Source organism: Rhodamnia argentea, chromosome 3 (genome assembly GCF_020921035.1).
Source record: "Rhodamnia argentea isolate NSW1041297 chromosome 3, ASM2092103v1, whole genome shotgun sequence".
In the NCBI taxonomy this organism is placed as follows: Eukaryota; Viridiplantae; Streptophyta; class Magnoliopsida; order Myrtales; family Myrtaceae; genus Rhodamnia; species Rhodamnia argentea.
Genome location: NC_063152.1, coordinates 6607371 through 6677928, shown reverse-complemented (window position 1 = coordinate 6677928; position 70558 = coordinate 6607371). Strand labels below are relative to the sequence as shown.

General features: G+C 40.0%; 7 protein-coding genes across 10 annotated transcripts; 3 read left to right on the top strand and 4 right to left on the bottom strand.

The window, feature by feature from the left end:
• Positions 1-3280: 3280 nt before the first annotated feature.
• Positions 3281-5156, top strand: LOC115727309 (transcription factor MYB102-like). Its single transcript, XM_030657498.2, has 3 exons — positions 3281-3539; positions 3722-3851; positions 3932-5156. The coding sequence occupies exons 1-3, from the start codon at positions 3407-3409 to the stop codon at positions 4689-4691; spliced, it is 1023 nt and encodes a 340-aa protein (XP_030513358.2). The 5' UTR covers positions 3281-3406; the 3' UTR covers positions 4692-5156.
• Positions 5157-17919: 12763 nt separating this feature from the next.
• LOC115727307 (putative disease resistance protein At4g19050) lies at positions 17920-23524 on the bottom strand. The gene is given in 8 exon segments (XM_030657491.2): positions 17920-18581; positions 18751-19660; positions 19662-21271; positions 21274-21834; positions 21837-22008; positions 22010-22473; positions 22476-22560; positions 22563-23524. Coding segments are annotated over 7 exon segments (4467 nt in total). The 5' UTR covers positions 23235-23524; the 3' UTR covers positions 17920-18581; positions 18751-18757.
• A 2954-nt stretch (positions 23525-26478) lies between these two features.
• On the bottom strand, positions 26479-30903 carry LOC115727313. The gene is made up of 5 exons (XM_030657501.2): positions 30380-30903; positions 29828-29891; positions 28906-29070; positions 27178-27243; positions 26479-27020 (listed from the first exon to the last, which is right to left on the bottom strand). Exons 1-5 carry the CDS (start codon positions 30658-30660, stop codon positions 26838-26840), a joined length of 759 nt encoding a protein of 252 aa, XP_030513361.2. The 5' UTR covers positions 30661-30903; the 3' UTR covers positions 26479-26837.
• Positions 30904-32099: 1196 nt separating this feature from the next.
• Positions 32100-33348, top strand: LOC115727314 (40S ribosomal protein S27-2). 2 transcript variants are annotated; one of them, XM_030657502.2, is made up of 4 exons: positions 32100-32206; positions 32525-32626; positions 32915-32943; positions 33033-33348. In XM_030657502.2, the coding sequence occupies exons 1-4, from the start codon at positions 32204-32206 to the stop codon at positions 33157-33159; spliced, it is 261 nt and encodes an 86-aa protein (XP_030513362.1). In that variant the 5' UTR covers positions 32100-32203; the 3' UTR covers positions 33160-33348. The 2 variants fall into 2 exon arrangements, with proteins under 2 accessions (XP_030513362.1, XP_048131805.1); XM_048275848.1 differs by lacking the exon at positions 32100-32206 and adding an exon at positions 32290-32308.
• Positions 33349-34918: 1570 nt separating this feature from the next.
• Positions 34919-39723, top strand: LOC115726417 (universal stress protein PHOS34). 3 transcript variants are annotated; one of them, XR_007197778.1, is made up of 3 exons: positions 34920-35805; positions 36443-36522; positions 39450-39723. XR_007197778.1 is itself a non-coding variant. In XM_048275847.1 (2 exons), the coding sequence occupies exons 1-2, from the start codon at positions 35082-35084 to the stop codon at positions 36094-36096; spliced, it is 744 nt and encodes a 247-aa protein (XP_048131804.1). In that variant the 5' UTR covers positions 34919-35081; the 3' UTR covers positions 36097-36377. The 3 variants fall into 3 exon arrangements, 2 of the variants coding, with proteins under 2 accessions (XP_048131804.1, XP_048131803.1); XM_048275847.1 differs by lacking the exons at positions 36443-36522; positions 39450-39723 and adding an exon at positions 36077-36377 and having other exon boundaries at positions 34919-35805; XM_048275846.1 differs by lacking the exon at positions 36443-36522 and having other exon boundaries at positions 34926-35805.
• Positions 39724-40967: 1244 nt separating this feature from the next.
• Positions 40968-41400, bottom strand: LOC115726404 (B-box domain protein 31-like). The gene has a single exon (XM_030656259.2). The coding sequence runs from the start codon at positions 41324-41326 to the stop codon at positions 41036-41038; it is 291 nt and encodes a 96-aa protein (XP_030512119.2). The 5' UTR covers positions 41327-41400; the 3' UTR covers positions 40968-41035.
• A 12366-nt stretch (positions 41401-53766) lies between these two features.
• LOC115727316 (calcium-binding protein PBP1-like) lies at positions 53767-54438 on the bottom strand. Its single transcript, XM_030657505.2, has one exon. It carries the CDS (start codon positions 54213-54215, stop codon positions 53871-53873), a length of 345 nt encoding a protein of 114 aa, XP_030513365.1. The 5' UTR covers positions 54216-54438; the 3' UTR covers positions 53767-53870.
• Between the last annotated feature and the right edge of the window lie 16120 nt (positions 54439-70558).

Below are 70558 nucleotides of genomic sequence, written 5' to 3'. Positions count from 1 at the left end.
TATGAGTGGAAACCAGATAAGAGGGATCTGTCCGTACATGTTTAGTAATCACGCATGCAAGTTTTTTTTTACAGGGTCGTGTCATAATCCCGTTCCCCAAGCTCATTTGATAAATTTCTGTTGACGGTACTCTCGAAATAATTGTTAAAATATTTAAATAAAGATATTTTTCATTCAAAAAATATCATCTAACTTTGAAAAAACTACCAAAAAAATCATAAACATATTATAATTATGTTAATTCAATCATTAACTTGTTTTTTTACTGATTCAGTTCAAAATATTTTATTTTATGCCAATTCGGTCCATCCGATCGGTGCTAGGCGATCGGCCAAAAGAAAAAGAATGGAAAAAAAAAAAATAATTAAAAAAATAAAAAGAAACTATTGAAATGTTATGTCTCATGACGACCAGCGATGACCGATTAAAATTAGTCGGATGGACTTGATTAGAATAATTACAAAAATTTTAAGACTGAATCGATAAAAAAAAATTAAAATTGAATTGGCATAATTGTAATAGGTTTATGATTTTTTTTTTTTTACAATTTTTCCTCTATTTTTTGTGTTTTATTAAGTATAGTTAACAGAGCACTCGTCAAGAAGACCTAAAAGTAAATTTAAAATTTTCAGACCACCAATCACTTAGAAAACAAAAGCCGGAATCCAAAAGATTGGATTGGATAAATAGATTATGATGCACTCTTCTTTTATAAAAGGGTGCTGAGACAGCCATGATTCGGATTGGATAAATAGATTATTAGGTACAATTATTTCCCTTATGATGCGTGGAATTTGATAATGTTTTTTTCTTCCTTTTTAGTACTATGAAAAGTAGAATATGTTATCTGTAAAATTTGTTAGTGTTTATCTTCAAGTGAATTTGTGACGAGACCGTCACATAGTGTGAGATAAGATACCCTTATTTCTTTTATTGGTGAGCAATAATATTTTTAAGAAATCGTAATATAAAGAGCTAATAAAGAAATGAAAATTGATTATGTAACGGTCTTTAGATGACTGTTATGCTAACATTCTTTTTTTCACACAAAAAATAACAAATAAGTAATTAAAAATTATTGTGAGTCCACCATTTTTTAAAAATATATGGCTCACAACATACTCTTATTCTCACAATAACCAAAAAATTATTTTGCTAACAAAATCCTAAAGAAAATGGAGAGGTCATTCTAATTTTTTCTTTCGCCATAATTTCAACGTTTTCTACTGAAAAATTATTCAAAAAAAAAAAATCCTAAACATATTGTAATTGTGCTAATTCAATCCTTTTTTTTTTTGCTCATTCAGTCCTAAATACTTTTTAATTGTGTTAATTCATTCCATTTAGCTAATTTTGACCGGCCAGCGATATAATATTTTAATATTTTTTTGAAATTTTTTGATTTTTTATGTTCATTTTCCATTTTTTTTTATTTTTTCTCTTCTTCTTCTTTATTCCTCCGGCCGGCAACCGGTGAGGTCGAGCCTCTCTAAATATGGGCTGGTGACATCAACCTCACAAGCCGTCGCCTCTAGCCGGATTGGCTAGAGGAAAAAGAAGAAGAGGGAAGAAAAAAAACGAGAAAAAAAAGAAAAATAAGAAAATTCATATAAATTTATAAAAAAACCCAAACTTATTTTCCTCAAAATATTTTTTGTGAATATCGACTGCGACAATTTACTTCAAAATTTAGTTAAAATCGATCGGATGAACTGAATTAGCATAATCAAAGAAGGTTTTTTTGTGTCACAAATAAAAGTTTAGGTAAATTTTCGTGTTTTTTTTTTTTTTTTGTTGTTTTTTCCCAAACAAGAAAAACAAAATAAAAAATAAGAAAACATAAAATTTATAAAAAATTAAACTATTATATGTTCCAACAAAATTGATCGTATTGAATTAGCACAATTAAAACAATTAGGTTTAAGAATTATTTTTTTTTTTTATAATTTTTTCCATTTTCCACAAACATCAGGAGCGCTAGGTTCTTCCACTGCAAAGTCGTATGATTCGGACTTTTTTGTCAAATGCGCCATTTTCAAAAAGCAATTTTTATTCAAAAAGCAGAGGAAACCACCAATGATTCCTTTGAAAAAAAAATCGCCCACAAAGCAAAATAGTTTTATTTTTAAGTTTTTGACCAGAGCATATCCAAACAAAAAAGCCAAATTTAAAAAAAATCAACGTGGAATCAAATTAAAAAAATCTACGCTTTTCCACAAATAGAAAAAAAAAAATTCACAATCATAATAAATGTTCCCATACTTTAGCAAACACAACCATGTCAATTATTGCCACCATCTATTAAATGCCCATCTATATGCCCACATGGCTATGCTTTCCCTCCCAAGTTAATTTTGACCAACTTTTCTAGGGGCAAATCAACAAGAACATTTGACCAAACAATTAGGGCATCCGTGCAAATGACGTGAATTGCCGATCTTGCCCTCGTGGAATCATAATAGTCACTCGAATTTCCACCTCTAATTCGCGGATAATAATTGTCGGAACGAGGGGCGATATAGTCTTTGCGCCGGGAGCACGGGATGACATGACTCTCTAGCTCAAGCTGTCAAAGCTATATTGGAAAAGACATGGAGCCTTTTTTTTTTTTTTGGAAAGTCTCGTGAACAAATGACACGTGGCGTCTTGGCGTTGGGGACAGCTAATTACAATGTGAATCACAGAAAAGCGAAGGAGAACGTGACACGACCTCCCGCTGGAAAATGATGGATTTATGTCACAGAGGAGAGGGGAGGGAGGAGAAGGAAGATATGAATTGTCCTTGTCAACCATACACGAACATTAAAAATTTGTCCTTTCTCTTCACATTTTTTAGTTTTAGTTAATATTTGTCCGTCCAACGACGAATTGATTTCTCGAAAAAGATCATTACCCTACGTAGTATTGTCGATAAATTTCGAAATTGGCCCATCCTTAGACGAGCAAAACCCGGTTGCCCGACAGACGAGTTGCTCTGGGACTTTTTGACAATCTTAAAGATTACAATTCCCAAATTTGTTTTTTGTCTCTAAAGTGGAGAAAAATGACTAGGGAAACATCATATGGTAAATTATCTTTAACATTTTTTTGGGTTTGGTTGGGGGTGGGGAGTGCTCGTGTGTGGAAGGGGGCCTTCACAGTTTGGCCCTAAGGAAAGGTTACACGTCGCCTCTATGATCAACACCGGACGGCACCAAATCCTTTTGACTCTCTCTCTCTCTCTCTCTCTCTCTAAACCTCCTATTTATATCTTGACTTTCCCCTTAGGACCCTCCAAAAACCACACACACCCATCTTCAAATCTCTCTCCCTCTCTCAAAGGGATTCTTTCGTACGTGCACGGTTCTGCTGAGTTAGATTAAAGCGGAGCTAGTAGTAAGCAAAGTAGGGACGAAGCAAGAGAAGGATGGGGAGAGCACCTTGCTGCGACCGGAGCGGGCTGAAGAGAGGGCCATGGACGCCGGAGGAGGATCAGAAGCTCGTCGACTACATCCACAAGCATGGCTCCGGAAACTGGAGGACTATCCCCAAGAATGCAGGTACTTTCATCTCTGGCCGAGTGGTTCGAGGCGTAGCGTTGGAGCTGCTACGTAGCTCGCGTATCTCTTTCTTTCTCGTTTTCCTCTCGTTCTTTTTGGCTTCTTGGTATGTTTGAAGTGAATTACAAGGAGTTGGTGCTGATGGGGTTTCTTGAATTATTTTTTTTCCCCCCTTGTTCTAGGGCTGCAGAGGTGTGGAAAGAGCTGCCGCCTGCGGTGGACGAACTATCTCCGACCGGACATCAAGAGAGGGAGATTCTCTTTTGAAGAGGAGGAGACCATCATTCAACTCCATAGCATTTTGGGGAATAAGTACGTCCTCCTCCTAACTCAGGACATGAACACTTGACTGATTTGGTGGGATGAGAACTTATATAAATTATCCATTGCAGGTGGTCTGCAATAGCCGCTCGTTTGCCTGGCAGAACAGATAACGAGATCAAGAACTATTGGAACACCCACATCAGGAAGAGGCTCCTCCGGATGGGGATCGATCCGGTGACGCACGCCCCCCGCCTCGATCTCCTCGACTTCTCTTCTCTCATGAGCCCTGGCCTCTTCCATCACGGTTCGTCGGCTCGAGCGGACTTCTCCAGGCTGCTCGGCATCGACCCTCCGATCAATCCCGAACTGTTGAGGCTCGCGAGTTCCCTCCTATCGTCCCAGCGTCATAACCTGAACCCGGCTCCTCAAAGTTTCCAAGAGAGCCAGCTAATAAACCAAGAAATTCAAGAAATCCCTGGTTTTACTACAATGGCCTCCCCATTTGTTCCATTCCCTAATGAAGCACAAGTGCCTCAACCCAAATTAGAGGATGAATTTCCTTCGAATCTTGCCGACTTCAGCTCTTCGAGTAATTCTCAGATGAGTGACTTGGCTTCAAACCTTACACAAGATTATGCTCCATTCCCAAGTTACGAGTACGACTACCACGGTTCAGACCAATCTCTAATCGATCATGCATCAACCAACTCGGCCTTCAATTCTCTCGACGGCCACCAAAGTCTTGGTTCCTCCAGCCCGACCCCGATAAACTCGAACTCGACGTACATCGCCGGCAGCAGCACGGAGGACGAGCGGGAAATCAGCTACTGCAGCAACGTGTTGACGTTCGAGCTGCCGGATCTTTTGGATGTGAATGATTTCATGTAATGTCAAGAACACCCAGATGGTGAAAAAAAGAGTTTCGCCACAAGGGTCTTGGATTTGCATGCTGTTGATGGGTTTCAGAAGCTAGAAAGGCTTCTTCTTCACCATTGATGTGCTTGACTTTTCCCTTCAAGATTAAATAATTAAGCTTAGTGTACGAGGAAGGCAAGATCGTCCAGACGTCCTCTTCTTCCTTTCTTTTTTCCTGATTTTTTAGTGTGGTACGTTTTCATTATTGCTGTCCAACCTTGTGTTATCTTCTCCTTTTAGACTGTCGTACCATGTTTGACAATTGAAAGCACTACTCCCATTGTGCAATTTAATAGAAAAACTCTCTCGCCAAACATCAGTAAAATCTCCCCAACTGTGATGTTGCTTCCGAAAGATAACAAAAGATTGGCCAAGTTATCCATCAATCATCAGTCACCCTCATGGATTAAAAAACCGAGCGTTTCTATTAACAGATAGCACACGTGAAAATGGCGTTATCACAGAGATATACGTCATCAACCCTTGATTTTTTCTTAACAGATGAATCAATTATCAGAGATTTCTAAACTTTTCCGCGAAGTATCGAAATCAACATCAACATCAGCGGGTGGACCTATTTGGTTTATCTAATGTGACGGGAAATTATACTTATCGAGTTTCCTGTTCTAAGGATTCGACATAATCGGTATCTAAAAAAAAGTTGAATCTACAAGGCTGAAAAGGAAAAAAAAATTAAACTTAAGTTCATTTTAATTAGCATCAAAATGAATTTAGTATCTCGGCCAATTAACATAACGGTAGTTATTTACTGTCTAGAAAGTGGGTTCTTCTGCCTGGAACATCGCATCTTACATTTTGCACGTATAGCTTGAAAATAAAATTAGGCAACATTAAATAAGATCAAAGGCTTAATACCCTAAAAAAATACTCAACTTTAGCTCCAGTCTCGACTCTATCATAAACTTCTTTTTGTCTAATAAAAAACTTCCAACTTTAGAGTCGGTCCCAATTATGCCATAAATTACTTTTGTCTCGTAAAAGACCCTTAACTTTAGGTTTAGTCTTTACCGTAAATATTTTTTTTTGTCTCATAAAAAATACAGCTTTAGATCCCGTTTCATTTTTACCCTTTTTTTGTCTCATAGAAATCAGCAACTTTTACTTGTGCGCCCATTAATCTTTCACCTAAAATCGCCATTAGTGATCTTATGGCATGTCCATGTCATTGCCATAATTTTTTTTTTTACCAAAATTTAGCTCCAAGGAGACGTCTTTTGGAGATGAATTTTTATATTAGCCTAAACAACGTCATCTTAGGTCTGAAATTAAAGTAAAAACTAGCGCAATTATGGTTGGCTTTCTACAATTGTTCTTACTCTTACGAGAGTCCCCCATCCATCTCATTTAGGATTTTCGGCTTTGCGCTTGGTCTTCAATCTCTTATGCTCGAGAGTGTTCCATATCTCGCAATTAGAGAGCTTTCCTTTGAGACACTCTTCTTGGGACCCTCAAACAACTAGTGCTTGAAAGTTTTTCATATCTCGATTGGAAAGTTAATGGGAACAGATTTGTAATTTAAGAAAAAGTTTGTGATTTTTTACGAGACTAAAAGAATTTTAGAGTAAAATTGGGATTGCACGATTAAATTTGGGACATGACTTTAAAGTTAACGGTTTTTCATATGGTAAAAAAGATTTTAGGGTAGAGTTAATAGTGGATTTAAAAATGAAGCTTTTTATTGGACAAAAAAAAGTTTACAATAAAATTGAAATTAAATCTACATTAATGAGTTTTTTAGGGTATTAGAACTAACATCGAAAGCTAAGTAGAGAAAATTCATCCTTTGTACTAAAGCGTAAAGCCGATGTCTACGGATCTCGGCAGCGACCTCGAGCCGCTCCGGCGAGGGTGGCCGGAGCTGGCTAGGAGCGGCGCGGACACCTGTCCCCGCCACCTGTATAGGGAAACTGTCAATTTCACGTAGAAAGACAGCCAAAAGCAAATTATTTCTGCATGGGATTTGTATTAATGGAGCGATGACGGAAGCACAGACGTACGTGTCGACGCACCACCGGCCGTCGCGAAAAGCGGGCGGCCCCACCCGCGGAAAGTTCTCGAGCTTTATATTGAAATCCATGGCATGGCTCTTGCGGAAGCTCCTGTCTTCTTCATCAACCCACCATTAATGGCTCCCATAGTCAAACCCGAGAGAGGGAGAGAGAGAGAGAGATGTGCAGGGGTGACGTCACCCTTTTGCAGTACACGCGTACTCCATTCAGCTCAAGAGTGGGGCCCGGTATCGAGGAGCGGGGCGACCTCTTGACCCGGTAACGTGCGGGCTCTTCCCGTTGTCTTTTTCGCGAACGCTGCTGCGAGAAGAAAGCGACGATCGGCTGTGATTAGTTCATGATTAAACCGGCAATCATTGCAGATATCCAGAAGTGTTGATTCGACAGTGCCGCGAAGTGATGGGGCCCACGAGCAACCCTCGTGGGTCCCATCGTCCTTTTGATGACTACGATGATGTTACCGGAGATTTTTTTCGACATCCGGCCAGCGAAGCCGATGCATAAGGATGCTATACGAGGCATCGAACAGTCGCTCTTATATGTATGAGGATTGATCCATCTCTGAATGTTAAAAAAAAAAAAAATGGCCCGAAATAATTAAAAAGATGCCAAACTCTCTTCGAGGGACGCAAGTAATCCATGTTACCCATTATTTCACCAGAATTAGATTTCGCGATAAAATATCTTTTACCAAAAATTACTATTAGGTTTTTGTTAGAAGAGACGACTTTTGTGGTGATTTTGGATAGGAAATATCATAAACAAATAAGATAATCGATAACTTCAATTCAAACGAAATTAGACATACACAAATTGTGTTGGAATTTAACCGGCGATAAAGACCAAGAACGTAAAGATTCAATGACGGAATTCAATCGAAGATGAGGAATCGAGGATATACAACAAAGATACATGATGGAATTTAATCGGTGGCGCCGATCTAGAAATTGCAGCTAAGAAATAAGTCGGATTTTAATCGAGGTCACGGGTCTAGGAACTATAAATACAATGTAGAAATTTGAAGATAATTAAAAGACAACATGTTTGTTTGTCCGTTTGTTCGTTCGTTCGTTCGTGGAGGGCCTCCAAAGGGCATGCTATTTAAAGTCTTACGATCGACAGTTATCAACCGGAGTTATAAATGGAGGTTGCAAACAAAGGTTACAAACGGTCTCCGTTACATCAACGATTATATTGACTCCACTACTTTGAAATTTTTTTCGACTCTACTATCTTAACGGTTGTTTTATACCACTACGTTCATGGTTATTTTTCCGACGGTTGCATCCGAGATTGTCGGGTCCATTTTTTTTGTCAATTCCTTCAGGCTGTCAATTCATCAAGTTGTATCGACCATTGTGTTTTTTTTTTTTATCAATGACTTCTGCCTTTCATCAAGCTCCGCTCTCGTCAGCTAAGTATGTTACCTATTTCCATAATAACCGAAACCGATCATTTTTCTAGGCAGGAGACCCCGTTCCAACATGCCGATCCCTCCATGCACGTAATCCATACATCATCTATGCGTCAAACCAATCCATCTACATCTCTTTGGATGGATTACGGCGTGTTAGAAAGATGAAGACTTTTTACGGTCTCGAAGTGTCGAACGTCGAAGATGAGCTTTGAGGTGTAGGGACGGTACGGGCCACGAGCCGACCACGGCTGAAAAATCGAAAGCCTCTCGCTTTCTGCCTCGACCGCCCAAAGAAAAAGCACTTGGAAATACCTTCCACTTTCGCCATTCTCTCAGCTTCGAAACTCCCAAGTGGATTTCAACTCCCCACAAAGCCCAAAAAGTGGGTTCATGTCTTCGTTTGAAGACTTCTTCGTGATTGAGCTCCCTAGTTGACATTTTTTACACATTGTTTGCTCCGAAATAAAATAATGAATTTAAGGGTCGTTGTGATAATGTTGATTTATGAGAAATGCTTCTCTGACGGTACCATCACGGACGGCACAATCTAAACCTTGGATTTACACATCATCATCATCACGTGTTTTGTACAAAGCACTCATTAATTGGGAGATCGTGTGGTAAAAAATAACGGACAGTTCTAGCGGCTTTATTTATTTATTCATTGCTAGGAGCTTTCTTTGTTTATTTATTGATTTGTGGAGTGTGTGACTCTTGAGTTGTGATCCAATTGACTTTAAAGTGGTAGCTTTCTCAAATTGGGACAATTTTGATTTCCTTTTCCTATGAATAAGAAATAGGACCCTTTTGTCTCTTTTTGTTGCACTCCAAGGGACAACATTTGTTTATTTGTTGGGCAGATGTGTGGGGGCAAGAGTCCAATAGCCACAAAGTTTAGTCAGTCCCACTTAGGACTTTTTGGTTATAGGTGAAATAAAATAGATACGAGCACACTAGAAGCTCTAATATTTATATACGAATGGTCATCAAGTTTTGAAATTTAAAATCGTGCATGAAAATATTAAAACTTGTCAAAATAGTATAATAAAGAATTTTCATTAGCTCGTCTGGTTTAGGAAAAATTGTCCAAAAGATCTTTAACCTATTGTAGGACGGCCAATTCAGTCATAAATATTTTAGTTGTGGCAATTTAATCCTAGTTTTATTTACAATTTAATAATTTAGTCCTTTCAGCTGATTTTAAGAGAAGATCATTGACAACAAAGTCGGCGATGACTTGGATAATTTTTTAATTTTTTTTAGTTTTTTGAATTTTTCTTTTTTTTCTTTTTTTTTACCTATTACTAGCCAAAGCCCAACAAACGTCGTTAGTCACTAGGCAAGGGTCTGCAAGCCAACTAGGACGGTTGATATCCAAGTCAATAATTCAAAAAATGTCCATTTTAACAACGGCCATGTCAACTGGAACGGTCGATGTCCAAGGCAATTATTTCTGGCCAAAGATTGACTAGAAAGACTATATAGACAAATCGTCAAAAGGTTTAGGACTAAATTGACAAAATTGAAAGGTTTACAACAAATTAAAATATTAGAATTTTTGAATAATTATCACTTATTTCTAAGTGTGAAAAATCAAATGTGGACCAAATCAAGAAACTATTCGTGTTCAAAACCTCATTTCAATCTCCTTTGAGCCGCCACCATCATGCTTTCCCGGCTAATCCTCCCATGAATCACAACCTGCCTTTCATCGTCACACCGTCCTCACCACAAACAATCGATATATCACACCACATTCTGCATTGTCGTGCCAATCAAATTACGGCCCAAATCTTTTTGAGAGGCGCAACCGGAACACCGTTGGGATAGGAGTTTAGACTGATGTCGGACCGCATTCAGGGTTTCAAAGCAATCGAAAGGAGTGTGCAAAGTGGCTGGCTTAGCCCTTTGGGTCAGGAGGCGGCGGCAGTGGCGGTGGAGGAGGAAGAAGGTCTCTTGGAGGTTGGTCTGTGACCGGTCCCCCAATTTTAGGTCTATTTTGCTGGGTGTTCGAGCCTACCTGATGCTACATATACGAAGTATTCGCAAAACTAATATTGCAGAAGAGATAAAATATTAGAGCACAAATCCATACCGTAGGTACCGTTAATCAAGACAGACCGAGTCTCCAAAAACTTTACTTGGTTGTAGTACATGAAATTTCCACCAATTTTACACTTTAGATATAAGTTTTTGGACCTATGGTGATCCTATTGCAACAAAAAGTTCTAAACCTATTTGCAATTGTGTTAAATCGGTCCTAAAGATTTTTTTTTTATCAATTTAGTTCAAAACTTTTTGCATGTGTGCCAATTTTAACTGAAAATCTCTAATGTGGACGTCGTCCATCATACGCAACACCACTAGCACTAATGTGGACAATTATTATAGGTTTTTGAACTTTTAAGGGTTTTTATATTTTATGTTTCACTTTTTTATCCTTCTTTTACGTATTTTCATTGTGGGTGGCGGAGCGACGCTTGAGCTTGCTAGTGGCTGGGTTAGCCAGGGTCATGCCTCACCCAACCCTTAGCAAGGGTCAAGCCCTCACCAGTAGCCGTGAGGGACTAGGTGAGGCATGCTCGACTTTGACAATGAGAAGAAGGGTACCCGATGACAAGTGATGTTTATTTGTCCTCACATCGTGCCTCCTCCTCTTCGCCCAGCCACGGCAAGGGACGCCTAGAGTTAGTGAGGCCTTTGGCGAGGGTTAGACCCCTGCAGCCTAAGCGAGGCCACCCTTGCAGCCTTTGGCAAGGGCTCGAGCCTCGTCGGGGGCTGGGCAAGGCACAACCTCACCAAATCTGGCCTTAGTTGGGCGAGGTCAAGCCTCTCTTAATTGGCGAGGGTCATTGGTGACCTTGCCGTCCACAATGAAATAACATTAAAAAAAAGAGAAAAAAATAACTAAAAATTCATAAATATTTATAAATATATATATATAAATAGTCCATGTCATCCCTAGTGGAGTCATGTAGGATAGCCCGTCCTAATCAACGATTTCTTGTCAAATTTGGCCGGATGGATTAAATTGGCCCAAATACAAAAAGTTTATATTGAAAGAAAAAAAAAAACTTTAGGATTGAATTGACACAATTGCAATAAGTTTATGACTTTTTTGGATAATTTCCCTAGAACATCGGGGTTACACACAATTCCACATGGATTATATACCATACCAAATTTCAATTGAGTTATCCATTACAAATCACCAATTTATACTAAATATATGATGAAATAAATTAGCAATTTGTGCATGAGAGTTAGGGTTGACATTTTTGAGATAAGAGTCAATCTACCTAAAAGCTTACAAATTTGAAGAAAGCACAAGTTAATACTTAAGGATATAATCCGGAGATATTAGGCATAAAGATAAAAAAAAACATATATAAATTCAATTTGTAAGATTACATGATAGACTATTATTGGATACGTGAATACGACCTACTCATTTGAATATTTTCTCTCAGAGTCCGATATGGATAGATGGCCTATTGGAAAAATTACCAAAAAATCCTAAATCTATTACAATTGTGCAAATTCGGTTTTAAAACTTTTTTTTTCTTGACAATTCACTCTTATAACTTTTGTATTTGTGCTAATTTATATATTTGCTAACATGGTGTGGCCAGACTAACATGGCCAATTTTTCGAATATTTTATATTTTATTTTTTCCCTATGATGGCGGGAGGAAGAAGAAGAAGGGAAAAAAAAAAAAGAAAGAGAAAGAAAAGATGCAAAAAGATAAAGAAGATAAAAATAAGAAAAGTAAAAAATACTAAAAAATTACTAAAATTGGTCACATCGGGCCTAACCAAGCATGCATACAAGCTCGTAATGAGGGACGTGATCTTGTTCGTGAAGGTAATGAAATTATCCGTGAGGCTAGCAAATGTTAGTGATTTTCTATCATTGGCCGGAAGGATTGAATTGTCATGAATACAAAAAGTTTAGCACGGAATTGACAAAAAAAAAAAAAAAGATTTAGGAATGAATTGGTATGTTAAATTTGAGTTAAGCGGGTTTGAATGCAAAGGAATAGTCATAATCCGTCGTCATCTCAACTTTGCGCATGTAAATGTCCCTAGGATGTTCTAGTAATGTGCACTTTCATCAATTTGAGTTAAGCACCTTATTGCTTTAATAAAGATATTTTCTGCTTTTAATTGCATGTGAGCCCTTCTTACTTGATCTCCACTATTATCTGGTGGATCCCTCTCATTAGGAACGTTCCACTTCCAGGATCAAACAAGATCACGAAAAATCTGGCTTTGGGAAGACCCCATGCACTGTCGTGATCGAAATGCCCCATTTGATATGACCGTCGAAGTCGAATTGAACGATTCATGATTAGAATTGGTTGAGTAATCAATTGGAAGACGCGGAAGAAGTCGATGCGACCCATGTGAGGCTATTATAGATTCCCAAATTTATAATTCGCTTCACTTGAAATGACCTGGCCCCGATAGGAAAAACCTAATCTATCGCGTCTTTCGACGCAGCCAAATCGAAAACTCCGAAATTAAGTCCATTTCTATCTATTACGGGCCGAAGGATCCTTCCCCTATATCATCACGATCAATTATATCGAATAGCTTATATCATTAACCTACATTACTTTAATTGGGTAGATCCGCTCTTAGGTATGAACCACTATTTAACGGACCGGATGCACCCGATGTCATCATCGGACGACTATCGAGCGCGTCGGGTGTGCACGCACCAAATGCATTTTGGAAATTTTTTAATTTCGAGTGTTTCAGGGAATGCGAATATGAAAATAATGTGTGCCACAAGCCTCGAGTTGTTTTGTGAATATTGACCTTGATCAACAACAACTATCTTGCACAAAATATTCTGGAATAAAAGTTTATAAATCCACTCGATAATATTATTTTGCCATGTACAAAACTATATATTTAATTTTTCGACGAGCCGAAATATCCTATTAACAAACTCAAGCTCATTATTTATAGCATGCAACTTTTTCCGAATTATCTAACAAGAAAACATGGACGAATTCATGGTGATAATCGCCATAGACAGAATATATACTGCGACTTTAGTGACAAATCATAAATGAACTTTGCATCAAAAATCAATATACCGTAAGCCTAACGTGGAGACTCTAAATCCGTTGCTACCTAGAAATCCAAACGACAAGATTACCAACCTAAACCCGAAAAATGCCCCCTGGAAACCTCGAAATCTCCGGCGCTGCCACCGACCCAAACATAGAAACATAATTGAGCGCAGCGCTGGCGAAACCGATCCGGATACCTTTCCGTCCGAGCGAGAACCAACCCCGGAAAACGGGAACCGATTTCATCAACGCTGCACTCAATGATGTTTCCGCGTCGTGGGAGTCTCCGATCTTCTCGAGCAGCATCAAGATCCGTAGCTTTCGGAAATCCACAGTCGGTCTTTTATACTGTAGTAGCCATGAAAGTGCAGTACACGGCGACTTTGGATTCCTTCTTTGTACTGCCTCTCGATCTGCCAAACGAGGAAGGGGGCTTTCAGGTCTTGTCCCGGAATTTTAATGCCTGGGGAAGAGAAGGGTGAAGTACTGTACTTAACCCTTGTACTGAAACTCTTGTACTACAATCTCATCTCCTATTTGCCCATCCGGCAGCGGATCTTAAAGCCCCCGTCCGTTGACAAACATGACGATGCCCTGCATCACACTGACGAGCGACCAATCCGCAGCGGGATATCGTTAAGAATTCTGAACTTGTTTACGATACATTTACTACGGAGTACATTTCAGTCGTCGATTTCGATTTTTCTAGGACGAATGGGTGCCAGATTTGGGATTTTTCTTACGAGAATGCGTAGCAGCATAACCATTTTCCTTCACGAGATCACGAGGTTGCTAAAACTCTCGAGGGAAAGTACGAGCTCAACTTCGGTCCCCGACAGATCCAGCAGCTCAAGCTCCTTTAGGGCATAAAGCTTCGACGCTTTACAGAGATGGCACTTGTTCAAATTTTATTTCAGAGAAGTTAAGAATCCTTCGTTTGCTCATACGGTGAAGAAATTCAAGTTCAGGATTTCTCAAAGATTTTGCACCATCGAGGTCGAGTACCTCTAGGTTCAACAGAGTTTCCCAGGAAGGAAGGACTTTCAAGTCAGGGCTTTTAACAAAACCTAACGGAGATATAAAAATGAGCAATGACTTCACGGTTTGTTTCGGTTTTCCAAAAGTTGAACCGAATCGAACCTTGAGGTATAATGTTTAGTTCCCATTGCAAACTACTTTACCAATAAAAAATCAACTTGAACCAAATCATATCACGAGAAAAGGTCATGTTGAAATTAGAGTTCATCTTCTTCTGGGCAGCGAAGAAGTACTCCAAGTTTGTGTCTTTGAAATCGAAAGCACTTGAAAAAGTTAATTCGCTTATTCATAAAATTTCGGATAGAGAGAAAGCTGAGCAATGTCGCAACCCAAACGCCCCTTTCATATGTCGATAATCCAAAGCACTACTATTAACCTCTTTCCTTAAGAGGTTCATATTTACAGATGAACTAAACTCGAAAGAAGTTTCAATTAGGTTACATGTTAAGAAACCTAAAAACTGTCATAGTTCATGCAACTTTACTCACAAAAAAAGTGAATAAGAATGAGCACTGTAGTGTACAGGGCAACCATACCTTGCCATGAGATCAACTCGATACTCAGATTTTCATAAACTTTTTTAGGACACCTATTCAAAATAATAATCCAAAGATAATTTCAGCATTTTTGGAAGCTCTTTGATAGCTGAGCACATTTTGGATCACGCCAAGTAGTTCCGGTGGAACAGCGGCTTGAAGGTGTTTTTGCCCATCTTGTGTGGGCGGCAATTTAGCCTTGATAATCAACTTCTCCAGCACAAGTGCATCCCCAAGAAGAAACTTAATTCAGGTGAGCAGATGTTTCGACTCACAAAAATAAGCTGCAAAGCTGACGATCTCAACTGTTTTGAGATGTTTCACCAAACATTCAAAGTTCCCCTTCTGTGAGCACAAAAAATCTTCTTTGTCAAAGTTAAAACGTTCTTTAGATTCTTGATCAAGCTCAAACTGCACAAAGATACCCAGTTCAAGAAACAAACTTCACATTAGATGCTGAACCACGGGAGAAAAAAAAAAAAAAAAAACCTTCATTGGCTCACTAAAATTTCAAACAAACAACTTCCATTAGTTCACTGCAGATGCTAGTTAGTTTTACTTTAATTTAAGTTCTCAAACTCGTCTACACATATAAACATGTTCTCTTTCTAGGTGCTCATTGCTAAACTCTTAGTTCAAGATTCAAATGCTACGTGGCAACAAAAGAACCTCCAGTCCAACACTGCAGTTAATTTAAGACATGAACTCAAACAGCTTAATGTTGCCCTGCACAAATGCTGGTAGACTCACAGGGTTGGGCAATTTTCAACTGCTGGAACAAATAAGAGTTAGAGATTGATCTTCTTTATGTGCTTCCAACGTTTTAACTCATTGTTTAAACACCAATGCGAAAGAGAAGTCAGCACAAGAAGCAAATTGAAAAGACCATAGCAAAGGAACATACCATGGGGAAGCAAGTCAGGTATATGACTAATTTTTCCAGGCACTGTGAACTTCGTAGCATGTAAGCTATCCTGGGAAGGTCCCATTGACTAACTGGTGCATGTAGTATCAGATTCTGACATTTTGACAATGGAGACGGCACTCCATCCATCTCCAAGAGGGACAGAACCTAAGGACATTAAGCAAGCAAAATAGAAAATATTAATTGGCATTTCCTTTTTCCCCTTCAACATGAATAAAGAATAACAAAAATTTACAGTCCATCCAGATTTGATATCCTCTGACCCCGTCTTGCAGCCAGGAAAAGACCAATGAGGACACCACAAGTAAAAGTGAACAAGGGAATGTCTTTAGAATCGAGACTATTTACAATGCTTCACAGGTAAAACTTGTGATCTTTGAAAGATCTGAAAATTCAAGTAGTTGGTCACATGAGACAGCGAACCTATTTATCGACTGAAGTTTCCAAGTGAATCATTCTATTGCCATTGTAAAATATTCAGGGGATACCCAAGTAGCATTTATTTATGAATAGCGGCCCAAGGTGACTAGAGAGCAGGACCCAGTCCTGTCAACCTAAGATGACTAGGTCCATGACTGTTTGTCGTATATCCAAATAATTGTATTTCTGTCTATAAACTGGAGGAATGAATTGAAAAAAAGTAACTCTTTCAGATAACCTCTTTGCGCATTTTTATTGTGAAAATAAAGCATTTGACAATGTGGCATTGAGCAGCATCCAAAATAGTTAGCAAAACCTAGTGGCTTTAATTGTCCCTAATTGAGTGAGATCCCAGATCCATTTACTTGAAATGTAAACAGAGGGAAAAAAGGTCCAAGGTTCACCAGTTCGTAACAACAAACTTATGAATCATGCTATCAGCCAATGATTAATTACACATGAGATTACAACGAATCCCCTTGATGAAATCTAGAATGCCACCAATCACAGACCCCATTCAACACGAGTTCGTCTTATAAATAGTAAGAAAAATTGAGGTTTTACCTGCAAACACCAACCGCCGATGGTAACTCCGCGCAGCTTCTCTAGAAGATGCCTCAACAAGTCGTAGCCCTTGGAGTTAGAACCCCAACTTGCAATGGAAAAATATAACTCGGCTTCCACCAAAGAAGACATGCCGGAAAGCAAATACGGGATGCAAAGTTTCTCCACGTAAGAGGAATCAAAGCCAAGGCTAATGATGAATCAATTATAATGTCGTTCACGCCCCAGCGTCTGGACAACTGAAGGACTCTAAAACAGGGCATCCCCTGAAGACTCGCCCGGGCAAATCGTCACTCAACTTGGCATCTCCGATCGACAAGACCTTAAGACAAGGCCACCTAATAGTCACACCCAACGAGAAATAGCACATACCGACCTCCAGGCGCACCAACCGGCTCAAGCAAAACAAGAACTCCGGCAGCATATAAAAAAACCGCGACCGATTAGACAGCCACAAGCGGAGATCCTCCACGCAGCGCCGCCCAGCGAACCGGAGCCATAGGCCGATCTTGGGGCGGTCGGCCTCGTCGTACTTGAGGCCGGTGAGGTGGAATTTCTTCACCGTGGGGTAGGTGAACTGACTCAGGACTCTGTCGACCATGGACGGGAAGCCCAACGGACTGCGCTGATGAGATCCCTACGGCTCAAAGTAGGAGCAGATCGGTTTCGTTTGGCGCGATTGGGCCGGTAGCCGGAGGAGCATTTGCGGTGGATGGCGCCGTGCACGGAGGTCTCCGCCATGGAATTGAAATTCTAGGGTTTCTGCGGACGTTCTCCCCCGAGCTTCCTCATCCTTTTTTCTGCATGCGCTCCTTCAATTTTCTTTTTATCCTTTTTTTTTTGGCTTTTTTTTTTTTTTTTTTGGGTGGGGGAACGAATCCTTTTTATCTACTTGAGCTGGAGGACCAAAGAAAAATTACCCAATTGATCCTAAAAATGCCAATTTAATTTTATACTTTTCAATTTTATTAATTTAATCTTAAGCTTTTATTTAACATTTCAATCTAATCCTTTCGATCAACTTTTCGTCGAAAAATCAACGATGCGACGGTTTAGTCATCGCCGACCGTCCTACGTGGCATATCGCCATGTCGGCGATTTGCAGCGAAAATTACCCGACCGCAATTTCAAGAAAGGATTTTGGACTAAAATTGATAAATTCAAAAGTTTAGAACTGAATCGAATGTACCAACATTTTATTTGCGGTGTACTAAAGTGATACTTCAATGATCATGAAATTCTCTCTTGAAGTCTAATGTATCCATTTCCCAGTTCTCCGGGCGCCCAGATGGTAGTCTTTTTGTCCAGCCAGTGTGGTAACAAAGTTTTGTTCCGCCCCACTCACCTGCAAATTCGAAACAACTTCAGTTTTTAACAGACCCAGCTACGACCTAATGCTTGCAAACCTGTAATACAGCTCTGAAACGTAAGATAAGAGCATCAACATTCAACAAACCGACAATGGTGAGTGCCGGTCGGAAGCACGACACAAAAGCCATCACACAAGTATCAAATGACGCTGAGTTCGAATTACAGGAAATATGGATCACAGAACAAGTCCATATAAAACGCAACACAAGATCACACATGAAAATACAGACTTAAATTGACAGACACCGTTCCATAACAGATTCTAGTGGTACTGGGCATCCAGCTAGCATGCTGCACCACAGCCCTCAAACTAAGATGAAAAAGGGCGAGCACAATTAGTCGTTGCAGCCAGAAAGCCCAAGTGCTTTTCTTTAGGTTCATATGCACAATGAATAGTACACAAGAAAAAAGCCACCGGGCATTTCTCATGGGGTCTTCATGCATTTAACGGATCATCCCCAGTGGATGACAGAATTGTCTGCAAACAAATGGATGAGTACCAGCGTTAGAAAGAGACAAACCAGGGATGCACCAACTTGGTCCAGGGAGAGAGACTGAGCAAGAGGGAGAAATTGCAAAGAGAACAACATTTTGGATGTGTTAATGCAGTCATCTTTGTATCAACTTTTATGTATATATAAACGTACTTTTCACTCAACTGGACCACTCTATACGCAGCTTCCGGCAGTTAACGTTAACGACATGAGATTGCCGTGGCACTTTGAACCCAGTGCATTTTAGCTCAGGTACGTTGCACAGTTGTAGACTTGACAATGAAGAACCTGCTGCAGAGCTGCCTCCAAATATAGTTTTCAAGCTATCACATGATTTTACCTCAAGAATCTCCAGGTTTGGCGGTAAATTAGATGAGGAAGAAACTTCTTTGAGCTTGGGACAAGATTTGATTTTAACCTGTTTCAAATTCTTGAAGCTCTCAGGCTTCATTTTCTGACTGCATATAGTCTCCAGCTTAGCAGCACCGGAAATAACGAGAACCTCTATATTTTCGGCTTCTCCGAGAGTTTCTTCTAAACTCTTGAGATTGGGACACTGTCTCACTTTCAGAACTCGCAAGGAGGCCATTGTAACGCCAATTCCCTCCAGCTTTGGTAATTCCACAAGATCCAAGGTCTGCAATGTACGCTCTGCAGGCGCATGAGGTTTAAATAGCTCTTTGAGATTGGGACAGGATTCGACTTTAAGCTGCTTCAGATTCTTGAAGCTCTCAGGCTTCATTATCTGGCTGCAAGTAGTCTCCAGCTTAGTCGCACCAGAAATATAGAGAACCTCTAGATTTTTGGCTTCTCCAAGAGTTTCTTCTAAACTCATAAGATTTGGACACCATCTCACTTTCAATACTAGCAATGAGGCCATATTAACACCAATTCTCTCCAGCTTTGGTAATTCCATAAGATCCAAGGTCTGCAATTTACACTCTGCAGGCGCATGAGTAAATAGCTCTTTCATTTCATCACAAAATTTGATCTGGAGGGTCTCCAGCTCTGGCAGCTTCAACAGTTGGAAAATGTTGGCAAGCATTGGGCAGTACTCTATGTACTAGCTTGTTAAGATCTGAGAAGACCTCTGTTTCAGACTGAAAGTTATCACCACATACGGAATGTAAGGAAAAGAGATTACACAGATAAAGAGAGGTAAGATTTCCCAAAACTCTGACCTCTTCTTCTACATCTACTATACTATGGATCTCCGTGCACCTCTCAAGCCAAAAGCTCTTTATTGATTCGAAAAACTCTTCACCAAGCCCAGATAAGTGGCTAATAGAGCTATTGTCAATCAGCGATATGTGATCAGCATGCTTGAGAACACCTTTAGGCAGATTTGAATTGACATAGGATCCATGAATCTCTAGAAACCCCGATAGCTCTTTATGACGAGGTATTCTTCCTTGGGAGTCGATATCCCTCAATAAGCCATTGTCACCAAGGCCATAGAACGTCCTTGTGTCTTTCTCCTGTGGAAGCTCTTTTGGAAGCCAAATAGAGCAATGGAACTTTTGGAAGCATGTCCCCCACAGTTTTGAGTTTTCCTCCAAGAACTGGAGAAATTGGGTACTGCAGATTGATATGGAAGGCCAGACCACACTATTAGAATTAGATTTTTCAGGACTCATGGATCCGTCACATTTCAAGTTGAAGTGGTCGGGTATATACTTTATCTTCTCCCAATCAATCTCTTCAGCATGCTTCCTAACCTTCAGATCAAGCTTCCTAAGACTTCTCAGGTCCGAGATCTCATATGGATAGTCTTTTATATTTGTTCCAGAAAGATCTAGGACCTCCAATTTGCTAAGTGACACCAAAAATTTCAAGTCGTCTAAATCAGCACAGTTCTTTAGCAACAACTGTCGGAGGTTGCAAAAAGTCTGAAGGGATTGTAAAGACTCAACTTCTGTCTCTGATAGATCCAGCACCTCGAGTTCTTTAAGTGCCTCCAGATCTGACACTTTACAAGAACCACCACCTCTCAGTGAGAGTTCCCTCAGATTCGTGAGGTGTGACACAGACGGAAATTCTTCAAATTTTATTTCGGAGAGGTTGAGAACCCTGAGTTTACTCGTATGTTGAAGAAATTCAACACCTATATTGCTAAAAAATTTTGTACCACAAAGGTCAAGTTCCTCTAGGTTTGACAGAGCTTCCAGGGAAGGAAGGTCTTTCAAGTTGGTGCAATTTCTCATAATTAGGCGGCGAAGGCTGCTAGGAAAGCAATCTGAGGGAAGGCTTTCAACTTTAGTGTCTGAGAGATTCAGCGTTGTGAGGTGAGACATGTGCTTAAAGGATACATCCCATCCTAGCACCAACTCACTACATCCTGAAAGATCAAGAGCTTCCAGCTTCTTAAGTTCACTTAAGTTCGGCACTTTAGTAAGGAATTTACAATTCCGTAGCAATAGCAAACGAAGTTCAGAATGGTCGGGAAATGATGGGAGAGATTTTATTTTAGAATTTGATAGGTCAAGTTGCTCAAGGCGATTGAGGTCCTGTGTGGGTGGCAAACTTTTGAGATCAACACAACTGCTTAATAAAAGATGTGATGGGTTGCTGATGTTGGCAGGTAGCTTATTTATAGCACTACCAGAGAGATCGAGAATTCTGAGGTTACGTTTAGTTTCCAAAGAATCATCTTGTGTTTCTTCAAGGATGTTGCCCTTGAAAGATCAAGAATCTCAAGATGACTCACAGGTTTGAGGGATGGCAGCCTTGAGAGTAAAGGACAGTCACTTAATAGGAGTCGGGTTAGATCTCCTAAATTTAGAAGAAAGGGCAAGTGGTCATTCTTTGTTTGAGAAAGGTCAAGAGTTTGTATCTTTTTAAGAGCAGAAAGGTTCTTGTCCACGATTCTCTTAAAAGAGACTGAACCAGAGACATCAAGCACTTCCAGATTTTTCAAAGATCTCAGACCAGACAATTGGTCCAAATTTGGGCACTTTCTAAGGATGAGCCAACGGAGCGTAGTCCGATTAAGGACAGAAGAAGGAATTGGCTCGATGCCAACTTCAGATAGGTTAAGAGACGTAAGTTCTTCCATCCGCTTGAAAAGATCGTCTTGGATCTCCTTTGTCAAACCCGCCCCAGATATCTCAAGAACTAGTAACTTTGTAAGTTCATGGATATCACCTACTTTCTCCAACAGAGTACATCCCCGCAGAACAAGCACTTGAAGCTCCTTCGACTCAGACAGTGGTGAGGGAATTTGTTTGAACTTTTGGGTTTGAAGAATGTTTCAGGGACTTCCCTGCAAAGATGAGCACCATCAACAAGGAGCATGGACATCATCCCTTCTCCATGATTAGTCTTGATCATCCCATCTGTCAGTACACCCCTTCCAAGACCAGCCCACTTTTTGTCCTTCAGCACAGTAGCCAAGCCAAGGCCCAAAGAATGCGCTAAGTCCATAGCGCTGGTGATCAGGGAAATCCAAAGCATCACTTTCCATATGAACATAACTATTCTCCTTTTCTATTAGAAAACCACGATCTCTGAGCTCCATCAGAGTACAATGTGCTTCCTCATAAGCCTTCTCAATATGATCATGGTTGTCAAAGTATCCTTCCACTAACCAGTGAGTTATCAGCCCATTGTAGTGGATACCACTACGTTCAGGAAACAAGTATCTAAACAAGTACCTGCAATGCCTGCAACACTTGCTGAGGGTGCTTGGCAACATATCATCCAAGTACTGCAATAACCTTGCGATATCAGTAGATTCGACAACAGAGGCAGCTTCTTCAATTGCATTGTCCAGTTTCAAGTCCTCAACATGATTCAAGGCTTCTGCAATCATGATAATCACCCCAGGACGACCTGAGCTACTACTACCAATAGCATCAGACAGTCTTCTGAACCCTTTGCCCTAGAAAGTTCTACCTTGACCCTGCTCTTCAATAAGTTCAATGAGTCAGCATTACAGAGGGGTTTGATTTTATATATGGTATAATTTTCCCACCTTCTGTCTCAATTGTATCACTGATTCCTTCGGAGCCAGCACCTATGTCACTGCCCCTTCTCGTGATCAAAACCTTAAGAAGGTGCTCATGAAGCAGGCCATTTAAAGCAGTGACAACTTTCTCTTGGTCCTCATCAGCAATATCATCCAGAACAATAAGAAGATAAGGCCCTTTTCTGGAATCCTTCTGATCAACCTTCGCCATTGCTTTCTGTTCAGGCTTTCCAGATTTCTTCCCTTCTGATTTCGCTGCTTCTGCTTCTTCAAGTTTTGCAGGTTTCATCAATTTAAGCTTATTAAGGATCCTCTGTTTCAGACTTTTCATGTCCACTTTTCCCTCCTGCTGCTCCATGTCAGCATTTTTATCATCTTCCTCCCATTCCTCATTAGAAGGAAAAACAGACAGCTGAAAGGCACTATTCTCAAGAAAAGTTCTTTCCTCATACTTTTTTCCCAGAACCATCCAAAGAGTTCCATAGGATGAACCCTTGAGTATGGCTGTTACCTCTCTTGCCATCCATGTTTTCCCTACTCCCATTTCTCCGAAAAGGACAACTGTTTTGACGTTATCATCCCTTAGAAGAGCTAAAATATCTTTCTTTCGAGCTTCCAAAGAATCTACTGGGTTGGCCATCATTGGCAAAGGTGACTGCATAAAAGACATCAATTTAGAGTGGTTGAAGCATTATGTCCTTCCAAAGAAGATCTTCAAAATATGTTGAGTTCAACTGTTCCATATACAATAGAAGTGCGCATTATCAACTCTCAATTACATCGGAAGAAAATAAAAACCTAAGCTACCAATTTCATTACTCCAACCTGGTAGAGAGCAGACAGAAAAGTGTTATATAGTCTTGTGAAGGAAGGTTTAGCATATTTTCTAATTCTGTGAACACACTTTACAAGAAGAATAATTTTGTTAATCCATTTTACGAACAGTATGTCTGATATGTCCAGGCGCATGAGAAAAATTAATATAGCCTATCTAAGTGGTTCTCTGACCAATGTGCCATAATAAGAGAATAGCACTTGACTGAGGTCTTATAGAGGATCTGATAGTCTTCATCGAAGACATTGTTGGAATTAGGTGAAGTTTCCCAGCTTTAAGAATAAGTTAGTACATAAAATTAAGAGCTCAGAGAAGGAAAAATAGGCTTTGCTCCGTAAAGATTCCCTTCATGTCACTTTGCCGCTAAAGTTACGCTAATTCATCTAATATGCAGCATATGTACTATCCCAAAAGGACATTTTATATGGGCAAAAACCACTGCAGTTAAACAATTACGCTTAGCAAGTGACGAAACACTTCAAAAATTTAATGTAAATTTTCTCAACCTTTCGACATGACAAGTCATGAGCTAGAGGGTTGGCTCAATTCCGGCATTTAATTTGTTGGCACAAGAACGTTGGATGAACTTACCCAGGTTATGAAAGCTCGGGATAAAGCGAGGCTATGCAAGTTTCACAAGGTAAAGCAGACAAATGTACTATGAAGGAAAGGCATTACCTGCTTAGGTCCACACATACACGAATGTTCAACATTGGTGTGATGATATGTGTTGGGTTCGGATTTTGTATTCACTAAACTAAGCCATCGATCTTTCGAAAGTAGCCGGCCGCTGCATTAACCGAGTAGAGCGCAGTTTGATGAGTAACTAGGAAACAGTAGTTCAGTCGGAGGCGTTATCCGAACACCCCTTTCTTGTATGGCTAGGTTCAAGAGCAGTCGCACCGAGTTAAGAGTTTTGATAAGCATAAAGTCCTAATCGAACTCTGGTCTTATCTCCGAGGCACAAATTCACGTGCCCATGCATGTTGGGCATGCTCTAAAAAGTCCTTGAATTAGATCAGACGTACCTAATGTCAATTTGGCATTGTGATCATCTGCTGCTTATTAATTCCAAAATAATTGATTCAGTAATTTTGAAATTCAGGTGGAAAAGCTTTTCTATTAAGGGTTTAATACCATGAAAAACTCTAAATTGCTATACCTATAATAAATTTATCCAAAGCTATTTTTTTTGCCCTAAAAAATCCCAAATTGATGTACCCGTGACAAATTTACCCCAAACTATTTTTTTGACCACCAAAAATCCCAAACCGGTACATTTGTAACAAATTTAACCTAAACGAATTATTTTGACCATAAAAAATCCAAACCGGTATACCCGTGATAAATTTACCCTTCATTAATTTTCATTGAATTGGATTAATACGACAAAAAACCCTAAATCGATAAACCCGTGACAAATAGAGGATAAAAATGCCAAACGTGTATATCTAGCAATTGCCATGTGCATTTGACGATAAAATTTAACGGAAACTAATAAATGATAAATTTATCACATGTGTACCAATTTGGGGTAAATTTGTTAAAAATGTATCGGTTTAGGTTTTTAGTGGTCAAAAAATAATTTGAAATAAATTTATTGTAAGTGTACTAATTTGAGGTTTTTCGTGATATTAACCTCTTTATTTAAGTATGTTAGGGTTTGTGAGAGCAAATTTTGGACAGCTTGCAAGTCCAATGCAAGCCAATCTGGAACTACACAACTAAAAGGCAAACCATGGTAGTTATGGAGAATAATATATTTCATACAGATCATTGATTATTGATTTTTGCTCATATCCAATCAAAAAAATTATTAAGCATCATTTAGCGACAACCTTTAGCTATATAATAGTTATAATGATATAAAAGATATAACAAAAAAGGGGGGATAGTAGGATTTCTCTTATCCGTCATATAAAAGCTAACTTTTTGTCTCATTTGTTTCTATTTTCATTTTATTTATTTTTTTTTGAAAAGTTTGAAAATCTAATAAAATGTGTATATTTTCAAGTTTTTTTTTTTGTGTATGAGAACATTATTTTTATAGTAATAAGACGAGAATATTCATAAGCATCATATAGGGCATATACGTCCCCTTTATATTGATAAATTTACAGATCATTGATTATTGCTCATATCCAATCAAAAATATTATTAAGCATTGTTTAGCGGATGACAGCTTAACCTTTAGTGATTAAATTAAGAGTTAAAAACCCATGCAAGGTTAGCCTCAAATTAGACCGAGAAGATCTCGGAAGCACCGATCGTCCACTTCTCTCGCGAGGCGAGAACAACGAGCCTGTAGGTTAGCAAAGACGGATCGACATTTTCCTCTGTTTTTTCTGTTATTCCGTCGTGCACGTTGAATATATTTACGTGGGAATTAGGCGAACTAATATTCTCTTTTTTTTTATCATTATCAAATAAGAAAACCGCTCATTGGATAACTATAAAGCTTCTAATTGGCGTGATCTCTACTTAGCAGCTGAGGAGGTTCATGAAGTGAAAAGCAATCATTGAAGCTTATGCTTGTGAATCAAGTAATTCTCTTGACAAATGTGTGCTATAAATGTTAAAACAAGATTTAAGTTAATGTAAGTAGGATTATATATGACAAAATAAAATCGTCACTAAGTATACTTCTTAAAACACTTGGACTTTAAAATAGCATCAACTTGATACAATTTTAAATGAGATTCCATTTTTACTATTACAGTGATCATAAGCTAAGATATATTTAAATAAAATTAAAAAAAGTAATCAAAATATGCCATATATGTTCATGATCTAGGCAAGGAATTGAAACGAAAACGTAATTATAAAGTCTGGACAATAATGTAATTATGAAAACTTGTGAATAGTGTCAAAAGAATGATTTGAGTTTGTTATGGAAAATAGGGACTAAATTGATCAAACTGAGAGATTAAGGACTAGATTGCACATTTGGCAACAGTTTAGGAAGTTAAGGACTAGATTGCACATTTGCTGACTTTTCCTTTTATTTGATCAAATAAAAGGCTGCATTGAACACTTAGAGATGAGTTCAAATGCTATATTGAAAGAATTAAAATTCTGCATGTCAATGACTTTGATATACACCATGAACTTGTTCCCCATACAGCAATCTGATGCAACCCAAGTAACAAGGGTTGAACTTCTTCAATCTACAGAACTAATGCATTCCTAAGAAATCAATTTCCACACCTACACTGGGAGAAATTTTGAGTATAATGAGGAAAAGACATTTTCAAATCGCTTTCCCTGAATCAATGGCGGTCGTACTGCCTGGCCAACATCTGCCACCTCCTAGTGACTACAACCAGAAACTAGCGCAACTTGGGCTTCACACTGACAGAGCATGCTTGACAATCCTTTGACTGCTAACCCGACTGATGCTTCAGAAGATTACAGCTTCTCACAAGCTTTGAGAAATTCTCAGCCTGTTGTAGTGTCTTTTTGCATTGTGCAAGGTTCGGGGCACTCGGTCGCGGAGACAGGGCTTGAATTCAGCTCGAGTATTGCTTTGCTTTCTTCACTGTAAGTACCCACACATATTGTGTCGCCACGACCATGCCAAATTCCGTCCTGGACATTGTTCATCTCCAAAGTTCGGGATTCCTGCTCAATGTTGAAGTAACATGAGAACCAGGGCCCAGAACAGGAAAAAGAAAATCGTAGACTTTCCGTTAGCGATGCACAATAAACGACCATTTGTGTGGATCTTCGACTTAACCAATCTCATGGAGTTTGAACATGATTCCAGGAGAAACTTTACCTGACATAAGGCACAGCATGGACATATAAAATGGTAGACACAATCATCCAAAAAGCTATCGGTACCCTGTAATAAGAGATCAGCGAAGAAGTTGAATGTCAAGATCCACTGATATTGATAAATAAAAATAGACCAAATGACATTAATCAGCCCAAAAAGGAAGTTGAGAGAAATTATGACAACATGGGGAAAAAGGAAGTGAAAGCAATAGAAAAGAGAGGAGACACTAATATGCGTATTAACTGAGTGAATTATACCATTCCTGACTTCACCAAAACAATTCCGAACTCTACGGGTGTTTTCTTTTATTCTTTTATTTAGTGGGTATGATCGGAAGCAGGAAATAAGAACTCGAATCATAAACTTTTTGGATCTTGGACCACCATTAGTGCCACACCATTCTTCCTACTCTAAGGGATTTTTCAATTTCATCCCCAATTTCTCAAATTACATGGAGATCAATTGAGTGGATCTTTATCTTGGCTCTTAGTTTGTCTCTTAAAACTTCCTGGATCTTGGACCACAACTAAGCCTAGCCGTCTACTGGATCTTGTCATTGTCATGGCTCTTGGTAAAGCAGCAGACCTAACATGTGACCAGGGTCCACCATCTATGGAGTATAGTCATCCTCAATGACTATCATGCTACCCGGAACAACCACTGTAGATGCAAGTTACGAAAGATCACACAATCTCAGCTATACAACATCAATGCTACATTAATGGTCATTGATCACATCATGTCACTCTGCAATGAATATGTCTCAGCAACTAGAATCCATGTCTTTTGACTTCCTACGTGTGCTTATTTGAAGTAAAAACTAAGTCAATCAATGCTTATCATGGATTCAGAAATCAAGACAATTGGGCTGGCCCATCCCTGTCTGCAGGCAAATTGACATTTGACAATTACACTTGACAAAAGGGTAACAAAAGCAATGAATATGATTATTGTGAGGTCAATTGGATTTGAAGTTAAGGGTAAACTTGAGAGGGCCCTCAATGTCTAGGGATCTTTGCATAACAAGCCTCAATCGAAATCAAATGTGTGAACACAGTGGGTGAGATCAGACAAACAACTAGACAAAAAAGCCAGAAATGCATCAGCAGGAAAAGCAAAATATGAGAGACAACAGTCATCATTTCAGCAGAAAAACAAATTAAGGGGAAAGCAGGAAAAAATGTCATATTTTTGTATACAAGTTCGAATAAGCCAAGTTACCGAGACCCTGCTTTTATTAACCTACAGTGTGCTTCCACTGTAATGATGGACTCTCAAATGTCATGAGGATGGAGATCCAACAAAAGTAGATGAGAGTGAACAAGCATTGGTATGGAAGATTTCAGATGGCGGCTGCTTTGGTTCAACTTTGGTCGCTACCAACTTTGTAGATGATACCTTCGTCAAGATAGCAGATATACAGGTCTTTAACAAATTGGAGAACTTCAAGCAAGAAGACAGAGAAACAACAAACTTTTTTCCCAGACAAGTAAAAAGCAAGCCTGAAGTGTCATAAGATTAGAAACGCTAAGAGGAGATCTCAGAAGTATAAAATCGAAGAAGAACCAATTGCTTTTAAATGGTATAGAGATAAGATCCACAGAAACCATTGAAACAGAAGCTATTTCCAGCAGAGAAACCATATATAACTTGGAAAAGCTTTGTGTACAATTATCGGATATATAGCAGCTACATAGACTGGACATAAAGCAAGAATGAGAGACTTACTTTGATGTTAAACTTCTTTCTAATTTGTGTACGGAATAAACCCATATATGTTGCAAGTGAGAAGGCAAAAGCTACTGCTAAGTAGAGAAATAAGTGTCGCTTGGTTACTGCAAAAGCAATCACGCTGAAGAACGCACAGAAGGCAAGAACAAAGTGGAAGGTTCCCTGCAATATAAATGGCAAAACCAAATCAGTGACAAAGCACCCAGTTTGGAGAAGACTAAGCTGCCGGTCAAGCACATGGGCAGATCTTGCAGGAAGCTGCATTCCATGTCATGAAAATAAGCACGCGAATCACTATTAATATGAGTTTATGAGGTCCAACTGACAGAGAAATGTTTAGACATACTTGACAGAACCGCAACAGTTGAACTAAGAATGTAGGTCAACAAGACAGCAGCAAGGTGCTTGCGCTCCAACATCCAGAAATTGAGTATAAACCATCATTCAGACTACAATTAGAGTGAGAAGATACAGAAGACATTCAAAAACCCTTTTATTTGTGCTAATCTGGATGGCTCCCCTTTTTACCTCCAAGACCAACTATTGGCATTTTGGCTCAAGAAAGGCATGACAGGGGCAAGAAAGCTAATAAACTCGGTTTAATGTCGCTGTACTCATGTTGGGAACCACTAAATAAGCAATGCAATTAAAAATATATGTTCAATCATAGAGAAATATTGTACAATACTTAAAATATGCATGTGGATGAAAGCAAGGTCTAGGCAGCTAGTAGTTACATTTTCCACATCATAACGAACGCGATCACAGTAAAGGAATGAAAGAGACTTCAAAATCCGCCTTATTAATACCCTATTACGTAAATTTTGCCAAGAAGTGCTTTGTAGCGGAAAGCCAACTTCGCCTAATCAGAGAAACTTCATAGCAAAAAGAAGCTCGATCATCCTTATGGACAATTTACCTGCATAAAGCAAGAACCGAAACCCGCACGCTTCATGTTTTTACCAAATCTGTAGCATGGACAACTGCACAACCAATCACAGAAATTATTTGATGTCATTAGTTCATGGTACAAAAACACACAGAATGATAGTCCTCTCCAAAAAGTCAAAAACAGTAAAACTCCCAAGTCAAAACAAAAAGAAAAAAAAAAAACATGTGCTGAACCAAAATAGAGGTCTCGGTCCAACAAGAGCAGAATTTTCTGCAAACAAAATCTTTCAACCTAGAAAAGAACAAGTATTCCACACACAATGAAATGTCCTCTCACGGCATAAATAATTCATCAGACAAACCTAAAAAAAGCTACTTCCCTAATGGAAGAGCTCCCAATTGCATGAGCTGAATTCAGGCCCAAAACCCCGGAAACAACAAAAAGATCTGTCTCTTCGTTGACTTCCACCGAAAATTGCAACATCAATTCGCAATAGTTTATGTTATCTTCTCTTAAATAGAAACTAAACAACAAGAAGATCATTAAAAGAAAAAAATAAAAAAAACAACTAAAACTAACCATGAAGATTGAAGAGCAATACGACGATCCTCGAAGCAATCAAGAACCTCACCTTCCCACATCCTAAAAACTCCACCACCAAGCTCCGACTCCTCATCATCACCCCCGCCACAATCACCACTCTCAAGTTTCCTCCATTTCCCCTGCGTCTGCAACGCCACCGTCGAGCACAGCATGTCGAAATCAAGAACCGTCACCCCCTCCATCAACAGTCTCTGCTCCTCCTCCTCCTCCCCCTCCCGCTCTCCTCCCGCTTTCTCTCTCTTCTCCGAGTCCGCCATCAACGACCAGCCCCCAAAGCTCGAGACCCAACAGAAAGGAGGCAACTTTCGGTTCCTCTGGCTTTGGATTTATGCGGGTTCTGTTCTTCTCTTCCCCTCCTCAAGGCGTTCTCCTCCGTAGCTTCTCCGAAAAAGGAAGCTCCTTTTGATGCCCATTAGCATTGGCACACTAATGCAAATGATTAAACAACAATTTCGGTTTTTCGCTTTTGTTTTGGAGTGGTCGCTGTGGGATTTGAAGGATAAGGAAGGAAGGAAGCGGGTAGCGACGATTCTCTCTCTAAAGATTGGGGTGGGCGGGATTAATGCGTGGGCCCCAGTGTCCGCCGTTCGGACAAGTTGGGTCGCGGACCGTCCAGCTGTCGCCACGTAGGACGAAGATATAGGTTAGGTGCTCCACTTCCTACCAAACAAAGATTGGCGTCCAAATTAACGGTCTAATCTCAGATTAGTTTTGACCCCAACAAAAAAAAAAAAAAAATCTCGGATTAGTTGCACCCTTTTCTTGGGGATAAAACGGATTTGGGGTTAAGATTGGATCGGATGCTTTTCTTCGTACTTTAGTCAAATGATGTCGGAAAAATGGTCGAATGTGATCGAGCTTCACGTGAATTGGCGTTGAGTTAGATTGAAGATGGTGGAAAAGGGAAGGACATGGGAAGTGAAAGTTTAGCGCGGGATTCGATTTGCGAAAGCGGTACACAGAAATTTATGTTAATTTTAATATTAACAACGCTTTTGATTGGGTGAAAAAGTAGAATTTTTTTATAATATTTTATATGTAAGTCTATATCGAGCGTTCAACCAAACGTAAAAAGTTTAAATATAAATATAATTTTATGGTAATGTATTACTGGAAATAACAAGAGGAGCGAGGCCCGTCGCTCCACCGAGGCATCGACATGTACATGATGGGTTTTTTCGGCTATAATAAGGTGATGGGAAAAAACGGCGGGGTATAGAGCGAGCAAATTTGATGGAGTGAGGCGAGGCGGTAATAAACCTACCTTGCCGTCTGTCCCGTTTATATACTATTTTAAAATATGAATGCTTTGTATATTTAGATAGTTTGATTCATACGGTGATTGTAAGTAATAAAAACTCATTAGTAGATCATTATATTTTGCACATATATATCTTACAATTATTTAATTTACCTCGTACTTCGGCATGCACGTAGTGTGTGTGCGACAGAGCAGCTAGCATACATAAATAGAAATTCAAGAGAATTTTGTCAGAAAAGGTGACAAAAGATCAAATCAAGAATTAGTTGGGCCCGGGCCAACAGGCTCCAGGCCTTATGAACAGGCCCATTTTTTAGTTCCGGGCCGAAGCCCCTCTAGGCCCGGACCGCCCGGCCCGATTGCACCCTCGTATAGGTTTTGGGTCTTCTAAGTTCTACCTAAGAGCATGGCTCCCCCAACTCTGACTTCACTATATAACCCACATGATCTTGTCCTACGCCTGCCTCTGATCCGCCGCGAAGCTATCTGTTAGGGTTTTCTGGGGTTTCTCTGTGGGTCTCGTTTGAATCTCCGTCACGATGGTAAGTGAAGAATCTCCTTCCGTTCGACCCTCTTCTTTGCCTTAGAAACTCGGGCATTTGTTTCTTGCTGTGCTGCGAAAAGGCCTTGTGAACTGAGAGATGGCGAGAGTAGCTGCTTGTGAGTATTGGGTTCCGGATTGCTTCAGGTTGCGGCTTGAAGTTGATTGAATTCTGGGTCGTGTCTTCTTTTGTTTAGTTAAGCTGAAGCAAGCGAGATTGAGTGGTGTCTACTTCGTCGTCTAATTATTTCCATTTCGAGTTCGGAAGAGGGTAAACGGTGGATCTTCTTACCTGATTGGATTGCTTCGTTTGGAATAGGTCCTCCAGAACGATATCGATTTGCTGAACCCGCCGGCGGAGCTTGAGAAGAGGAAGCACAAGCTCAAACGTCTCGTTCAATCGCCCAATTCCTTTTTCATGGTATGTCTGAGTGTCGATGAATGATCCTTTGGCACATAACGACTTGTTATTTATTTGGTTTATGTTTGTTAATTGTTGTAGTTGATGGTGTGGTCTTTGATAAGAATGAACGCGTGTTGGCTGTCTGAAAGTTCAGATTTCTTAGAATTGTGAACTTATTATCTGATTAGCATTTGGAGGGGTCGCTGTCTGTAGTTAGTCTCCATTTCTTTTGCAGTCTGAAGACGTATTTAGAAAGGCAGAGCAATTTGTCTAATTAATTTTGCTTTTGTGTTTTTGGGGTTTCAGGATGTGAAGTGCCAGGGATGCTTCAACATGTGAGTATTTGCGAAGGTGATAGGTTAAGTTGGTTTTGGTTGTGCTGTGAGTTGTTGTTGACTTGTTGGCACAATGTGTTTAAATGCAGAACCACTGTTTTCAGCCACTCTCAAACCGTGGTGGTTTGTGGCAACTGCCAGACGGTCTTGTGCCAGCCAACCGGTGGGCGTGCTAGGCTCACGGAGGGTTGCTCCTTTAGGAGAAAGGGTGATTGAGAGATGTTTAGATTCAATTTTCCGTTAGCTGCTATGAGTTGAAGAGCTTCAAATTTTCGTTTTGGGAAAAGAACTGGTCTTTGTCTGTTCCATGTAGTATCTTTTTTTCGTTGGATCAACATATCCTTGATGAAAGTTCCTGTTCTTCCCCTTATATATGTTGTGATGGATTGGAGTGTTCTTTCTTGAGATTAAGATTTTGGTTCCGTTAGTAAATTCACGGTTACTTTTTGCATGATGGCTATGTGGAAGTCTCAAGTCACCGAGCAAAACGATCTTTGCTGCTGCGAGCTTGTACATGCCATTGCTTAGTGATGTCTTATAAGATGTGTCTGAATATCTCGAGTTGATTAACTTTTGTCTGCTTACATCCCATTTCACCCCTTTTTGGCTCGTGTGCATTGCTTGAAATCCTGAGGCAGGGGCACAGCTTGGAAGCTCCTGATCTTTTGTTTAGTCTGCGTCCTTATCATGTCGGTCTCTTGAAAATTTACCTACGCCCTGGAGATACTCAATTGTAGGGTTGGTTTATCTATATGTCTCATATAAAAACACTAGACCACATCCTATGTTTGGATCTGATGAGGATACCTTGAAATATGGGGTGCAATTCTGTTGGAAGAACTACTCGTATGATGTGCTGATTATTCAACTCTTTTTGTGGTTAGAATTGAGCATATACTAGATCCGTATCTGAATGGCTCTTAGAGAATAATGCAGGGGAATGTCTTAGGGGAAATGCATGTTTGAAAGTTGTGGAGGATACTGATCTGACTTTTTGCTCTTTTCATCAGTTATCATTGTTTCTTTGAGTGAGCTTGTTCCTGAAGATTATTAGGTTAGGCCTTGTCATGATGGTTGAGCTCTGGCATTTCATCCGTGCGTTAGCGTCTTGGGTCTTTTTGGAGTGAACCTATAAACGGAAGAGCATTTTCCACATTGGCTCTGGGCCTGCAATTTTACAGTTGGTTTCTGTGTGTTTTGTCTCTTGTTTCGTGTGGTGATGAGAGATGGGTTTTTGCAATGCAATTGATGTCTGAACGACACTTTCCGGATGTGTTTGATTCCAAAGCGAAACCAGATGAAGACCGGAACGTAACTCAATCTCTAGTGACGTTGGTGCAACAAATTGGCTAGATTTGTGCGCGAGCAAAATTTGCAGTCAGCCTGACTAGAAGGCGGATGCGGATGCGGATGTGCCAGCCCGTGAGCTAAGCTTGAACTGATAAGAATGGCAGGGACCTTTCATCGTAAAGTCTAAATGCTATCTTGAAAATCTTGAGGCAATCTCCATTTTATATAGAATATCGATTTTTGATATAGTCGCATTATCTTTTTGTAACTCGTGTCATTGGTATTTATTCAGATTCAAAAAATTCGTAAACAACTCCAAAGAAACGTGATGGAGATGATGATGAGTTCATATGGTCACTTCTTTTACTTTTTTTTTTTTTGTGCACACATCTTTTGCTTAGATCGCCAGCAAAATGAGCTCGCACGCCCCTTTGGAGTGTTCTTTTGTTCCATATACTAGAACTCTTCAATGTGAATACAAATGAAGTAGGTCCGAACGACAGCTCGCCCGGTTTTGGTTGGGTCCAACCGACTCGAACCCGGCTCGTTTCGGTTCTCAACACCTCCCGGTTCGAAGCCGGGTCACAGGCAGCTCAATCTGAGCTCGAGCAACCTACGGCTCGGCTACATCGTTGCGGTTGACCTCCAGAATATTTTTCGAGCACGTGTAAATGACATCATGTCAGACTCGACCGCATCCGATCTTTTGCTTCGTCCCCGTCTCGGCCAGGCCATATCCATCCTCTTCCCCTTCCGCGGTTAGCGATCACCAGTAGAAAGACAAGGAGGAAGAAGAGGAAAGAGATTGGAACTTTACGCAGCGAGGGAATCAAGAATTCGATAAAACCATGAGCACCCCGAGGAAGCACCCATCGTCGTCGGACGCCGCCGTCTTGATCCAGCCCTCGTCCCCTCGCTACACTCCCTCGGGGACGCCGACCGCCGGGGCCCACCGCAAGATCGGCATCGCCGTCGACCTCAGCGACGAGAGCGCCTACGCCGTCCGGTGGGCCGTGCAGAACTACCTCCGCCCCGGGGACGCCGTCATCCTCGTCCACGTCAGCCCCACCTCCGTCCTCTACGGCGCCGACTGGGGCTCCATCGATCTCTCCTTTCACGATGGCGCCGTCGGCGTCGAAACGGAGGAGTCCCAGAAGCGGAAGCTCGAGGACGAGTTCGACGCCTTCACGACGGCCAAGGCCAACGATCTGGCGCAGCCCCTCGTGGACGCCCAGATACCCTTCAAGATCCACATAGTGAAGGACCACGACATGAAGGAGAGGCTGTGCCTGGAGGTGGAGAGGCTTGGCCTGAGCGCCGTCGTCATGGGGAGTCGCGGGTTTGGCGCAGTGCGGAAGAACGCCAAGGGGAGGCTCGGGAGCGTGAGTGATTACTGCGTGCATCACTGTGTTTTGCCTGTGATTGTTGTCAGGTTCCCTAGTGACAAGGACAAAAATGGCGGCGGCAGTGATAAACTGGGCAGCCCGGCAACTCGGGGCAGTCGCCGTGGGTCTTACTCGGGCCTGCCCGAGGAGGAGCCGGAGTATCATGATGCATCTGATAAGCAGAGTGGTATGTTCGTTTTTCTTAAGTGGCATTGTTTAAAGATTGTTTTACTTGGTTTGGAAGATCATTTTCTGTTTTTTTGGTGCTTCTCTAAGTCATGGTTAAGAATGTCTCTAGTATGTGTAGTTTCTTTAGAAATGTCATTAGTCACTAATGTCTGCTTGTTATTTGATGACTGATTTTACTGGTACTATAAAGTTCCTCTTTTGCATTAGGTAGCAATTTTGTTGTTGCTGGAATCAAAAAACTGAAGTTCTTTTCTCTTGGAATGCGACAGATCTGCGAAGGAAGAGTTGATACTTGCCATGTGAAAAATTTGGGCTTGAGGCAGTCCAGTTGATAATTGGCATCTGAAAAATTTGAGACTGAGGCAGTCTACTTCCGTAACGATGATTACCTAGGAACTCTCTGAAAGATGAATATCCGTACAATGTTGAAATAATGTACCAACAATGAGCTAATTGCTTCCTTCTATTACTAAGTAGTAACCGATTGGTGTTGAAAGGACATAGGAGATTATCAGTGATGTCTAGATTGTCATTTCTGCTGACGTGTTCTGCATATAGACCATAAACTGCATTGAAAACATTGAGGTGTGTTATCTATGCAATCACCAGAGCTATAAGTAGCTGCATGTTGTTAGGGAGGACGGTGTAGGATTATCAGTGTGGAATGCATAGAATCAGAGAACCAGCTGGAACTGCTTAGTGAAAGTATGCTCTGGTTAGTACTTGCATATTCAGTTTAACCAGGAAAGATTTGCAGATAATAATATGCTAACAGCGGCATGTGAACTTTTGGTAAACTTCTCAAATATTTTCACTGAAACTTGAAATATGCTACAACCAATTGAAGCCCGCGGACTAGATTGCAAGTTATTGATAATTTCTTTTATTTAACGGTGCTGGTAAACGATTACAAAGAGACGATGATTATGTTCTCTCCATCCTTGACCTGTATGTTTAAGGCTTTCCAAGAAAATAAGCTCAAAAGTAGAAGATGATGACTGGAAACTTCAGATCGGTCTAACTTTTACTTAGAAACAGTCATTTCACTGTTGTATCTGGTCTGTTGAATATACTGGGATGTCGTAATTTTTGGCTACATGTAGCTTTTGACCAAATGGCATTAAAGCTAAAGTGGCCACCTTATGTCCTGTTCAGCTGTAACTTTTAGTTCTAGCGAGCGTCCATTGATTCTTGAAGTCAATGATCATTGAAGTCATATCTTGTGGTCCGACAAGGATACTAAATGGATAAAACAAGGGAAAGGACAGAGTTGGTACTGTTTATGCTAATACTGACTTATTTTCACATTTAGCTGCACAAGGATTCAGTACAAATGAGAGTACTATGACCTTTGATAGATTTTCTTGTATCATTATGATCAACATATGAGAAGATCTCTTTCTTTTATATTTTGGACCTTTTGCTGTCTACGTTTCATTTTTAACTTCAAAAAGCTGTTTTACTGTCTTCTATTGTCTTTGTTCTATTATTCAATTACTTTTGTAGAGTGAGGAAGTTTGGTGGTAATTGTATCATAAGGCAAGTGCAGTTGAAAATGGGGGCGTACGTCCTTGCAGTATGCATAATGAAATTGTTCTGACAATCTGTAATAGTTAAATAGTTAACATCAAGTGGCCTTATTGGGGGATGAAATTGGCCGAAGACCTTTGAGGCTTTCTGGATGATCTGAAAATCATTATTTGGTTTGTCTTGTGGTTGCTGCTACATTATAGGCCTAGTGACATAGTCCAAACCTTGGTAACTATTGATGTGGGGGTTGTTGAAGATGCATCTTTTCAGCCAGTGTGTTCAGTGATTGCTGGTATTTGGATGAAGATGATGAATTATCACAGGACAAACAATGACAAAGGGGATGTTAAGCGCATACTCTTTAACCTTCCCATAAGTAGGTGTTCTTTTTTTAAAATAAAAAACAAGTGTCAACCATTCAACAGTTTCCTCTGGGAAACTTTTTACCCCTGCCAGCAAGCCCCAAGGGAACTTTTTATCCCTACCCACCTTTAGTGTCTATGGTTCCAGGGGGGAACCGGATCGAATAATATATATATTTTTAAAAAAAATTACCTAAACCTAAACCTAAATCTAAGATGTTTAGTATGACTTCTAGATTTAGCGATAATGTGATGCAATTAACAAGAGGTGGTATGGTGAATATGTTGTTAACCAAAAAAATTTAACGACAAATCACCAGAAAAAAATGCAACCGGTCCAATCGTTGGACCGCCCGGGAACCGGGTCAGTTGGTCCGGTCTGATTCCCAATTTCGGGGTGGGACCGGATTGGACCAGGAACCGATCACCTCTAATTGCGATCTCTTGAACATTGAGAATGGAACATGGTTATGCTGTTGGACAATTGTCGGTGCTTAGATAAGATGTTAGAAACTGTAAATTGGTTCATCATGGTGCTTTGACTACGTCTTTACTTCAGTAAGGTGACTGCATCTTTGCTCATCTGCCGCCACATAAAGCAGGCGGCTTGTTTAGCATAGAGATAAATGGAATGGATTGTTTTCTGGACCTCTAGATGGATGAGGTGTGACATTGACGAATATTTCAATAATTTAATTGTTTCGAGAATTGCCAATTCAGATCTTGTTGACCTTCTTGCTTGCTTGTGGACTGCACATGTGCACACGTGGAAAAATATGTGATCTCAGAAGTAGAAGGTTCATTCAACTTTTCTTACCTGTCGTATGGATCATCTGTTAAAATTTGGATTTGGAACAGTGTTACTGTTTATCTGTTGGTAATACTAGAGGAGCACGTAAATGCTTGTTTTGTGACAAGTCACGTGTTTTATGTATTAATAATGTGCCAGACAAAATTGGAAGTTGTTTTTGTTTCATCTACTACGTATTAGGTTTATGTTGAATATTTACCACTCTCTTACACATCGAAGGGTGGATAAAACTGAATTTGGTGGCAACCTCTCCCACCAATCACTGTATTTCACATTTAGTGCACTGTACAGATGATCAATCTGAGACCGGACCATGATTTAGTGACACTTTGCAATGCTGGAGGTATGCATAGTTTGAGCATGAGAGAAGTTTGAAGAACTTCATTAATTCGTGGAAAGCACAATACAACAATGTTCATGTCTTGTACCCTTCGTGTTACATGTTAGCAGTATTGGATGTTACCGCAATTATCATCCCATCTTTATATTGTTTGGGCGGCTTTCAAATTAGATTGGGCTTGGGGATCCACCATCTCTGAACTGTAAGCAAAGAGAAGAACTGGGAAGGGAAAAGAACGAGAGGAGGCTGTGACAGTTTCCCTGGCTACATGATCACCACATGGGGCATGAGTGGAGCACCAATGGCTTGATGGAAGAGGAAATTTGCAGTTCCATAATAGCTAATGGAGTCTTTGATATGTTATAAATCCTTGGCATGTTTTCTTATGAGGATACAAACGTTTTGAATTTTTCATTTTATTACCTTCTGGGCATGAATACCGTGCGTGGGAATCTTTCTTGTGCATTTTGTGCATCGTTCAAATTCATATGTCTGGCATTATAGGTGATATGGGATGTATCTTTTTAGTGAGCTTGATATTATCATTTATCGTGTTTTCCGCGAAATGATTGAGAATAGCTGATGACAATATTTTGCAGAGATGGACAAGGCTGCTTGAGTGGAGCTTGCTGCAATGCTTCGACCGTTGAAGAGTCGCAAGGTTTAAGCTTGATGTTTTGTGTAAATGCGGTTATCGCTCTGAGTCTGTTTCCTCCACCTTTTGGCTGTCTGTTTATATTTCCACTTATGCAGCTGTGACGAAGATTTTTTCGGTTCATATTGAGATTCTTTACCTTTCTAGACATAGTTGCGGTTATCTTTTCAACTTCTTAAGGTAATAATGCTGAAAATCCTTGAACCCTTTTGCCTCTTCACCTTAATGTCAAAAGGAAAAGAAATCTCAAGTTGACACTTCACAGATTTTCCTGAAACATTGTCAGGCAATAGTCATTTATTCAATAGTCAATTCTTTGTAACTTCATGAATTCCAAAGCATTGCTTTCATGCCAAATTCAGCAATTGGTCAATGAATCAAGCCCCATGATATGAACTTATGGATTCCAAAGCATTGCTTTCATTCCTTTGTGGGATTCCCCTATGTATTAGGGGCAACTTGAGGTTGAGGTCCCTTGAGATGTCTACTACTTGGTACTTCACATTTTTCCATTTGGACAAATTGGTTCTTTGGGGACAATTGAAGCTGCCGAGAAGCAAGAAGTAAACCTTCTTTTACTGTACTTTTTTCTTCATAGGGGATCTGCGGAACGCTCGCGGGCACTTGGTTAATCGTCACTCATTGACTATGATAATCCTTTTCTGTATCGTTTTCAACCATCAGAGCGCCTAAAGTCACTCTCGAAGGAAAAACAAATAAATGTGCAAACAAATGTTACGATTTGAATTTAGACTTAGATGAATGAAAGAAGAATGGATATTCCTTTGCAAGTAAACATGAAAACACCATGGATTTACAAGAAGTCCTTTTTCTCCTTTTGCAAAAGGAATTGGGATAATCAGGTTTTTAACCCTTTTTCGATTACGTCTGTTTTGCCTTGATTCCTCGAACTTTTGATCCTTTGCAATTGAGATCTCTAAATTACATGAATTGTGCAGTTTTCAAGTTTCTTAACCTTAGGAGTTACGATTTCAGGTGCCTTGTCAGCATAAATAGTTGCGTGAATAATGAAAAGACTTGGATATTGTCGAAAGAACTTGGTTGTAAACATCAAAAAATTACGAGGACTCAATTGCAAATATGATATAAAAGGATCAAGAAGGATCTGTCCAAATCAGAACTGCAATGCATGAGCGACATCACTTATAAGAAGGTTTTAGCTTTCAGCTCTTTCCAAGGATAAGCCGCTAAAGAGTAGGAACCGGGAAAAAGAAGAAGGAAGATTGCAAGACAAAGGACAGCCTGGTGAACCAAGATCCCGCGGTCCGGGGAAGGGCCGGCCTGCTTTGGGTCGAAGGTGCGAGGGGTTACCTTGCAAATTTTTGCAGAAAATGCATGATTCGTAGAATATATTCGTAAAAAGTATTGCTTGTAGCTCATATAAAGTGAATGAACGGAAAATATTTTTATAGTCCACGAAAATATTTAGACAGGAACCACCTGATTCTCCCCGTGGGCATCGCCATCTGCCATGCCTCCATCGCTATCTCCAATGCAATCGCTGCTGTCTCACTCTCCTTCTCCGTGACTTGACCGTGTAGAATCGCTGCGATCGTCCCAAGCCCCACAGCCGACGCACTTCTCGCACACCGAGGCCATGGGAGCGAGCCTCGGCCCCAAGGCGCTCCACAGCGTGGGGCTCTGGCACGAGCGGCAGAGGAGATTCCTCTGGTGCTTGGCCGCAAGGAAGTTCCCGCCGTGGACTCTGGAATCGCAGTCCCAGCACAGGTTCGCTTGGTCCGGCTCGCAGTACATGGTTGCGAGGTTGTCGCAGAGCTGGCATGGTTTCTTCTCCTTCATCTCTGTCTCGTTCGCTCGCTACAGTTCAATGACTTGACTATGATCTTGTCCGTGAAAGTGTCGTTGGAGAAGAGAGATGCTCTGTATAGTCTCTCTCGTTCTTGAAGATCAAGTGGCAATTCTTTGTCGGAACAACATTTAATCTCTTTTGTTTTTTAAATAAAAAAAGAAGACACCAATTGTGTATTTAAAATTTTTCCTTAACATAAATCCAATATTAACTTTGTCACAATTTTAATCTGTCTAATATCGTTCATATTTTGTCAAATTCGATGCCTCATGTGATGAATGTGATTGCTTTTAGGGAAATGATTAAGTGGCCGTTCTTAAACTACCGTAATAATAACAATCTATTCGAGGTCACAAAAATAAATAACAACTAAGTAGAAATTATTGTGGGGCTCACTCTTTGAAGAATTTATAGCTCTCAAGACACTGTTATTCTTACGGTGGTCTAAAAGCTGTTATACTAGCAAAGCCATTGTTTTTACTTGTCCAAAATATTCGAGCATTATTCAATCATTCATAAAGACAAGAAGAAATTTATTAAATGTAAAACAAATCGCTATGATCTCGATAAGAGTGAGGTTCTAGTTGTAATTTTTGTGAAACGATATATCTAATTGAGAAAAAATAGTGGATAACAATTAATGGTGAAATTTCTTAATTTTAGAGTGAACAACTTATCTTTTTAAGTTTATTAGATAAAAAATAAATTTACGCTTCATTTGTTTCAACGGAAATGAACGATTTGTGAACTGTTTTTCTTATATCATTTGAAACAATTAGTCAATAAAAAATAATTTTATGTTAAAATAATTTCATATATGATAAAAATAATTTGTGCTCATTCATTTTTCAAGCCATACAAATATTTTATGTTTTGAAAATATTTTTCAAATTACACGTTTTAAGCTAAATAAATGTATCCTTATCTTGATTTTAGGATAAAAAAACGAAGAAAACAAATAGTGCCCTTGTTGGTTTCTCAAGTGAATAAGGTTTTGTTATGCAAAATGAAAAATAGGATGATGAAGCACATCATGAAAGTTAAATCATTTATAAGCCGCCATGCCTCCTGTCCACTACTTTCTTGATTTGAGAATTGTATGATGATTGGATAGGTCTCGTATTGCATGCTTCTAAATATATATTTTTATTTATATATTGTAGTAATTTTAAACTATAAAATTGATAGGCTAAAAGACAATTAGTATGCAAAAAGGGCCGATCAATTAGTTCGGTTTTTTTTTGTCCTAAAAAAACACTTCCATTCTATTAAAGCAGTCCAAATACGACAAGGAGGAACAAGAGCTTACATTAAGATGATTGATTAAAGAAGATTCTACTAGCACTATATTTTACTCTAGATTGGAGATCATTAAAATGAAAAGAAAATGTAGTTCATATATGATGAAATGCCCAATTTGCAAGCTCATGAGCATAAACCCCGATTGTTGCTAGGATAAATCAAAAGAGAACCACCAGAGCAAAGGCCTATTCAAATTGCATCAATTAACACAATCAATTGAAATCTGAAATTCTTTTCTTTTCTTTTCCCTAAACCTCTATTGTAATAAACCTATGGCCCCTTTGTTATCCTTCCACGCAGCATCTACATTAAACTCTCTTGATTTGACGGAGGAATCCAAGAGTTTGTCCTTACCCTAATAGAATCTGGTTTCTCGCTTAACTCAACTCTTTTCTCCTTCCTAAACATATTTAAATATTCCATGAAATCTTGATGATTAGCTGAATTGCCTGGGAAGGAACTGGAATAGTCTGACAAGGTATCTTTGCATTCCTATAATGCCACATTATGTAGAGAATTGTTGCATTAAGGGTGAGTGGCTTGCAATCTAATCTCATTCTCTATGCTATTTCTTCTGGATCAAGAAAGTGGTTCACCATCTCTTCTGGGGACCCCGACATTCTAAGCAGACGAGATAATACCAGACGGGCGTTGTCTCCACAAAATTCGGGCTAGAGGACATGTTGTGAACAAATGTACTGAAAATTCCTTTGATGCTCCTCACAACGGGCAAGAAGGGTCTGGGATATGGACCAATTGAAATAAGTTACCTCGACCAGTTAAGATGTTAGCCGTTGTCCTCCACAACATCATTTTGTGCCGCTTAAGAACTTTTAGCTTTCCATATTTTGTTCCAAATCCTGGAGTTGTTGCCATTTTCAGTTTGCTAGCTACTTGATGAGTTTGTAAGCAGATGTGATAGAAAATGTTCCATCAGTAGTTGGATGCCAAATAGGTTTGACCACCCAAATAGAATTCGACAGATGGATCTGAAGATTGGCTTGGACTGAGGTTGGGCAAAACGTTTGATTTAGACTAAATACATCCCAAGTTTTAGTCCCTGGGATAAAGAAGCTATCTATCTTTCTTGCTTCGAAATAGGATCTGGATCAATAAAAAGAAGGCAGATGAGTTGAGATATTAGAAATCCAAGGGTGATTTCCGATCTCAATCGACTTTCTATCCCCTATCTGATACAAAGTTCACAATTTGAGTATTTCTCTGGCGTCCATGATTACCTTCCACAAAGGAGAGGATAATGCCTTGACCTCGTGATTCCAAAAATTTGAGCTTCAAAGATATCTCCCTTCAAGAACTCAAAACCATAACTTGCCTCTATTTTGGATCATTCCCCAACCGAGCTTTAGTAGCAAAGCATTGTTGAAATCCCAATTCTGCTGAAAATCTATTCCTCCACATTTCTTATGTCTACATAGAGAATTCCAACATCGAGGTGTAAAGTATTTGTTTCTCTCTTCTAGCACACCCCACCGTACGTAATTTTCTTGTAGAGGCATCGAGTCGATCACAAGTGCTCTGTGGAAGGCGACTAGATTGCAGCATAGATCAGTCTGCTCTGAACAATCGATAGATTATATGTTGCTCTACTTGCTCAAGACAGTGTCTTTATTTTTCAAGGGCTAAGTTTGTTATCAACCTTGTGTTCAAGGAATTTATGTTTTGTCCTACCTTTTCTCGGTTGGAAGAGGGGATTTCAAGGTATAGTGCTTCAGGATTGGTCTTTCGCATGTGGAGCTCACCCATACAAAATTTTTTCATCCCCACAGAAGTATTTTTAGAGAAAAAGATAGATGACTACTTACGATGCAAACTCTAACCTGACCACGAGCAACAAATTTCAATGCGTTCATTCAATGCTCTCATAATGATATCTATGCTACCTAGTATTGGTTTGTAACTACGTGCTCTAATCATTTATTGGTCATTTCTAATGGTGGTCCAATCTTCTTTCTTAGAAGGGTAATATCTTATCCACTAGACGAGTTAGTCTTTCGATGAAGTCGACTCTATTCTAATGCAGGGGCAAATCCCACAAAAAGTGTTGAACTCCACCCTATATTGGAGTATTGATACTCAATTTATTTTTTTCTTTCACCAATACTCCAAACTTGTATCGGTAACTTTAAAATACCTTTCCTTACAGTTCCGTCCTTGACGGCTGTTTAAAGTCAAACGTGGCGGCAAGCATGGATAACGCCCATGTAGGATTTTAAGCAGCCACTATGGACGGAAGTGTGGCAGAAGGTAATTTTTGAGTCACTAATATAAGTTTGGGCTATTGGTGAAATGGGATAAAGTTCGGGATGTTGATGTCAGATGCGGGTAAAATTTAGACTTTTTAGTAGGATTGAGTCGGGTGAGCAAGATGGGCTAATCAAATCGGGAATCGCCACGTGTTTAGTCCAGTTTTGGAGGTTATCGGTCCGATCCCTGGTCCCTCAAGGTGGAACCGATGTCCGGGCGGTCCGGTTCCGGGTTCTAGGGGAGAACCGGACTGATGGACTGCCCATCTAAACAGATAAAATTTCAATTGTTTTTTTTTTTAAATACACAAGCAAGTTCAACTAAAGATGCCTATGTTAGCACCTTTAAGATAGACATACAAAAAATAAACTAGAGCTGCACTGTAGAGCCAAGTTCATGTGACTGAACCTGTCTGGGTTCAGCTTCCAAGCATGCGAGAGCTTCAAGGTGGTCAATGCCTGGATTTTTCCGGCAGCCGCAACTTCGCGTAAAGGAGTACTATTTAGCGATCTCTTGTCCATCAGAAACAAATTTCCATCCCCTCTCTAACATGGGGCTATTCATCTCACAGAGAAATGTAACTAGTGAGCCAAATTCTGTTCTTTACCTTTTATTTTCACTTTTGACCGATTTTAGGGACCTTCGGTCCGATTCTCGGCTCCAGGAATTGAGAATCGGGACCACCGGTTCGATTCCCAGTTCCAGGGATCCTCGGTTTTAGAAATTGAAAATCCGAACCACCGATTCGGTCTTCGGTTTCTAAGGGAATCGGACCAACCCGGACCATGCTCACCCTTAGTCAATGCAGGCTTCATTCCCTCCACAAAGGAAAAAAAAACAGTAATTATGAAAGCCCTATGATATTGGGGAATTAATCTTCCTTTTTTTTTTTTTTTTTTTTTTTGGCTCAAAAGGAATTAATCTTCTTTCGTAAGACAAAATATTGATAGATCAATATTGGATTATTATGGTACGGTTTTGCAACTGTTTGATTAATGTTCGGAGCAATTACTGATGAGATTGGAATGTCGCTGATGACGTGATATTTACTAAAGATAGAATTGCCAAATTACCATTTTGTGAACTGCCACGTGAAGTTAATAAATTCTTATTGTTTCGGTTGACAACGAATTAATTATTCAAGGGCCAAGACCATTTTTTGATCTCCTAACTCTTCTCAAATATTCAATTGGATCATTAAATTTTGTTTCTTATGCAATAAAATCCTCTTACTTGATTGATGTGTACCGTGGAATCTTTTCGTTATTAGTCCTTAATAAGTTGAATATTTTCACTATAGGTTAGTACAATAGCATAATCAACAACCCCCTCTCAATGATATGTGGCAAGCTATATAAGCATCATTTTATTGTCAAGTTGCCAATGGCAGACACGACGATCCAATCACACTGATCAATTGAGAGGACTTGATCGCACCGGTTACGCATTTGGCAAGACAAGGGGGGCAAAGGCCGACTCGTATCCTATGATCGAAGTCAATCGATCGCCCTTAGGGTTTCTCTTCCTTCCAAGGCGGCCGCCCACCCCCTCTTCTACAGCAACTCTCTAAGCTCCCTCTCTCTAATTCTCTTTTTTTTTTTTTCCCCTTTCTCTCTATATCCTCATCTTTTTTAATGTTTCTTCGTAGCTTTCATGGGTGACCCCGTCGACTTCTTCCACGTGAAGAGTTTTTTCCGATGAGCTCAGAAATTCGAGCGCGAGGCCGCCCGATAGATCTGGTTGCTCACTCCGACTCCAGTTGCTCCATATAGTCGATCGCGACTCCTCTATTGCTTCAACAATCGACTTATCTAAAAGTAATTTTATAATCAACTCGCATCTCTTTGGTAAGTCTTTTCTCCAAATCTAGAGTCAGATTTAGGTTTGGATGCTTTTCTATTCCGATCCAGAAATAAATTTGGGATTTACAACATTTTCTATATTTCAACCTATTGGCGTTGTTGTCTTTTAACCCGTTGTTGTTATTTCTATACGGTGATAGTACTGAGAATGCCAAACTTAAGCGCATTTTGGCAAATTCGTAGCTACTGGAGAGAGAAATACTAGCATGTGCTCATCACTAAAGTTGAGACGAGATTCGGTAATTGGTCGCCGGTTATACTTTGATGTTATGGCAGAGTTGTCTTTGTGGAATGAGCGTGTCTCTGCAGATTGGATTAAGTTAATTTATCTTTTAGATTTATTTGCTTTGTTTGATTTACATCTTTATCTTGAAATTACGTATTTCTCCTTTCAAGTGAAATGGAAATTTTCCTTGCGATAAAAAAAGAAAAAAGAAAAAATAGTCAATCGATCAATCTTTTCCAAATGAGCTGAACTCGAGTTTCCAAACGCACTGAAGATCAATGTCTCTCTTGATCCTTCCCCTTCAAATCATGTCCCCCGTCAACAAGAAAAAAACCCTAGAAAAAGGAGAGGCCACGCCTTGGATCGGAACTATTCATGATGAGCAAGAGGTGGGGGCACGGGTCCTATCACCGAACCCGATTTGCATTTCTGTCAAAACTAGCTGTAGCTAAAACCAATGGCAGGCCGATGGTATTGAGTCAAGTGGGTCTTTTGGCTATAATCTCAGTGGTTCGTACTTAACCTCAATCAATTCTTTTTCTTTCTTCAATGGCCTCTCTTTCTCATCATCTGAAAAATCTCATGGTGGATCAACCTGTGAGACTTGTTGGTGGTCTTGTTTTGGAGCATTGAGCATTTTACTGACGTGTTTATTTATTCCATCTAGATGGAAAATATCGTGGTTCAAATAAACAATCTCAGACCTACGAACGTGGGTATTCCCGAAACTCACAAATGAAAAAAGGGCCCCAATTGGTAGAAAAAAACCCGCAATCCCTTAGAGGTTATCTTGCACTTGGAAGAACCCAACAAAATGAAAATCATTGTACTAAAAAATACAGAGAGTAGGACATCTCAAATCTTACCTCGATTGTCAATGTAAAAAAATTTTTACCTCGACAGTGAAAGTGCTTATTGAGCAAGATCATTGATTTGTGTGGGGAAAAGTACAAAAGATTGTTTTAAATCTATTTCATTTATACCAATTCAGTTCTAAACCTTTCAATTGGATCAATTTAGTCATAAACATTTTGTTTAGGTACCTATTCAGTCCATCCAACTAATTTTGGCAAAAAATTACTAACATGGCCTGAAACGATAGCGGTGACATAAACAAATTATAATATCTTAATATTTTCTTTCTGAATTTTTTATTTTTTTGATTTTCTCTTTTTTTTTTTTCATTGTGGCCGGCCGTTGGTGAGGGCGGCCCTTGCAAGCCATCGGCAATGGCCTAAGCTCATAGCCCGGCGGCAGTCCTCGCTCGCGACCCGTGATGGCTTGGATGAGGTTCGCCAACATCCCTCACCGGTCACAATAAAAAATAAAATAAAACAAAAGAAAGAAAAAAATAGTGAATAACTATTAAAAATAATAAAATTTGTCTACTTCAGTGTTAGTCTTGCCACATGTGATATTCAACATTAATGTCATCGATTTTCGACTAAAATTAGCCAGATGAATTTGAATTTGTACAAATATAAAAGGTTTAAAACTTTTTGATACTTTTCCCGAAATGTGTGGCTAGTCGAAATGTTCATTTTAATGGGTTGGCTCATGTGAAATGGCCCGATTGTTGCAAAAGGTATCAAAGTAGAACTCTCACTAATAGATGCATGGTTCATAATGAGTCTCTACTCGATTAGACCATAGTGAGTAGAGGTGTCAAATGGATGGGTCGGGTCGAATTTGGTCGGTCCATATTAACCTATTTAACCTTGTTTTGACCCATATTCATGCAATGAAAATTCGATGATCCATATCCGACCCGATCCGACCCAATCCGACCCACACCCAACCCATACCCAATCCAACCCATATTGACACCTCTCGCCCTTCTCCGCCGCCACCCCCTGCTGCCCCCTGCTGCCTCGGCCTGCCCCCTGCTCGCTCGCCGCCGCCACCAGCTCTCTTGCCGCCACCGCCTGCCCACCAGCTGCCCGCCCGCTTGCCCAACCATCAGATCTCCCTCTGAAATTCACTCGCAAATTTCATCCTCAGAAAACATGCACATCAAAATCTAAGAAGGCAACTGATGCACCCAGCTTTAGTCCTGAGACAATCGAGACATTCAGGAGCCTCAAAAAAATTGCTCTGAACGGATATACCATGTCCGAATATCAGAACCCCAGTTTACCAATTCGCTCTCTCAAGTCCCCCAAACAAACGAAATGGGCGGCACTTCAAAGAGGCATCAGCCAACCTTGCATGGGTCCATCGGCCGCCATAGCAGGCTCATCAATCTCATGCCCGCGGTCAACAAATTTCCACGACAAGGTCGGCTCGCAATGAAATCCTAAACACGCTCTGATATTAGGAAAGAACGAACGGAACGAGGGTTTACCGCGCACGGAACGAAGCGCGCAGCGCACTGAACCATCGATCACACTGTCGGGGACAAGAGGAGATGTGAGCTAATCGACAGAGGACACGACCGACTTCATGGCTGCAGATCTACGGACTGCAGATGACCTTGTGGGGTCAAAATTTGAGGACAGTTAATATCATTTTCCCGTTGGATAATTATCACGATTTTCTTTTACCTAGTTATGCTTAAAAGTTTATGTACTACTTTTAGAAATTAAAGTTTCCTTTTTTCACGAGTCTAACTTTGTAAATTAAGGAAATATAATCATAAATTTGTTGGATCTACGTGATTTAATGACCTCGTATCTTGAATGTGACGATCTATATGTTTATTTATTTTTTGCTACTAAATTTTTTTTTTTTGGGGTCGAATTGCTACTAAAATTACTAAGTGGTGGATACTATTACCGCCGTACCTAATATTCTGAAAACGAAAGGGAGAAATTCCACTTTTTGTCTCTATATTTTCATGTCCTTTCTAATCAAGTATTATTTCACTAATCCTTTTATTTTCAAAAATTTCTAATCAAATCCCTCAAATATTAAATCCGGCCAAATCCAACTTACGTGGCCACCGGACAACATAAAATAGTGGAGTGACATAAATAAAAGCTTTTCATAATGGATGTCCATATTGACTAAATTTTATCCACATAATACTCCGACATCGTCTACATAGGCTAAACTTTTCCTCACATGTCCATCCGAGCAAGTGTCCGCATCATTATTTGGCGTAGTCCGACGATCACGTCAACTGAATTTGACCGAATTTGGTGTCGGGGGGATTTGATTAGATACGTTGTGCTAGTAGAAGAACTTGATTAGAAATATTAAATGGGAAAAGTACAAAAATAATAAGAAATAAATTTTCTACATGAATTCCAAAATAAAGCAAATCACACATTTGGATTAGTGGAGGAAAAATTGTTTGATACTTCGAATGCATACAAAGTCACATCATCTTTGAATTTTCCAATGATAATCGTTGCGTATTATCTAGTTTAATTTTATTCTTTCAATGATAGGGGAACGATAATATTACATATTGAGATGGAAAGACAAAGCACTTAGGCTGAGCTTGGTGGACTAGTTGGTCCGAGTCAAGTGTCCACTAGTTAATAGCAAACGCGGTCCATCATGTTCTTTCGGATCTCCTAAATAATTAAGGGCCTGCTTGGTAACATTTTTGTTTCTCCGATTCTGTTCCTTGGAACAAAAAAGAATTAGAAACGTGTTTGGTAACAATTTTGATTCTGATTTTGCTCTCGAAAATACTTTTGGACAAAAAATAAGAACAAAACAAAATTTAAAATTTTCCAAAAAAAGGAACACTTTTGAGAATAAAAAGGCAACAATAGTCTTCTCTCACTTTTGTCCGACGCCCATGAGGGGTGGGCTGGATCAACCGCACCCCGTCCAGATAATTTTTTTAATAAAAATTTCGAAAACTAATAAGAAAATAAAAAATAAAAAATGATTAAAAATCCAAAAAATAGAAAATTCATAAAAATTCTAAAAAATTAGAAAAATCATAAAAAATTCCAAAAAAAAAAAATCTCAACTGGCCAATCCTATTTTTGACGATCTTGCCTTTCGATTTCTCCCAAATGACGATTTTATCCCTCATGGGCAAATCGTTCAGAAAAACCCCGAAAATTCCCAAAAATCTCAAAAGTAGGAAGTGGGTCCATTCAACTAGCCAATCCTGTTTTTGGTGATTTTACCTTCTGATTTTTCCTAAGCCCTATCTAATTTGTTGCTAGAGTACCATACTACATTAGTGACCGTCCGCATGGTATCCAATGGTAAACCTGAGCCACCTATGTGGCAGAGATGAAATTTATTCATTTTGAGCAACAAAAGATAATCGTAGTCATATCTTTTATCCTTGGCATATGCGTAGTCTCAAGGGAAGCTTGGAAAATCAACAATTTTAGTGTATTATCCTTCCAAGTAACAAAATAGGAAGCATCCCTATTTTGGTTAAAAAGATGTCATGGGGCAAAAGGATCGCAATCGTGGGATATGAGGAAAGTAATCAAATGTGATTAAATAATTATTTGATTTAAATAAAAAATTGAGAAGATAATTTTTTTCCCAAAATAGAAATTTTGTGTAATTATCAAACGCGTTTTTGTTTCGGAAACAAAAATTTTATAAAGTTATCAAACTCTTTCTGATTATCTAAAACTCATCCAGAGAACAGAATAAAAAAATTGATTCTAATCAGAATCACTTTTTTGAAATAGAAACGTTACCAAACGGGCCCTAAGCCATATGAAATGCCAAATTCATTTAGAATTAAATTCCATTTGTTTCATGAATTTTTTTTGCTGAGAAAATATTTTCTTCATTTCTCGACATTTGAATTGCTTAGATAAATGAGAAAATATTTTTCTAGTCAATGGAAAATTTGGACTTAAATGTTTTTAAAAAATGATCTCATCCTTCAGAAATCAGAAATGATTTTCCAAAATATGAGTAGACATTAACATTTGGAAATGAGATTTTGTGCTTGGGCATGAGAACTGCATTGCTCGTTCTTGGGTACTTGTCATTGAACCCTAGTTTAGAGGCTACGGTCGAGTCCATCGAGGCCCGGCCTCGGTCAATCGAAGCCCATCTTGAGTCCAAGCAAGCCGGGCCCGATATCCCGATGCACTTGCTCCGATGCTCGAGCTGGGGTTACCACAACAGTGGGGACCTAGACACTAGTGCCCATGCTTTGGTCCCCAGTGCTTGAGCACGAATTCATAGAGAATGTGCCCTCCACTTAATCACCCGGGCCTAGGCCTATAGAGGCCAGGTTTGGGCCCCCCGTGCTTGGGCCAAGGTCCACAAAGGTCGGGCCGGGGTCAACAGAGGCCGGGACTTGTGCCCTAGCTCCCAATGTCGGGCTTGGGTTCATCAAGGTCGGGCATGAGACACCGATGCCCATGCCTAGGTCCTTGACACCAAGGCTCGAGTCCATTGTGTCAAGGTCCTAGACGCTCGGACCTAGATCCAGCGAGGCCGGGCTTGGGTCCATATAGGTTGGGCCTAGGATCCCCATGCCCATACCCGAATCCTCGAAGCTTGGGCCTGAGTGCATTAGGTCGACCTAAGACCCTGCTTGCGTCTAGGCACTCCATGGAGGTAGAGCCCGGACCCCATGCTAGTGTTTTAGTCCTCAATGCCCGAGCCCGGGTCTAGTGAGGCCGAGCTCAAAACCCCGGTTCCATGCCTAAGTCCCCGGAGCCTTGGCTTGGGTCCATTAAGACCGGCTCAGGAACCTAGTGTGTCGATGTCCGAGTCCTCAATGCTTAGGCTAGGGTCCATTGAGGCAGGCCCCAAGCCCATTAAGGGTTGGCTCGGGGATCTAGGCACAAGCATGGGGGTCCCAACTCGCCTCTGTGGTCCTAGTCGAGATTGATGGACTCTAGTCCCGACGCCTAAGCGATAATTATATTATAAAGAATTTTGAATAAAAATTATAAGATGTTACTATAGAATGAAATCATAGACAGATTCATCATAGCCCATATAGTACAATTATATTTTGACGATTTTACGAATTTGTTTTGTTCAATTATTTACATATGTCTAATCTCCAATTGTTACAAATAAAAGGACATATATGCTATGTTACTTTACGATTAGGTGCGATAATTACTTCTTAAACGGAACATTATCTAGCAATATGTTATGCTTAGTACTTTGTGACAGATCAAAGTTTACACCCAAAATTGACGCATAGAGGAATTTCTAGTGCAGGAATCAGAGATTACATACTTAAAATTAACTAACTGCGTACAAAGTATTCCGGATCATTGGAGCCATTTGCAACAGCCAAAGGCCTGAGCTTAATCCGTTCATATGCACGGTATTCCATGGACTTCCAAGTATTAGTTGGTGAGTAATAAAAAGAGGGAAGAAAAGCTTTGCCAGTCGGTCTGCTAGTTACAACACAAGAATGGACGTCCACTGGGCCCTATTTATAGCCGTCCATAACCGACTTCTTCAAGGAAAATCTCTGCTTTTATCAAGAGATTTTTTCTTTTCCTTCTTTCACCCCTTTTCACATAATTCTAGAGACTTCGATATTTTGCTTGTACATTCTGGACTTTTCTTCACACCTTCATTGCCGCCTAAGACTAAATTATGGTGATATTCTTTTTAACTTTTCTAGCTAATATCCATCTTGAAAGTTCTAGAAAATTGGATCACTAATTTAACGGGCACAATGTTAAACCCGGAGGGAGGGAACATTAAATCACATTATATGGTACAATATCTCAATTGCCCTAGCAACTCATGTATGTTCCTTTGATTCATATGTGATTGTTTGCTGAAATCTTAATGCTGTGTAATAGTGGATATAGACCAATGTGGAATGAGGCACCGCCTGAACAGAAAATGCAGACCATTATAGCAAACGACCGATAGAATTCCACAAGAGTCAACGAAAGTTACACTCCAATCAGCTCGAATAGCTCTCATACATCAAATTTCACGGATCACAAAACACGAGACCTACGAATAATCTTCAACAATGGCTTCCTCCAAAAGCTCCTCGGACTCCCTCATCAACCCGGGGCTCAGCCTAAACATGAGCACGTAGAACTCCTTCTCGTTCAACGCCTCATCACCGTCCAGGTCCCCCTCCCGCAGCATCGACCTCAGCTCGTCGTCCCGCATCCCCTCCAGCCCCAGCAGAGCTGAGTTCCTCTTCAAGCTGTCGAAGGTGATCACGCCCTTGTCACTGTCTCGCAGCAGATTGAACCCGTTGCTCAGCTCCTTCATGAACCCGTCCGCCCCGAGCTTCTCCACCATCGCCGGGAAGAAGTCCTCGAACACGACACCGCCCCGCGACGCCATCCTTGGAAATAGCTCTGACCTGCTCGAGTTCACAAGATTATCTGATCCGCTCTGTGTGAGTGCACGAACTACATGGGGAGAGCCAGAGGGTGGCTTATATAGGAGAGGGAAAGTGGAGAGAGATTTTGAAGATGAAATTGCCTGGAGGACTGAGAGAAATGAAGTTGTTTCGATTTGGTGACAAAGAAGGTACAGGAAGAGAGAAACTGGTGAGGAAGGTGGTGGTTGCTTGGGATTCCTGTTCTTTTTTGGGGGAAGTGATGACATTGGTGCCGTAGTCGTTTGCTTCGTGGGAAGAAGTTTGTCTCCTTCCTCGAAGCTGCATGGAAAGGTACGTGCATGGCAAGCGTCTTCATAAGGGGACATAAGTGGTTTAGATAAAGCTGTCAGGGAAGTCAATTTCCTAGAATGCCAACCTTGCAGTCACATTAAGAAAGTAATAAATAAGAGAGAGTTGTTAACATGACAGTTTGACGGTAATCGTTAATTATTTCGACCACACGATCTTCCAATCAATAAGCACTTTATGTAAAATACTTGATAATGGTATATGAATCCACGGTTGAAATTATATCATTCTTGACAGTGTCAATAAAGCATTTTCCTACACAAAATGTAGAAATAATGCCCATAATAAAAGGGTACTATTTTGAAATGAAGTCTATTTGATTGTAGCTAGATGAGTACTTCTTAGGGAAGAGACTTTCGAAGTCAACGAAGCAAGAGTCAAGCATTGGTCTTGGAGGCAATATGCTGGCAAATGTTTTGTGACCTAGAAAGACCATTATTTATTCTTTGTAGAGTCTTTCAAGAACTATTTATCTATATCAGTATAGATTGATGGTGGTTGAATAATTGAAAAAAATTATTTATATTTGTAATTTACGAAGAAAAAGCTCACATGTATTTTGGTCCATGCGACAATTAATCTAGAAACACAAGCGCATACAGACTGGCTTTATGACAATGTCTTTAGATTGCCACTGATTTTATTCAAGAAAAATTGTTCAATCAGTTCTAAATCTGTTGTACGGATGTTAATTCAGTTATAAACATTTCAATCTTACAAATTTAGATCTAATTATTTGTGCAAATTTTCAATGTAATCCTTACAACCAATTTTTGTCAAAAAATGGCAACGTGGTGATGTACCACGTAAGATAGCCGGCGATGACTAAATCGCCACACGCCAGCTATTTTCGGCGAAAATCAACCTAAAAGGACTACATTAGAATTTCGTTTAAAGATTTAGGACTAAATTGTCATAATTAGAAAGTTTATGACTGAAATGACATATGTATAATTGGTTTAAGATTGATTGGGTTATTTTTCCGATCTTTTCTAGATTAGAATTTCTAAATTCGTTTAATTATTTCTATGTGAGTTAGGACAATGTCAAAACAGCAACCATTCTATCGGATAGGGACCTTTGCCAAATTATGTCATTGAGTTAGCGTAATGAAATGACGAATCGTGAGTGAGACATGTTAACAAACTTGAGTTCGTGTTTTGGATGGGACCTTATTGAATAAAAAGGGTGAGAAGAGGTAATACGACGATGCTTGTCTAACCAATAGAAACCTCGTGCCTTTTCCAGACGCCTTTTGCATCACGTATATCAATATTTTTAATATATATCGAGAGACTAGTTAAGACATATTGTTCATCACGGCATATATCGTGGTAGCATAATCTCCTATATTCAACTGGCCAAAGGCGATGGTTGGCGAGGTCCCACCTTGTCGGCCTCAAGCGAAGCTCGCCCCGGTCGGCCACTAGTGAGGGTGAGGCTAGGCTTCGTTGGCCCTTGGCGAGGTCGACCTCGCTTGGCGACGGTGAGACTAACCCATGACAGTGGCCGGCAGGGGCGAGCTTTGCTGGAGGCCAACTTAGGTGGCCAATCACTGACCAAAGGAAGAAGAAGAGAAGGGAGAAAAAATGAAAGAAAGAAAAAGCAAGCAAAAAAAAACAATAAAAAAGAATTCAAAAAATTTCAAAAATAATATTAAAATATTATATCACCGAACGACAGGTTTCCACGTTAGCGCCGGCTAGCTAAAATTGACTTGATGGACTGAATTGACGGGATTGTAAAAGGCCAAGAACCGAATAGGAAAAAAAGTTTAGTACTGAATTGATACAATTGTAGTAAATTTTTTTTTTTATAATTTTCCCTAGATAAATTGATGCCCAAAACATAAAAGTGATTGTCGAAATATCGATTGACCATCTTAATTTGATTAGATATCCTTATCGAAGGGTCTAGAAGGGATACTTTATGTATTATTTTACATTTAACCTTTAACTAACCTCCACATATACGAAAAAAAAAAAACCATTATGTTAATCCCAGGTCAACGCTTAGTTTGACTCTTCTTCCTATGGACAATGAGATATCTGATGAATGACTGGACATGTTTATCCACTTCCTCGCATCATTTGGTAGGGTTAAAAATTACAAGCGATTCCTTTATCTTGTGTTAAACTTCCACGTTGATAGCACGACACATGTAGATTAGATGACTAACAAAGTTGTGTTAAGAACTAAAGAAAACCGCACGTGCTGGACGTTTTTTTTAAGAGGTGATTTATTCAATTGTGTAAAGAAAAATACGGAAAATTACCCAATCGGTACTAAACCTGAAGAAAAATATAGAAAATTACCCAATCAGTACTAAACCTATTGTAAGGATACTAAGTCTTTCTATTTTACTGATTTAATTCTAAACCTTTGAGCAAAATTTCAGTAAAATCATTTCAATCTATTTTCGACGGATATCGCTAATATGATGGTGTGTCACATGGGATGGCCTGTGATGACTAGACCGATAGATCATCGGTTTACGGCAAAAATTGACCGAAAGGACTATATTAGAATTTCGCGTAAATGTTCATGGATGAATTGACAAAATTTAGAAATATAAGACTGAATTGACATATGTACAACAAGTTTAGAACTAATTTGATAATTTTCCAGAGGAAATTTCTTTAAGAGTGTTCTTAGGGACCTTTTTAGAGTCATTAATTTTACTTTAGGAACAGAAAATTTCTATTTGAAGTATGTGACTTTTTCTGTATGTCTTATTGCTCCACTGTAAAAGTGTGTTGGTACGCGTTATTACTATCTTTAATAATCTTAATTACTGTCTTTGGGGCACTCATTGACAAGACTTTCGTGTAAAGTATTTAATTTCTTAAAGTACCATAATAAATGGTTTTTGATAAATCTAAAGAAACCTATTTACGGTTCTCTTTACGTAAACTTTAGCTCATTGGTTAGAGGCCCGAGGTAAATTCAATTTGTCTAATTGATTATTAAGGAAATCTAGTTCTCTCATTAATTAGGGAAATTGGCAGGCCTAACGAAGCACCGGGTCCAAAATTTCTTTCGTAAACCTACTTACGGTTCAAAATACTATTCGTTTTCATGTAAAATAATTAGGGTTTGAGTGACACGAGTTTTGTGGTGGATTACCTCCAACATGTTAAACAATGGATCAAAGATTTTGGATCACGAGGCAGGTAATTAAGGGAAACCGATACATCATGCATGACGAATCCGAGTCTAGACAAGAATTGAGTCATCAAAGGACGTCAGTTCGTCGAACCTCAACCCAATCTTACGATGCCTTTTGATTATTCAAGGTGTCCCAGCAGGAACTTTCTTCCTAGACAATTATTTCCAGGAGGAAGATCGCTTGCGGCCTGACAAGTTTTCCTAAAGAGGGCTCTCTTCGATCCAAAGTTTCCGTTTCAATTTGGAATTTTGCAGGGCAGGCGCTGAGGCCATCACCGAGGGGAGTTTGGCATTCTCAGGGCAAATCCGCCTGAAGCCCACTTTCCTAGAAAATTCGTGCTCGGCCGCAGTTGTCTCCTAGGCACGTCATTGTTTGTTTCCTGCGAAAGAGGAAGGCAATAATTGGAGCAGGTCAGAGCTGTAAAGTTTCCATGAAAATTAGGGCAAGCCCTGATGATCTTGCAAGAGCCAATCCTCTCAAAAACGGACGAGAAAGAGAGAGAAAAAAATCATTTGGTTTTTTTAGGGTTTCTACAATGATGGTTCAATATTTTACAAAGAGAAACCCCATGTGTATTCACGTAAAGATCGCATAAACTCTTCCAAATAATTCGTGAAAAATCAAACATGTCCAGTCATTTCCATCTAGTTCCTATTTCCTTTTATGTCTACTCGCACTAATTTTCACATTTTAAAAAGTTTGTCGAATGTTGGTGGACCACTTTGCGGTGGTTGTGGGGACCAGCTTAGGCCAATCCCCATGTCTTCCTCAAAATAATTGCCGTTTTCAGCTACGATCCGAGAGTTGTGCAAACACCACCTCATGATGGTTGCCCTCATCAAGCAGCTGCCGTGGTGTGTGGTCTTGGGCCCAGCATGGCGACCGCCATAGACGTCGCCATGCCTTGCAAAGATGCCATGTTTTCATTTTTCGCAACTTAATAACGTGGTGCCTGCTTTGCACCTTATAAGCCACATCAAAATCATATGTGTAAATAAAACTGGGACTTATCAAGTTTAACTGAAAAACTGAAAAACAGAAAGAAGGTAGAGGGGTAATTTTGTTGCTCAACCACTAGCAGCATTATACCTTCTCTAAATAACCAAAAAAAAAAAAAAATGTCTGATATATACTTTACATATGCTTGACTATTTAAATAAGCTAATTCCGTGGACATTGATATTTTATACATCACCTTATAAGTTGAGTCACAACTTCTCGATATAAACCGCTAGGGAGACCCATGTATCACCGTGTTATATTTCAAAACCTCTCTCATGTGCAAGCAAGATTAGGAATTACGTGTGGAATTCGACCAATAGAGGTAGAACTTCACTATGATATCGTGTTAGAAAGTCAAATCCAAAAGCTGAAACTAATAGGTGGACGAAGACTAAACAAATCTAAAGATCATATAGACTCTATTGTCAAGTGATTTATGATATTTGAATTTAAACAAATGATTTATGTAGAATGAGGTGCTTTCTTGGGAGTGTATAAACTATAAGTCCATAGCATTATCGAAACATTTTATCGCAAGATTACAAATTTTGTAATCCCTGGCTGGGGAAAAAACATGAAGTAGGGCTACTACACTCAATTGGTTCCAAATTGAAGCCCAAAGCCCAAGAGTTATCTGCCTCGTAAATGTTTAGACAAGAGGGGCGTGGACTTCTACAATTTGAACATGGTGAGTGCGAAAATGAAATTAAAGAGTAACTTTAGATTCTCGAATTAAGATCGATACGCAAAATTAAGTCGATTTATTAAGTGATGTAACTTCATTCGTACCTGACAAAAGCAAGTTCTCTTAACCAACTCGAGACGTTCTTCCTTTTGTTTGAATTACCTGACTGCACTGGTGCGCAAAGACATGGTATTATGGAGAGATGACTTGTGCCCTCTAAGAGATCCAAAGGTTCAAAGTCGTTGAAAAACGCAATTAAAGTTTGCTGTAATGACTAATGACTTTTGTTATTGTTATGCACCTAATAGAAATTTCAATGACTTGGCAAGTTGCTCTTTATATAATATATTATATTCATCGTACAACATGCATACTTTAATTTTCTTTAAATATGAATTATTTGCAGTATTGACGGGTGAATTCGCAGAGTTGTTCAAAATCTTTTAAATTAGCAAAGAGTTCTTCGACATTTTATCGCAAGATTACAAATTTTATAATCCCTAGCCAGGGAAAAACATGAAGTAGGAATCACCCAATGGGTTCCAAATTGAAGCCCGAGCCCAAGAGTCAGGCATGGATTCCTGCAACTTGAACGTGGTGAGTTAGATAACGAGAGTAAATTCATGTACTCGAATTAAGATCGATACATAAAATTAAGTTGCATCGGTGTCCCGGGCCAGTCCTTGATGGACTTGGGCGCGGCCTAAATGGACCCGTGCCGGGATGCTGGGGTCTTGGGCCCAGCCCAGATAGACTAGGGCTCGGGAACTAGCATTGGGGTTCTCGTGCCCAAGCGCAGAGTTTCTTTTTGGTCCAAGCGCCGAATACCTAATCATAATTTAAAAATGGCTTCTAATTTTTTAAAGAGGAAATTATTTTCTTGAATTAAGCTTTGGTAGGAAAATATTTTCCGTTGACTATGAAATTATTTTTTGTTGATTCATTTTTTAAACGATCTCAACGCCAAAAAATGTTTCCTTAGAAAATGTTTTTCGTGAAACAAATGGAGGCTAAGAGATCCAAAGATTCAAAGTCCTTGAAAAACATAGTTTAAGTTTGCTATAGTAATTTTTGGAGAGAACTTAGTTTGTTATGCACCTAATAGAAATTTTAATAAATTGCCATATGTGGGCTGCTCTAATCTTACGTCGTCCATTTCGCAAAAATGATTAATTTAAAAATATTTTTCTAAAAATGATAACTTATATCACTTGAAATACTTAGTAAATGAAAAAATTTCACTTTTGATAACAATTTATGTCTGAACATTTTTGTGAACAATGAAATTTTTTCTTGTTCATTCATTTCTCCAAGTGATATAAGTGATAAAAAAAAATTTTTTGAAAAGCGGTTTCTTTATGAAAGATTGCAACTTTTCGAAGGTTTAAAATTGCTAACTCGAACGGACGCAACTCTTCATGCCTAAAACTGTCAAATTTGAAGAGTTGCAACTATTGGACATAATTAATCAATTAATATTCAAAATTAACATTTGAAAATAACCGCAACTCCTAAGTGAACAATCGCACCGTTTTGCTAAGATATTACAATTTTATTAAATTTAATTTAGAAAATAAAACCGATAAAATGATTGTTGATTAGTGCCAATTATTATCCACGATCCCGTAAGCATGCAAAGTGCTAAGTGTGCCTAATAATCGTGCACCCACACGGGGTATAGTGGGATATAACCCACTCACCTATTTCTTCATTTGAAAAATTATAGTAGCATTCTAACTAGTAAAGTGACTTGCACTCTTCCTTTCATCATATGGGGGATTGAGAAAAGGGCACTTTTGTTTGTCTTGTAAACAAACTTCAACAATTGCTGCATTCAATTAAGAAGTTGTTGAGTTGCACATGTGTGTGTGTGTGCGAGAGAGAGAGAGAGAGAGAGAGATTAGGGTGTTATGGAGCCATGAGAGTTGGCAAAAATCGATTTGAAGTAACGATTTAATATGAGTGAATTTTTGAAGTTCTGCGACCACCGCTGGACAATTCCCGATGCAGCCCGCATTGGAGATTACTCTCAACCAAGAAGATCAGCCCGCGTTGAAGTGCAACAAACCTCTCATCGATAAGTCCGGGAGTCCCACAGGTTAAAGTACAAGTGTCCAAGTCTTTAAATGCATTTCTGATTTCTAGTTGTTTTAATGTATTCTATAGTTACTAGGACTTTTATTGCTTTCTATTTCTCATATGTCTTTACTATTTGGGGAGTCCCTATATTTGTCTAGTTTCCATGTGATTATTATTCTTTGCCTATTTTCAAAATCCGAGTCCTTCTATATATTGAGGAAAGTTCTTCATTGTAAGACAGACGAATTTGATTTGTGAAAATTGCATAATGCATTTTCTTTTAACCTCGAAATGTTCATACCCCTTGAAAATCTAGAAGAGTTTTTGCTTGAAGAGTCAGCCCTTTTCAAAGTTTACATCTTTGAAGAGTTGCAACCATGAATCTAGAAGAATTGATGCCCTATCAACTTCCTTGGAGACCTAGAAGAGCAGCCAATGAAGTTTTTATTTTCTTTCTTATTTTGTTCATTCACTTACCAGCCACTTCAACTCCTCACTGACACTTCTATAGTTCTTATCTCAGAAAACTCAAAATAGGAAAGTTGTAGATCCACGAGTCCTTGAACTTTTGGCATTGGAATCATGTCATTCCGACATGTATCGACAGAGTTATGTCCATTCTCCCGAGATTGCACATAACTATAATTTTTGCTCATTTTGTAATGGAACTTCTGTACTTGTGTTAACGCCTAAATTTTGACTAATCTATTTTTTGCATAAAAATTATAAAAAATCATCTCATATATTTATTTTTAGCGTACATTGCATTGGCATATAATTGGGCAAGCAGAACACTTAATTTAGCATGCGTCTAGACTAGGCACGGGATGGAAAAATATACCGAGAAGATTTGAAACTTCAGGGACTGTATTGCAAATACTTAAAACTTCGGGGACTGTATTGCAGATACTTGAAACTTCAGGGACTGCATTGCAAATACCAAGAGAAGATGAAGAAGGGAAGATGATGAAGGGAAGATGATGAAGGGAAGGTGATGAAGAGAAGATAAAGAAGAGAAGATAATGAAAGGAAGATGGTGAAGGGAAGATGAAGAAGAGAAGATGAATATGAAGAAGGGAAGATGAAAATGGAAGGTGAAGAAATGAAGATGAAGAAGAGAAGATGAAAATGGAAGGTGAAGAAGTGAAGATGAAGAATGAAGGATGGAGAACTTTGCCTATAAAAGAGGAGGAGAATTGAGAGAGTTAGAGAAGGTGGAGGAGAATTGAGAGAAATTCTTTAGAGAGGAAAAAGAGAGTTCTTGAGAAAAATCGTAAGAGAAAATTTGAGAGTGAAGAAAAGAGTTTTAGTCGAGCATCATCTTCGACGAGTCCCGGCACGTACTTCGCCTCTCTCCATCCAACAACGCCACTGCTTGCCTTTTTTTCGACGATAGCCACGTTCTTCCAACTCCGAGATCTTGAAGGAAGCCATAACGTGTACGTGAGTAAGACTTTGTGTAATAGAAGGTAACCCTTTTCATCTCGATCTACAAAAATGTAATCGTTTGGTGTGAACATTTGTTTGTTTATTTTAGACATGTCACGTGTCCCAAAATTTAGCATTATTACATGTTAATTTATTTTTGTAAATACTCGTGATTGGCTGCGTTTTCTTTCTTTCTAAATCATCCATGGTGTATATCGTACAAAGTTCAATGTTTTACATCCCCATAAAAAAGAAGAAAAAACCAAAAAAATTGCATCTTTGAATTTCAAGTAAAATCCATCAAAATTGCCAAATCAAATATTTTTCATGAAAATGGTACCGAAAGGGCGTTAGAGTAATCTAGCGTAACCAAATCCCCAATTCAAAATCTCCGGTTCGTGGAAATAAGATAGTTTTCTCCCGCTATTTTATTTAGGTTTCTAATCAACCTACCGAAAATGATTAGTGGCGACTCCAAATTCAAAACACGTTGCATGTTAATTATTTGAACCTTAAGTTGCGATTTGGTATGGACTTGGGAGAGTCCGAGTTAGGTTAGTTAATTAATTAACCCGATAATCCATTAGCCCGAAAATTAACTTGTTTATTTTTTAGGTCGTGACAGATTTGGCGACTCATTTGGGGACTAAAGAGGACTTAGGCCAGAATAATTTCATGAAAAATAAAATCACTTGATCCGGCAATCTTTTTTGAATTTTAATCCTTAGGTGTTAAATGGTTTTGCGGGAAAGGGAGTTATAAGGGGAGGAGTCTGGCTAACCTCTCTGTTTTGCGAGCTTGGTGATGAGAATTTTAATTTTTGAACTATCGAAGTGCTGATTGCTTTTAAAATGTCGTGCATGCCTCTATATAATTGCACTACACCACCTTGACTTGTGACCGAACCCGGGTCACCCGATAGTTTCAGGATGGTATTTATGTGGTTCTTTAACCTTGGCGGTAAGGCTTCGCTAAAGGTTATCCCGCTTGGATCCCGAATTCTTCAAAAAATGGCTCAAGAGTTATTCTTATGCACGTAAGGCTATGATGCATGAGAGTTGCTCTTGTCGACCGAACCAAGCCGAGATGATTGGACCCGACTAGTCGTGACTATGTATGCAAGGCAGCAACTAGTCATGATGAACGTACGCGAGGCTGCGACATGTCGTTCTGTCTTTCATTTCATTTTGCTAAAAGAACTAAAATCTGAATCCACACTTCATGTGCATGTCTTTGTGATTGACATTTTCTTCCTACGAGCGGTAATTTCTTGTCTCTTATGCCTTGTTATCTCATTTTTATTTTGGGCTGGTCCATGGTTTAGGTTGATTTAATTGGCACGTGATCTATATACGAATGGGTCGCAACGATATCCGTTTCGTGCCTACTCCAAAGCTAGAGCTCAAGAAGCTATGGGGTAAGTTGAAGCCGGATGGCCAGCAGTACGTGCTCAAGCGTATCGGGTTCATGTTGCCAATTCTTGAGATTGATGTTCAAAGCGGGATCATGCAAGCACTTGCTCATTTTTGGTGCCCCGAGACGACCACGTTTGTGTTCGGAGGTAAGTTTGAGCTCACACCCACTCACGGAAGAATACAGTATTGCCATTGGAAAATCAATTGAGTTGGATGTGGTTGAACCACCTATTCGGGTAGATCCGGTGGTAGTGCTTGCTGAATTTTGGGTTCGACTAAAAAGAAATTGAAAAAGTGCTCAAGGGTAAGCTACCGGGGCATGCCCTTTATTTTTCCTTATTGAATGTTTTGAAAATAACTCCGACCTCATGAGATCTAAGATTTTTATCTTAACCTTTTTCGGACTTATCATTTTTCCATTCCGTCAAAACGCTATAGATCCCGTGATAGCATGGACGGTAAAACAAGTTTGTGGTGGGGTCAATTTTGTAAACACCATCCTTGCTGAAACTTTCATTTCACTAACATGTTTCGCTCATTCCAAAAAGAAAACAAGAAAGAAAAAGATAAGACTTTTCGAGCCCCAATTGAGCTTTTACAAATCTGGTTTTTCTCACACCTTTCTCAATTCGGGGAAAACATGATCGTATTTGAAATGGGTATGACTAACAACCCTATTTTAAGATTTAAACAAATACGAGGATCGAACTAAAAACTTGCACTATACGCGGTGGGTCCATTTATTCGAGAATCCAAATCCTAAGATTTTCCTTTGGCAAGCTGTATGGTTCCGAGTGGTAGAAGCTCGATTGTGCCATGGCGACCCGTAAACCCGTGCCTTTGATGGGCATTTATGGAGCGACCAGCTATCGGCCTCTTCGGGTTACACGACAATTTCGGGTTCTCGGGATATCCCGCCTTCACTTGGGCCCAACGAATTCCAAGTTCAATTTGAGAAGGACGAGAACTACGGAGCGGGCGAGACGTCATTCCGAGGCTTGGCAGGAGTGTTCTAATCAGAAGCTGATTTGGCCCATAGAGGAGCTCACCGGAAAAATGAGGAGTCACTTTGCCACAACTCGGTATATTCGGTTTCATGCCATCCCTGCTGAGATACTCCCGAAGATCCCGATCGTGACAATGCAGCATACCCGTCAAGCTCAACTCAAAGCCAGCGAAGAGAAGGCGATGAAGGCCCAAGAAAAGGCAGATGCTTTGGCAAAGGAGAATGCACGATTGCGGCGCGCCTTGAAGGCCCATTCGTATATAGATCACGTGGCCTCTAAAAAAAGAAAAACCGTTTGATTTCTTGGTTTGCTTAAATTGAGTCATGTATTTACTTTCATAGGTTGATTGTTTAGGAATCTCATCGTCTTATTTCCAATTTCACACTTTGCTTATGTAGTTTTTACAATTTCATCGGTTGTCCTCAATTCGATTTGGCTTGTTCTTGTTGTACGATTTTTACTAAATTCTATGATCGAGTTTTGAGTAAGTGCCAAACACGAAAGTTGTAGACCTATGTTTCAACTAATGTCTTACAAAATTTCAGAATTAAATTCATAATTTAAGATGGCCCTTCATTTTTTCAACAACATGCGGTTATAACAGTTTTCTGAACGTGATTTTTTTGGAAAGACACATTAAACTGCTTTGATCCGTGCATTTCTAGTCCGATTGGCCAACATAAAAGTTGTTCATCATCTTCTCAACTATAAGCTCGTAAAATTTGGACATGTTTTGATCAACGTGCAAATTGATACGGATTTTTTCGTAAAAGCAGACAAACTGAAAATTACATGTTTCAATCCTTTGGTTATAATCACTTTGTTCGTTTGAGTCTAGAGGGATGCCATGGACCGGCTCGATATTCTTGCTCTCTGTACTCATTTTGCGTTTGTTACTACGTACAGGTAATTTATCACGGATCCTCCGCATATTACTCGATCGATCGCGAGGAAGATGGCCGACATCAACGCCACCGTCGGTGCTGCCCTGGACGAGAAACTTGGCTCCTTGACCGAGCGCTTGAAGGGATGATGTCCCGAAAGATGGAAGAAATGATGGCTGCCTTCGCCGCCAAACTTCAATCATCCACCATCAGCCCACCGCTAACCATTCCTGCTCCAATTCCTCCTATGGACAACTCCGGTAAAGCCCCGGGAAACTGCTCCCTATCGAGCAATGCCGCTAGAAGACGTGATCTTCACGGGCGTGAGCTCGAGCACGCCGCCCGTAGTCCCAATCCCCTAAGCCAGCCCCGTGGCCCCCGGGTTGAATGGTGATACGGCCAAGCAGTTGGCCCAAATGGAACAGAGGATCCGAGAGGTCGAGGGGACTCACAACATACCCAGCATTGACTTGTCTGTCTTTTCAAAGGTCACGGTGCCAGAGAAGTTCAAAATGCCCGATTTCGAGAAGTATGATGGGACTTCTAACCCGGTTCAGCACGTCCGGATGTACCAGGCAAGAATGAATAAGCACGCGACCAACGGCCCCCTAATGGTCCAGGACTTTCCAGGCTAGTTTAAAAGAAGCTGCCATGAGGTGGTATACGGATTACGAGATCTATCGGATGGATGATTGGGAGAAGGCAGCTAATGCTTTCATCAAACATTTCAGCTTTAACTTGGACGTGCTCACCACCAGAGAAGATCTTGAACAGCTTGAGATGAAGAAAGGAGAAACAATCAAAGCGGTATGCCACCAGGTGGAGGAATGTGGCATCTCGGCTAAAACCCGGTCCCTCCCGGAAAGGGAGCTCATGAAGTTGTTTGTTTCCACTCTGCCGCGAATTATGAAAACCCGAATTCTGGGATCCGTTGCTACGTCATTCAGCCATCTCATCGCAATGGCTGAAGAAATCGAGAACGGTATGAAGAAAGGTTGGTACGATGATGTCACCACAACAACTAAGAGGTTTGCGGTAAGGAAAGACAAGGAGCCGGCCCCACAGGTCAACATGACCTACAGCCAAAAACCCACGACCCGGACGCCGCCGTGCAGATTCCAAATCAGCAGCAGGCCAATTTCGGCGTGCAACGACAAAGAGGGAATCAACGGCCCCCTCGGCGGTTTACCCCTCTACCAGGAACCCCGTCGCAAGTACTCGCGGTTCTACGTAAGAGAGGTTTACTGACTTCCGAGCCTCTACGACTCAATAACACGAGCTCGCCAAGATATGATCCATCAAAGAAATGTGATTACCACTGCGGGGAGCTTGGACATGACACCGACAACTGTTTCGTGTTAAAGCATCGGATCCAAGATCTTCTTGATTCTAAGGCATTCTCGTTCCAAGGCAACAAACCGCCGAATGTCCAGAATAATCCTTTGCCGGATCATTCAAGTAAAGTTAATGCTGTATTCGGGCCGGGAATTAGACAGGTTGGTGCTATTAAGGTTGAAGTAGCTGATGTTCTCAATGCTCCGATCGGGCGAGGATATTATGAGGTCGGTGAACCGATATCACTCGATCGATTGAAGGAAAAGGTCTCCACTCTCACGAAGAATGGATTCATAGTCCGGGCAAGTCAAACTGGGACAGTGGCCACTATATCCCGCATTGTCATTGACCGGGATCGGGAGCTTGCAGCTTTGACCCAACCCGGGACTTTTCAAGAGTCTCGGGTGGAAGATGCTAAAGTGACTAACTTGATCAAGAATGACCCGCAGTTAGCAGACATGCCCGCCTTGGAAGATGTAGTGGATGATGAACTTGGAATAGTCATTGCCTCGCCTCGGCCTTTTCCGTACGCTAATGACAAGGCGGTTCCTTGGTCCTACGATCTTGCCCCGATAACAAGATCGGGACGCGCTTATAGTGATGACCAACCGACTAAACAAGTCACCGAGAAAGATGCTAAGGAATTCTTGGCTGTAATCAAGGCGAGTGAATACAGCGTTGTCGACCCGTTGCGGAAGTCACCGGCTCAGGTATCCCTACTCGAACTTCTACAGTCATCCGAGAAGCATCGGGAGTCCTTGATGAAGGTACTCGGCGAAATTCACGTACCCGAGAATGTTGAACAGGACAAACTAGAGAACTTTGTGGGGACGATCCTTCTAAAGGATCGGGTTGCATTCGGCGACGATGAGATTCCTCTTGAAGGGCGAGGTCATAACAAAGCTTTGCACATAACAATCAAACATAAGCAAACTCACGTAGCTCGGGTACTTATTGACAACGGGTCGGCACTAAATATTTGCCCATTAGCCACATTGAATCGTCTTGGAATCGACCTGGCCAGGTTGCGGACGGCCAAGACTTCCGTCCGCTCATTCGATGGCGTAAAGAAGGATGTCTGGGGCAGATCAACTTGGAGATTCAGATCGGGCCTTCTTTGTTTGACATTCTCTTCCAGGTATTAGATATTCCTTCGGCCTTTAACCTTCTCTTAGGCCGACCTTGGATTCATAATGCCGGAGCTGTCCCATCAAGCCTTCATCAGAAAATTAAGTTCGTGGTCGAACGTAAGTTGGTATTTGTCCATGGGGAGGAAGATCACCAGATTTTCAATGAGACGGCCATCCCTTACATCGAGCCGACTCATGTTGAAGAAGATTCCTACCACGCTTTTGAGATAGTACACACTATCCATGCATCACCGGAAAGTCCTTTGCCGCTTCCCGAAATATCAGCCACTTCTCTTATGGTGGCTAAGATAATGGTTGGCAATGACTTCAAACCCGGTATGGGTTTAGGTCGACATGGCCAAGGGATTCGTACCCCAATTGAACCCAAAGGCCAATCTCATACAGCCGGTGCGGGATGTCGAGGACGTGGACATAAAAGAGGCGTAATGGGTCGCGGTAGCGGGCATGCGATCCTTTACCCCCCACCTCTATATACCACTTTCCGATCAGCTGGAGTGGTTGGAGGTTACGATAATTTGACCCAATTCGAAGAAGACTTGGGGATTGTGTTCCCCGACACACCGAAGGATCGAGGTATTCCAGTTGAGCCCATAGGGTCTGAAGAAGATGAAGGAGTCTTCGATATCGCTGGTTGTTTTGACGATGTAACCATTGTTGCTATATCCGAAGACGGAGCGCATGAAGAGGAACCTTACCCAAAGCACCTAAACCTTCCAAATCATTCGTCAATGCCATATGTGATGATCCACTGGAGGGTTTAGATTCAGAGTAACATCTTTATGTTTATGCAATCCCCTGCGTGGGACTTTTTCTGTTTCCTTTAGGTTTTGGGTCACATTGGGATTTCTATTCCGTGTTGCACTCTTGAATTTTTTTCCTAGAAGATGTAATTTCATATCAATAAAATTGCACTATTTTTCGAATCTTGTTGAAGTATCCCAAACCAACCCGATGACGATAACCAACGACCAACAAGTTTGTCATCATGGTAAGAACCGAGGGTTGGGCTTCTTCAAGAATTCATGTCCCGCGGTTTTGAAAAAAAATAATAACAAAAATAAATAAATAAAGTTCTTCAAAAAAAAAAAAAAAAAAAAAAAACCGCAATTAAACCTTGTTTGTTTTTCTGATTTTGTTACTTTATGTTTCAGGGGGATACATGAGGAGGGAAACCTAGTGGATTTAGAAGTATACGACCTAGATGAGTCCAGTCCAGATTATGAGGAAATTCGTCGAGATTTCGAACGACATGAGGAGATCAAGCCCTTGACAGGTGAACAAACTATCTCGGTCAACCTAGGCGATGCGGAAAACCCTAAAGAAGTTAAGATCGGGGCAAACCTTTCCAAAGAGATGACCGAGCGCTTGATTAAGCTCTTGAAGGATTACCAGGACATTTTCGCCTGGTCCTATGCGAATATGCCCGGTCTTGACCGTTCTATTGTCGAACATTGTTTGCCGATCGATCCTTCGGCTAAGCCGGTAGTGCAAAAGTCAAGGAGGGCCGGACTGCACTGGTCCGGAAGATCAAAGAGGAAGTCATGAAGGCGCTTGACGTCGGATTCCTGGAGACTACGAGAATATTCTCGATTGGGTTGCCAATGTAGTCCCGATCATGAAGAAGGATGGACGTATTCGAGTCCGTGTCGATTACCGAGATTTGAATAATGCCAGTCCTAAAGATGATTTTCCCCTCCCACATATTGACATGCTCATTGACAAGATTGCAGGGTTTGAATTGTTTTCATTCATGGATGGTTTTTCCGGGTACAATCGGATCCCGATGAATGTCAATGACAAGTTGAAAACCACTTTCACCACACCATGGGGAATGTTTCA

Bases quoted from the DNA above. Each gene is read 5' to 3' on its own strand.
- LOC115727309 (XM_030657498.2), top strand. From the start codon at position 3,407: ATGGGGAGAGCACCTTGCTGCGACCGGAGCGGGCTGAAGAGAGGGCCA. The intron at 3,540-3,721 runs GTACTTTCATCT...CCCTTGTTCTAG, and splicing joins GACTATCCCCAAGAATGCAG to GGCTGCAGAGGTGTGGAAAG. The intron at 3,852-3,931 runs GTACGTCCTCCT...TATCCATTGCAG, and splicing joins CATAGCATTTTGGGGAATAA to GTGGTCTGCAATAGCCGCTC.
- LOC115727313 (XM_030657501.2), bottom strand. From the start codon at position 30,660: ATGGCGGACTCGGAGAAGAGAGAGAAAGCGGGAGGAGAGCGGGAGGGG. The intron at 29,071-29,827 runs GTAAATTGTCCA...TTTATATTGCAG, and splicing joins TCGGTTCTTGCTTTATGCAG to GGAACCTTCCACTTTGTTCT. The intron at 27,021-27,177 runs GTAAAGTTTCTC...AACATTGAGCAG, and splicing joins CATGCTGTGCCTTATGTCAG to GAATCCCGAACTTTGGAGAT.
- LOC115727314 (XM_030657502.2), top strand. The intron at 32,627-32,914 runs GTATGTCTGAGT...TTGGGGTTTCAG, and splicing joins CGCCCAATTCCTTTTTCATG to GATGTGAAGTGCCAGGGATG. The intron at 32,944-33,032 runs GTGAGTATTTGC...GTTTAAATGCAG, and splicing joins TGCCAGGGATGCTTCAACAT to AACCACTGTTTTCAGCCACT.
- LOC115726417 (XM_048275846.1), top strand. From the start codon at position 35,082: ATGAGCACCCCGAGGAAGCACCCATCGTCGTCGGACGCCGCCGTCTTG. The intron at 35,806-39,449 runs GTATGTTCGTTT...AATATTTTGCAG, and splicing joins TGCATCTGATAAGCAGAGTG to AGATGGACAAGGCTGCTTGA.
- LOC115726404 (XM_030656259.2), bottom strand. From the start codon at position 41,326: ATGAAGGAGAAGAAACCATGCCAGCTCTGCGACAACCTCGCAACCATG.
- LOC115727316 (XM_030657505.2), bottom strand. From the start codon at position 54,215: ATGGCGTCGCGGGGCGGTGTCGTGTTCGAGGACTTCTTCCCGGCGATG.